The sequence below is a fragment of the Ursus arctos genome, unplaced genomic scaffold (assembly GCF_023065955.2).
Source record: "Ursus arctos isolate Adak ecotype North America unplaced genomic scaffold, UrsArc2.0 scaffold_12, whole genome shotgun sequence".
NCBI classification, from domain to species: Eukaryota; Metazoa; Chordata; class Mammalia; order Carnivora; family Ursidae; genus Ursus; species Ursus arctos.
In genome coordinates, this window is record NW_026622786.1 from 10736701 (window position 1) to 10808192 (window position 71492).

General features: G+C 49.8%; 1 protein-coding gene and 1 non-coding gene across 2 annotated transcripts; both read right to left on the bottom strand.

Annotated features, from left to right (window-relative positions):
* Nucleotides 1–215: 215 nt before the first annotated feature.
* TRNAK-UUU (transfer RNA lysine (anticodon UUU)) lies at nt 216–288 on the bottom strand. Its single transcript has one exon. It is a non-coding gene; the product is annotated as a tRNA-Lys (tRNA).
* Nucleotides 289–7742: 7454 nt separating this feature from the next.
* On the bottom strand, nt 7743–54081 carry VANGL1 (VANGL planar cell polarity protein 1). The gene is made up of 8 exons (XM_026483674.4): nt 53948–54081; nt 44722–44924; nt 37553–37685; nt 32968–33575; nt 14695–14828; nt 12984–13116; nt 11830–12064; nt 7743–8041 (listed from the first exon to the last, which is right to left on the bottom strand). Exons 2-8 carry the CDS (start codon nt 44790–44792, stop codon nt 7781–7783), a joined length of 1575 nt encoding a protein of 524 aa, XP_026339459.1. The 5' UTR covers nt 44793–44924; nt 53948–54081; the 3' UTR covers nt 7743–7780.
* Nucleotides 54082–71492: the final 17411 nt, after the last annotated feature.

The window sequence follows — 71492 nt, forward strand, 5'->3', positions numbered from 1 at the left end:
GCAGATATAAATTTTGCCCATCTTGGTCGATGGCCCAGAGAAACAGAGCTTATCGATAATCTATACAATGAATATCTTCAAATCAATTGCTTTCTCTAGCCCCTGTCCATGGAATAGGTAAGAATTTGTGTGCTATCAGTACTCTATACAGATAAAAAATAGCTGAGTGTAGCAGAAGGCAAGTTCCAACATTTTTAAAAATTAAGTAGGTTCCATACCCAATGTGGGACTTGAACTCACGACCCTGAGATCAAAAGTCGCATGCTCTACCAACTGAGCCAGCCAGGTGCCCCCTACCCCCACCAACATTTCTTTGTCATATTATCAAGTTCCTTTTAAATAGACCTATTTTAAAATCCACCGATAATCAAAATTGAATTACCAAGCCACTCACCAAAACAATCCAATATTCACCCCCTCACAAATCCAGAGTCTGACACTTTTATTCCTCCTTACTCGACTCAAAGATCTTTATTCACTTGCCGATTTATTCAAAAGGCCGATTTCATCTTCATTTGTAGAGCCTAAGATTTTAAATTTCAGTAACCTATTCATTTAAAATATTCTCTTAAGCATAAAATGATTGCAACAGATCATTTTCGTTACAATGACAATCCACTTTCTGATTCAATCTATCATAATTATATTGGTTTTCATAGAAACTCGACAGACCTTTTTTTTTTTTTAAGATTTATTTATTTACTTGAGAGAGTGAGTGAGTGGGAGGGGCAGAGGGAGAGAGAATCTCAAGCAGACTCCCCACTGAACACAGAGCCCAATGCAGGTCTCAATCCCAGGACCCCGAGATCATGACCTGAGCTGAAACCAAGAGTTGGACGCTTAACCAACTGAGCCTCTCAGGTTGACAGGTTGTCTTTAAGAGGGGATGAAAATTATGTAAGAGTGAACACGCTCCCGAAAAAAGCAAACAACTTTTTCCATCGAAATAATCACATGAAAAAAAGAAGCAAAATACAATTTGGGATTTCAGTTTATTTTTCAAGTTGTACAGTATAAAAAAATGTAACATGTAAAATGTTTTACAGTTAATTGGGAAGGGGGACCCAAAGGGGGACCAAGTGACTTGGCTGCCAGGTACACCACGTCAGTTGTAAACGCTAACATTGTTACTGATGGACGTCACGATGAGAAGACATTTCATAGCCTACACCTTACGAACGTTCGTAAACGTGCTTGTGCAGATGGCTGCTGGTAGAATCATTCGTTTAGATGCTTGAAATGCTGCAACAGAGCCCACCACCCGCTTATGCCAGTAATCCTACATACATACTGACGGAGGAGAGACTGATGAGCAGAACTGCCCCTCCTGGTTACAAAGTGCAGTATTAACTACTAAGAAAGACCACAAAGACCTCTGGCCACATCTTTGCACGAACAGTGCTGACTCCATCAGAGAGAGACAGATGGTTTGTCGTGGAACTTTCGGGGTTCAAGACCCAGAAGTGAAAAGTTCTTTCAACACAAGAGCAATTGTCCAATGAACTTCTCTGAAGAAGACCTGATTTGGGCATCCCTGGCCTTCCCTCTGGCATCTTGGTTGAGGAACTGTCATTCACAAGGCGAGTTATGTCGACCACCCCAGTGAGCCAGTATCCACCCGTCCTCATTCTGGCTAGCGTCCTGTACTCTCCACAACAGTTGTGCTCAGAAACAACCGCTTGGAAATCACATTTGGCTAATGTCATAATTCAGGGGTCTTGGGAGACTGTGCTATATAACTAAAGCCTGCAGTGAATCCATTATAAAAATAAGGAATTACCAGCAACGTTCAAATTTTACGTTTCTTTTTCTTAAGAATGATGAACAACATTAAAAAAAAAGGAACGACATTAAGTGAACATTCCATTATTTCTATGACTGAGGGGCACTGGCAGATGAAAAGCCACTGCCGCCTCTTTCTACCTGGACCCTGGAATGGTGACAATGTGCAACAGTCTAAATTCCTTACGACGTGAGTTAAACTATTGTCACCCACAGACCAGCTGCCTGGGTCCCATGCGAATTCCCTGAGCAACAGTTGCTGGGCCTCAGAGATGAAGCTTTCCTAGGCTTTGGGCTTAACAACTCCTAAATGATCAGCTCCTTCAGAGCAAAAGCTCACGGTACAAGGGAAGGCCCCGATGAATATAAGCGAACACAAAACCAGACAACCATACATTCAAATATTTTTATGAAAATATTATTTCAGTGCCAAAAGAAGTGCCAAAGACACTCTTCAGATAGAAGTCTGGGCTTTGTCACATTTGTTCCCCAGGCTGAAGATGAGTAAGTACTTTTATCCCACTAAGACAACACACTGGTGTTTTCAAGCTGTGAGACATATAAATTGTAGATTCTTAGTGTCGTATTGGAAGTGACCTTTTCTTGTATTGCTTCAGATGTTAGAGATCTGTTGTTATACTGGGGAGACTCGAAAACAACCCATTAAAGAGATTTATTCTACAGGTGAAACAAAGCAGATTGGGTTATCTAAATAGAAACGGGAAAGGGCCTGGCAAGGGAGAGCCACCGAGTCCCCAGATTCTATTTTATCAGTTTTATCATGTCTGTTCTACGCTTTGAAAATTTTCCTGATTCCAAATGAGCAGCCATGCTGAGAAGCGAGTATCATCTTCGTGTTCCTGTGCTCTACAGAAAGTGAACAGCCCGGGAGAAAACGGCAGTTTGTGCACAACAGAACAAAACTTTAAAGACCTTGGAGGAGAGGAAAACCGTGTTTTCAGACTTCTGTTTTATGTCTATTCTGTTAAAACTCATGAGGGCAGTTGTGGGGGAAAACAGTGGGATGCAAGTGCTTGCTGAGAACACAAAGGTCAAGGAGGGAGGTCAGGGGACCCCAGTTCCAGACTTCTGGGGGCTGGGCCTGCAGGTGGTCCCTCTCGCCTGCTAACCAGGGTAATGGAGCACGAGCAAGAAGCTTCCTCCGCTCGGGAAGAGGCCAGGTTCACCCCTGCCCAGCTCCCTGCGCCCAAGGCCCGAGATGCCCGCCTGCCCTTGCCAGCAGGGGCGGGGCGGAGGGCCAGAGGGGCAAAAGCAAAGGATGGCCGCTGAGCCACAGCCCCTGGGTCTACCAGCAGATGTGGTGCTGGTGGGGCTGGTTTTCCTGGGGGAGAGCATTCTCAAGTTCTTTCAACTAGAAATCCCAAGAAATCTGCCAACGCAATGGAGAGGTTCCCCTGGGGCCACAGCTCTGGTGCAAAGTGGAAGGACAGAAGGGATCCCACCACCTCGCAGGATATCTCACCCCAGGTTCTGATTCCAGGTTAAGTGTCCTCACGTTCCAAAACACCAGATCATTTAGACCACACCTCAAGGTGCAGTGAGCAAGGGGCTGGAGTCGGACGTTAGATCTGAAATCCCGTTCGCTAGCCAGGAGACCCGGGACAAGTCCCTCCCTCTGTGACCATCTTCTTCCTCACCTGTTCCATTGAGAGAACCCTGCCTCAGAGGAGTTCACGTTCTAGAACTGCACCTAAACACACAACACCAGATAAACACGTGTTGGTACCCTTCTCTTCCTCATTTGACCGGAATACGTTTTGTCAGAAACATGACCTGAGAGCTAATGGTCTCAGCATCCCCTCGGTTAAAGTGCGAACAGCAACTTCGGCGTAGTGTCTGAGCTACCCGGGCTCACTACTGCACTGAATACCATGCAAGGACTGTGCTGTGGGCTTCAGAACAATTCATGTTTTATTTGTGATGGAATATGACCACAAGGTTACATAGTAAATTCACAGTAGTGATTTATTATTTTTTTTGTAACAAGATCCATAAAGCATAAATGCTACCCAGAAATACTTACATCACTTTACAATCGCAGGAAGGATCTCTGTTGGACGACTTAAATATTATGTTAACATTCTGTGCTACTTTTAGTCATCAGTCTTATTTTTTCTCTATGAAGCTCAATGTTTAAGTTATATGGAGAAATATACAGTAAGGCTTCCAGGGTAGTAAAGTTGGAGCAGTAATTATCACAGAGCTTGACCTTTCTCTGTTTCTTGCTGTTTTCACGTCATAGGGTCCTGATGGGCAAGAAAGAGTCTAATGGATTGCCTGCAGGACATCAAGCTTTCCAGAAGACTCTTCTAGGCTAAACCCATTTACTCCTGGGGAGAAGCCAGTGTAATGAAGGGAAAGGAATAAAGGAGCCAAGGGAGAAGTAAACCGGCTTTAGAGCAGCCTTCCAAAAGACGGGGGCCGTTAGGAAATCTCTCCAGCACAGGGCACACTCTGAAGACACTCATCCATACAAATACATGCACTAAGGTACCTGACATGACACCCACCAGCGACAGACGACACAGATGTTCGGACGGCTAGCATACAGACGTGCCGTCCATGTGGTAATTACACTCAGAGCCATGCACACAGATATGGAAACGCACACCCACCAACACGCATGCGTCCCCATTTAGGGAGCCTGACATCGCAGGACTCGGCCAGAGGGAGTGTGAACCGAGGACCTGATTCTCCTGGTTTCACAGAGTGACTAACACGTCCCCCGGTGGGGGTGGGGGTGGGGGTAGGGTCATGATGTCTGGCACCCCCCCCAGGCAGGGGGCTTGCCGCAGAGCTAGAGACCTATCTAAATACATGCGTGCAAAACGAAGAGAAGCCACCAAGTACGGTGAAACCTCATCTCCTTCCCCCCACACCAGCCCAGCCACCACCTCCCCACGGAAAAGGAGCTCCAACTCCAACAAGGAACCCCAGTGTGACGCGCGCATTCGCACAGACACCCCTCCGCAGGGGGGCCACCTACTCCCACGCACTTCTGTACAGAATTCGTCCTCTCTGTAGATTTGAAAGGGAAGGACATAGAGGGAGAAGGGGATGACGATAGCTGGGCAAAAACCTGCTCAAACATTTTCTCAAGGGCTTACCTTAGAGTGAACTTTAGGAAAAGTCCTATGAGCTCTGACTTCACGGATAATGCAAAGGATGGGTGAACTATAAAACAGGAAAGTTCCTTCCAACTCTAAGCATGCAGACGTTTTCACATTCAGTTCCTGGATGATGAAAAGTTATCATCCCCTTCAGAAGTAGACACGGAGGAACAATAGTTAGCCACTGGTTAAAACACCGCCAGGGGAGGGAATGATCTCAGGCCTGCGCTCGCTCGTCATTAGTCTCCTACTCCGAACATTTAACATTCACGTTTTAATAACTTGGGTTGAAAGTTATAGAAAATCTATAAACATTTAAGGCAAATGAAATCTTGCCTCCTCCACTGTGAAGTCTCACATATTTCACTAGCCCTAGGGCAGTCTACCCTCTTTTTAAAAAGAATGGCCTGTTGGTTCCAAGGACTGAAATAAAAACGCATCACGTTCGACTGGGTGATGCAGCTTTCTGAAACCTTAACTCTTTTTAATGCCATTTACACTGTTCCCACCGCACCAGTCACTCAAATTATTAAGATTTTGAAAGTGCAAAGGCTTTATACAAAGATCCTGCATTTTATTTTGTTATTCTTTCAAAAGGGACTCAATACAAAGTCAGTGTAAAAAAATCGATATCCAATTTAAAACTGAAACAATAATTTCAGAAAGTCTGACGTTCTCCTATGCAAAGACTGGGGAAGACAGAAGAGGGGAGAGAGAAAATAAATTCCTTATTTTAAACCTTTCTTCACCCTGCTGGGAATACAGGCACCAAAGCAATGACTCCATGTTAACCCCTTCTGGCCTGGCAACTTAAGACGGGGTGAGAGCACAGTATTTTAGAATGCAGATGAACAGTGTCGTCATGAACTCCATGCTCTGTGTATGACCTAGAGGAAGTACTGACAGCATCTCCAGCTGCTGGGCTCCTGATGCAGAAGCCTTAGTCTGGGGCATGACAACCGTGACCCAACCAGAGTCCCATACGCTTTCACCATCCCTTGCCCTATCTCCCCAAATATATTTCCTGAGAAAGACATCATCAGCATAAGGAATGTCCAGTTCAAAAACTAAGAAGAACAAAAGCACCATGGTTACATGGTATGTGTTTCCATCCACGGAACCACGTAGTCACAAATCTCATCTCGGCTCCACGCCATAAGGACTGGCTCCTCCTTTCTTCTGTTCCAACACATCTTTTCGAGCTGCAGGCTGTTGGTTCAAGAATGTTGTTTACTTTTGCAGGTACAGGTGTCTTACAAATGTCCAAAGCCCATTTTGATTTTAAAAAAAGATACATAAACACTGCACCACTTTTGGAATGCACAAACCAGGAAGGGTCCTCGCGAACGCGAAGAGCATTCTGACAGTGTCCTCCTTGTCTAAAGCGAGGTGATTGGCTACTCCCGATCCCTGGGAAAAGCAAGGCCAAATACTCTGTAAATGTTGGCCATGGATACAGGAAGGCAAACGGAGGCAGACAAGAGCTCCCCCACGGCAGGGTTCCGCGAGCACGCCTTGCCACCCCCCCCCCCCCCCCCCCCCCGCCCAGGATCCTAAGATCGGCTCCCTACCTTTCCTTTCCCCAGGCTCTGCTGCTTACCCATTCCCTCTCCCACTTCACAGTAACTACAAGGACTTCCAACACCGGCGCCAAAGCAGCCCCTTCCCTGGTAGCAAGCGGCAGAGGTCATGAGTTGCACAGTGATGGTGGTCAGAAATCGGGGCCGGACAGCAGCAGCTGTCACTGCAGTGGGCACTGTTTGGTCTCCCTTGGCAGGGCAGCTTGCCACGAAGCTTTGTGAGGACTTCTCTCCCCGGGAAACGGGAGGCTCCAAGCTGCACCTGCCAGTCCCTGAGTCGAGGTGTAAGTCCTCCCCCCCTGGTCCCTGCGAGCAGTGGGGAGGAGAACTGGGAGGGGGGGCGGCTCCTGCTGCAGCCTAAAAGGGACAGTCTGGCAGGCTTGCTGTCCCTGTGTTCGACCTGGTTGGCATCCCATGCTTCCCTACACGAACACTCCATGACACCCACAGGAGGCAGCGCTCAGAACCCGCGAGCACACAAGAGCGGGTCCTGGGCAGCTCTGCAGGCTGGGCTCGCTAGCCAGGGCCACCAGCCAGCCGGGGGTGTGGTGTGTGTGGGCGAGGGCAGAGGGAGGGAGACGCGTGCACCGTCACGGGGTCAAGAAGGGGCCCCCTGCTCAAACCTAGGGAAACGGGGTCAGAAACAGGACAAGTGGCTTTTCTCTTTGGGGAGAAAACAAGCTAAAATCATTCGGAGCTGTCAGCTGATAGTGCCCGTTTTTTGTGGTGACCTCTCTCAGCACAACCTAAGGCAACAAAGAACGAAGACGAAGGCAGGCCTGTCCGGAACGGGCCACGGCCCCGTGGGGGACGTGGTACTGGGCGTTCACAGACACAAGCATCTAGTGGACATGTCGCGTCTGGTTTCCCGACACAGAACGAAGACGCGTCCCCCTGGAGGTGGACGAGGGGGGTGGGCCGGAAGCAAGAGGACAGCGTGGCCCTGGACGGAAGGCGGGGGCTCGCTGCCGTCAGGCGAGGCTCCCAGGAACCACCGGCTCCGCTTTGGTTTATAGCTGTCACAGCAATGCCAGCGAACAGCTTCGAGAGACGTCCCATCCGCACAAGTCAGATGTCGTCCGTCGCTTTTCTCCAGGGCGGACACCCCCTGCTTCCTTCCAAGTAAAGTGCAGACGGTCGAAGGGTACTGGTCTTTCATCTGCCAGCTTCAGTCAGCGATGAAGAATAACAATAAAAAAGACGCCGCTCTGGCATACATATATATATCTCTCTATATATCTCTCTATTCTTTTCTTTTTTTGTAATAAAGCCACAAATATAAAACTTTCAAACCGATGTCTCAGACTGTAGGCGAAGGACAAATTTGTGAGATTTGGGGTCTATGAACTCTTCGGAGAGGACGATGAATGGAATTTTTTTCACATTGACCACGAGGCTGAAGTCCAAGCATTTCAGGACAAAAACGATTCCATCCCGCAATCCGTTGGTCACAGCCTCATCACTAACCAGTCTCCACTGCGTCGAGAGCCAGCGCTCCTTGTCATACTGCAGGGTGGGGCCCGCGCTGAGGTAACGTTCTAGAAAGGCCTGAAAAAGGAGGAGAGAAGCCATGAGAGAAGAAACACCCTGCGCCAAGGGCAGCAATGTCAGGGGAGTACCCACCTAATGAAAATGTTTCCCAACAAACCAAGACAGAGCCCACCTAATCAGGCTGCATGCCCATCAGACCCCCCCAATGGAGTCCTTGCTGGGGAGGGAAACCTCCTTGGACTTCCTCACTGCCCTCTGCCAACTTCCAACCAGAGGCGGGGCGGGTGGGGTGGCTGGCACCTCCATCAGCCCGGAGGCCATCTCTGAGGCACCAGCCCGGCCAAGGCATGGCCCCACGGCACAGGCCACCGCTTATACCTGTGCTAGGCCTGCCTGCCCCGCACCGAAAGCTCCTTGGGGCAAGGGCCGGGCACAGAGAGGCACTGGGGAACTGGAAGCTGAACAAGGAAAAGGATACACTTGCACACAAGCACAAAAAAGCACGCTCCGCCACTCACGGGCTGTGTGACCTTGGACAAGTCATTTGCCTTCCCGGTAAGTGGGGACAGTATAACAGCTCCTCACAGGGCCACAGTGAGGATGACATGGCTGCCTCTAACCGTCTAATGGCACAAGGTAAGCCCAACCAGTGTGGCAGTGGTGGTTTCCTGTGGGGTCAAGTGGGCACAGGGCAGGTCCGATGGATGCTGGAGTCCTCGTTCCCATCCCTCTCACGAGTCCCCTGCCCCAGGGGAGGCCTTGGACCCCCACCCACCCACCGGCATCCACATGTCCACATTGTTCCCCCTGGGCCTTCACTTCTCCTCAGACCACCCCCTGAAACACACCGCCTCCAAGTGCTTATAATCACCGGCCTGACACCCATGTGACATTTCCTTCCCTAACGATCGCTGTGGACTTGCGTGTCTGTGTCCCACACTGGTCTCTAGCCCCCTGGTGGGCAGGAACTATTTTTTAAATCTGAATTTCCAATGTGCCTGGACATAAGAGGATCTCAATGGCATGTGTATTAAATCAATAAATACTCTGATTTAGCTGTAAGAAGAGAGAAGAAAGAGGGAGCCAGTGATTCAGACAGGATATACTGGGATCTGTCACTCTGGCCCTAGACACAGGTCAAGGGCAGTTTCTACGTGGTATCCCCTTCCATCCACACCTCACTGCTGCTGACAACTACATCATTTCTGATCCGTAAGCATATATTCTAAGGCAGGAAGCAGAGCCAGGCCTAAACACATATAAAAACAGCTCTTATGAATCATAAGAAAAAGAAACAACTCAGCAATGAGAGAACTGAAATTAGTAAGATAATTTATAGGATAATCAATATTAATAGAAAACTAACATAACAAAAAGATAGTCTACCACATTAATAATTCATGAAATATGAATTCAAATAACAGATTTTTTTTTTTTTTTGCCTCTTATGTGGGCCATGAGTCAAAAGAAAAGATAACACCCAATACGCCAAGTGTGTGGGGGAAATAAACAGAATCGTATCCCAGAGGCAAAAGTGTAAAACAGTAACATCCTTTGGAAGGACAATGTGGCAGGATTTATACCTTTGATCTAGCTGTTCCTCTACCAGAAATTTCTCCTTTGGAAGTACTTGCACAGATGCACAAAGATGTATGTGAAAAACATACTCGCTGCAACACTGTTTAGACCAGGGGCTGGCAAACTTTTCTCTAACATAAATATTTTCAGCTTCACAAGCCACAGTCTGTCACGACTGCTCAACTCAGCCTGTGTAGAGAAAGCAGCCATAGATGACATGGAAATAAAAGGGTGTGGTTGTGTTCCAATAAAGCTTGATTAACAAAAACAGCCAAGCCCTGGTTTAAACGACTGGAAGATGTGAACCCAAATGTGCGCCCCACGCATCGGTTTCGAATCGTGGTGTTCAGGGGGATGGGGTGCAGCTATTAAAGAGAACGAATTAGATCTGTGTGACAGAGATGGGGAAGCACTGACAGGGAAAAACAGTGCAGAGAGAGTGCGTGTGTGTGTGTGTGTGTGTGTGTGTGTGGTATGAACTCCCATTTGCGGTTTGCTTTTTTTTTCCACTTCAGCTTTAAACACACACCACACGCCTCTGAAAACATACACGCCAACTCCTTATCACCAAGAACGGTTTAGGGGAGGAGAGTGGAAACTTCCTTTCCACATGATATTTTCCGTTTCCTTTTTTGTTTTTTTGTTTAAAGATTCATTTATTTATTTGAGAGGGAGAGAGAGAGTGCGTGCATGAGCATGGGGGAGAGGGGTGGAGGGAGAGAGAGAGAGAGAATCCCAAGCAGACTGTGCTGAGTGTGGAGCCTGACACGGGGCTCGATCCCATGACCCTGAGATCACGACCTGAGCCGAAAGCAAGGGTCAGACGCTTAACCGACTGAGCCACCCAGGCGTCCCCATTATATTTTTCTTTAAGGCCTGGATTTCTACACAAAGAAAGAGTATCAATTATTTTTAATTCAGAAAAGCCTACTTTTTTTAAACGAAATTGAAAGCAACCAGGAGACTAAAAGATCTTGAAGAAAGGAAAACAAGGCTTCTGTTCTACGTGGTACAGGCTATCACTTCGCACATACATACTGTACTCATGGACAACACGCTGCTCATACTTGTTTGCATTCTCTTTTTGTAACTTAATATTCTAATGAAGATTCTTCTATGTTTAATAGGTGATATACCATAATTTGTAAGCCACTGTTCTGTTTTTAAGTTACGTCCAGTTTGGAGTTACTCCAGATGACTCTGCAAATACCACCTTCGTTACATCTGTGCGTGTACCGGATTGTGGGGAGTACTTATTCTAGGAGAGGGATTAATGAGTGAAAGCATACGGAAACCCTGACGGATTCTCACTGAATATTTCTGTACTGCTTTCCTCAGGGGTGTTACTGGTGATGACACAACCCTATGCCGTCCACGTACAGGGCAACGCATGAACGTGAGTCCTTATCACAAAAGCCACTCCACGTGCACTACAGGTCAAGCTCATTTACTCTCCACCGCGTGACTGACATGTCACGTTGCCATCCTGAATATAATGTTCACGCCACAACCCTATCAGGTAGATGCTCCTATTATCCCCATTTTATAAAAGAGGAAACAAATGTAGAGTGACTCCGACAACGTCACAACCCCATCAGTTGGCAGAGCCAGGCTTTGAACGCCCTCTGTCTGATGACAGGTGATTTGCTAACCCTCACTCTAGTCTGCTGCCTCGGCCCCACCCCTCTCTTCGCTACCCGGCTGTTTCCCGCAACATCCCTAAATGTGTGCTCCTATTGGAATTCAAGAGACCATTCAAGTAAAAGTAACTCCACGACGTCCAAAATGCCCAACAGAGTGATGGCACCCTTTCCACCAACAAGAACAGCCATTTATTTAGCCCTTCCCATACGACAGGCACCGTTTTAAGCACGTCACATAGCTATCTCTTTTTGTTCCCACAACAACCCAATGAGGTAGGTATTACAACCGAGCCCTAATTTACAGGGTTAGGAAACTGAGGCAGAGAGCCCTTAAATGACCTGCCCAAGGTGAGCAGCTCGTTGCGGGCGGAGCCAGGTCGGAAGGCGTCTGCGTGGCCGCAGAGGGCCCCTAGCCGCTACCTCTACTGTCTCTCGCTGAAAAGTCTTTCCTCTGCTTGAATCTGCAGGCTGTCAAAAGGCCGTTTAAAAAAACAACTGCACCAAAATACTACAGAGTAAGTGGGGACCGGTAAGCCTCATGAGTCGGGGCTCGCGAGGGGCCTTTGATTCCACCGCTCCTGGGCACGCCGCGAACAGGACGTGCCAGCTCGTGCCAAGCCGCACCTTGGGGGTCATGCTGTTGGTGATGCAGAAGGCCAGGTGCTGTAGGATGCTTTCCATGCTGTGGTAGTGCTGCTGCCGAGTGGCCCGCAGGTACTTCTGCAGAGCCCGGGCCATGGAGGGGAAGATGGCCTGGGCCGCCTCCCGCGGGTCCATCACCTCGCCCGGGGCCTTCTGCTGCTCTTCGGCCTGCAGACGCTGGATGTGGATGAAGGCCTCCTCCACCGCAACCACCAGCCTGGGGGCGGGGGGCAACGAGACGGTCATTAGGATGGTGTGTGCTGCAAGGCTGGACAATGGAGTGGTCACCCAGGGCCCGGAAGGCCTCCCGGCCACCTCTGTGTCCCAGCCTGCCACCAGCTCACCCAAGGCTCACCTCCGTAGCAGTCACTCCAGATGGTGGAGAGGGGAGGAAGGGAGAAAGGAAGGCAGGGGGCGACAGGGGTGAGGGAAGGAGCCCTGGGACGAGGGAAGGAGCCCTGGGACTAGGAGATGGACTGCTGTCCTCAATTCCACCACTAAGGAGCTTGGGGGACTCACTTCAGTCCTTCCATCTCTACCATGAAGGGTTAGATGAAAAGAGCTCAAAGATTTCTCAAAATCTGGCCACAAAGGGCTCTGCATGCCCTGAGAGGGGGCTGGTGACAGGGAAGCGGCATTGCCAGGAAGCAGAGCTGTATCCCCCTAGATCCCGCCACCCACACCAGCAGCCCCTGGGAAAAAGGAAGGAAGAAGTCCAGCACTGTCCACTTCAGTTAACATGATCAGAACCTGAGAGCTAGCAAGGGCCTGGGGGGGGACTAGGGAGTCCCTCAAAGCGTGGGCTGTGGGCCAACAGCTTTCGCATCAGCTGGGAAGTTGGAAGACACGCAAATTCTGAGGCCCAGCTCCAGCCCCACTGAACAGTGAGTAAGTCACTTTGGCAGGTGGGGCCCAGAACCTCAGATCTGTGCTTTAATAAGCCCTTCTGGTCACGCTGGCGCATGCGAAACAATGGGTCAAGATACACTCCTAAAGCTTGAGTGGCTCACGTTTATACACTGAGATTTCATTCTAGCAGTAAAAAAAAAAAAAAAAAAAAAGAAAGAAAAAAAGAAAAAAAGAAAACGTCTGCTATGACAGGGTGTTAGTGTCGGGGGCGGGCGGGGGCAACAGACCTTGCTCTCCGTTTCTTCACGCGCCGCTCGTGCTCTGCCTCTTCATAATACAACTCGTTGTGGCTTGAGTCTCTGCGCCGAGCAGCTGCAGCGATCATGGCCCGGGACTGACCAGTGGCATTGTTACTGGGGCCTTCGGGGAAGGACAGTGGAGGAAGAACAGTTTTAATGCCATGGGGCTGTAAAACAGAGCAGGAAACGAGTACCATGATCTGTCAATACTGTCCACCCACCCGCTGAGAAGCACATCCACAGATCTCAAAAGAAATTTCCAGAAGGGTGAACACTACTCCTGCCTCACATTCACTATGCTCAGGAGAGGAAGGAAATCTCCCCAAACCCAATCTGATCAGTGGAAATGGAAAAAAGAGCTCAGAAGGAGATGAAGAATGTCAGACAATGAAAATGTTGGCCAAAAATAACACACAAGAGAATGCTGAAGATGTTACTCACCATCTGTTATGTAAAGTTTCAGTTTGGCCATAAGAGTAGTTGAGCATCACATTTCAGCAATAAGACAATGAGAGAGAAGGAGAGGGATGGGGAGGAGGACAGAGAAAAAAAGAAAGTCAAGGGACATGGAGACGCAGATTACGTGCAGGACGACAAGCCATGCTGGAATGTCACGGTAGTCACAACGTTTAATAAAAAGAAACAAAAAACAGAACAAAACAAAAACAACCTGAGGACTTGCAATATGGCCCGCTTGTGAATACAGACTTAGAACTCCCCACCCTGCTCCCCTGACCACAGATCGCCTTCAATTTCAGAAGGACAAGGCAGATCACATGTTTTCTTCTCTATCAACTACTTGGTTAATGACTTGGTTTCGCTAGTGGGAATTTTCACTGTTTTCAGATCACAGGTGAAATTTACCAGACTCCGGACACTGAGCGCACATCTCATAAAGCCTCACCCCTCCCCGCCGCCCCCACCAAAATGGGAAGGACATGGCCCCTAAAAATTGACACCATCCATAAATCACTTGATTTGCTAACAATATGATCCTCTTCTATGGTCTACAAAGCTCTTGCCTTGACCCAAGGCACCAGGCAAGAAATGACACTGGGTCCTGTTTCTTGCACTTAACTATCTGATAGCCTGAAATGCAACGCTGACGTCCTCAGCCTGGCCTCTGGCCTCCTGCCACCCACTCAGCCCCAGTTCCTAGACAGGATTGAGAAATCTCTTTAAGTAGCTCACCAGATGCCTGAACTACTGAGAGTTACTGACTTCACGGATCTGGGGAGCTGAGTCTTTGGGTAACTTATCCAAAATTTGAAAAGCAGCTTTCCATAGATGTTCCCAGCAGGAGGCAGGAAACAGACATCACTATTGTTTTCAACCAGAAAATCCCAAAATGAATGAACCTCCCACATGTGTAGACTGTAAATCAACATTCTTTTGAAAGTATGTTTGCTGAAAGAAAGAAAGAAAGAAAGAAAGAAAGAAAGAAAGAAAGAAAGAGAAAAAAAAAAAGAGAAAGAAAGAAAGAAAGAAAGAAAAGGAAGAAAGAAAGAAAAGGAAAAGGAAGGAAAAGAAAAGTGAAGAGAAGAAAAGAAAAAAATTGTTCTGAACCGAGAATGTACGATAAAGACAGACACTGAGGGGAGGAAGAACCAAATGGACCATAAAGTCGAAGCTGAAGAGTTGCCCAAACTATGCCCGCCCCCCCCCCCCCCAACCAGAGACACCATTTCAAGGCACGTACCATCTACATTGTAGACTTTCAGCCCGGCCATGTGCTTGGCTGCTCGGAATTTGGAGGCTGTTAGGAGATTGGGGTTATAGATGGTGAAATCTTTATAGTAATTTTCCAGAACCACCAATGCTGCTCGCTGGATACTGAGAAAAGAGGGCAAAATTAATGCAATGCTTTTTCTTTGAAGAAGCAGGTCCTAATTGACAAAAAAAACCCTCTTTTGGAGTCAGGTAGGACAGCAGAGCATCATGGGAAACCTCCCATTACGGCAGGCCCCTGGATTTTATCACACCATTTGTCTCGAGGATGGGAATTTAAAGGTGAGACTGAGTTCAGTCGTCAAGTGGCTTCTCGGCCTTCTCCCAGGTTGTGTCGTGAGCCACATCCCACCTAGCCAATAGTTGAGGAAGGAATCAGTTATAACTCAGATTTGTTTAGGCTGCACAGAACTTTCCTATTCTTCCCAGTTTGCGAAAGAGGAAACCGAGGCTCCCCGTATGGTCGAGAGACTTAGCGATGGTGGCAGGGCTCATGGGTGAAAGAACAAAGTGTAGATTCAGGTTCTCAGGTCCCAGGGCAGGGTCTCCCCCTAGGCCTCATGGCCCCCGCTGTAGGGAAGGCTGGGATTTGGGTTCTCCATGGATCAGAACGACTAAAAGAAGCTGGCTGCAGACAACAGTGAATCTGACCCCTCCTCTGGGTTCTGTCCTCTCGGCCCCAGGCCAGCTGGAGCTCCCTCTTGCAGAGGAAGAAAGACCCCTTCCCGAGCCCTCAGCTGAGACTTTGATCTTTCTTGGTCTGTGAGGCCTTCTGTCCCTTGGACTACAGGGGTGTACAGAGGGGACTCTCTCTGCTCTAACGTCCTGCAACCTCTACTCTGTCACCTATCTGGCCCCTCGGACAGCAGCAAGGGAGCAAAGAAGAGGTAACACCAGCAGGTGGGAGGGTGGGTGAGGGCTGGGGGCCCATACTCCCGACCAGCGGCAAAAGAACTTCCTCTTGGCCATGGGTGCAAGCCCACTCACCAATTCAAAGAGAAACCTGTACTCATGCAGCATGGGTTTTCATGGACCATCTTGTCTGACTTCCACAATCATTCAAGGCAAGACAACTGAGGTTCGAAAATCTCTGACCGGCACACGGCATGCGTCTACCAAACAGGAGAGCTAGAACTCCAATCTGAAGTTACAAGCCTCCAACCTGTGCTCTTTCCCTGCGACGTGTGGCCTCTGTGGGACAGGGTACGTGCCGACACCGACCCCACAAATTTCTTTTTATCTTGCCCTTTACATTTTCCTTCCTGGCCCCCACTAAGTGGCTGTGCCGACAAGGATTCCTTACAACCTGGGCACCAGGACAGGGCTGCCTTCTGCACCCGGATGACCACTGTAACTCTCCACGTGGCTCAGGGATGCTCCCTTCACACCAAGACAAATCAGCCTCTAACCTCTCAGCTGGACAGTCTGTTGACCCACCGCTGGGCTCCCCTTGTTTAGCGAGAAGTAACAACGATCTAGAAGTCAATCCGCTAACCTCCTTGAGAGCAGAGTCATGGCAAAGCTTTCTCACTTACATCCTGACAGTGCCTCAAAATCTGCGCTCCGTTGCTGTTCAGGGTCGACCTCACTACATACACTCATGGGAGGCAGGGAGGTGGGGATCTGGCGAGACTCACCCTGGTTAATGGAAGTAGAAGAGTCCTAAGAACAAACCCACATTTTGAAAGCCTTCGTCCTGGGAGTGCGAAGACATGACGCAAGGAGCTGTTCCTTAGCCAGGCCCACACAGAACCTAGGCAGCTAACTGGAATACACGTGGGCCGTGGGAGCGTCGAGAAGAGCTTTGGAATGCCCAGATTCAGAGGGTTCAAGAGCAGCCCCCCCACCCCAAGCAAGGGAAGTGGTCCCTGCGTGGAGGTTTCGTGGCATAGGTCTTTGTGCCGAAGTCCCGCCTGCTCCCGTGCAAGTCTCCCCAGTGGCTTCCAGCTCAGCACAGCCCAGTCTCCTCCTTGACCTCTGACTGCTATTTTCCAAAGTGGGGCAAGCATTTCTTCACCGCCACCCCCTTCCATTCAGAGACTCTCCAGGGCCTGAGGACACGTGCGCACACACAAAAACTTGCCCTCGTAAGCACCCATCCCACCTCCCTCCCCGTGCTTCTCTGGAGGCTCCGGGCCTGGTGAGACAAGACGCCCCTCCACACTGAAATGTCCCAGTTCATGCATAACAGACATGCTGGGGTGCAAATATTTCCTCCCACGCTCCCATATGGGCATGAAAACATCTCTAGGCTCCTGGATTCCAGCAGAGAATTATTACCCTGATCAAAATTTAAAAATTAAAAGGCAACTCAGGTTCTTCTCAGGCCCGTCTTCAAAGCAAACCCTTTTGTGGTTGCTGGGTTTGGCTCTTCTGTTCAGCCAGGCCACAAAAAGGAGCCCAGGGGATCCCACTAACTCAGCCAGGGCCTGCTAGGCGGGCAAGGGAGCCTGGTGGCCCTATTTCCCAACCTCTCCACCCCAAAACCACAGACAATGCACTGTGCTGTGTGGAGAAGGGGTGTCTGCCCCTGCCCAGCTCTGGCAGGCCTTCCCTTGCTGGGGTACACACCCTGTACCCTGCCCCCTTCAGCACAAGGGCAGATGCTCTCCACACTGGGGCAAATCTGCAGCCCCCCTCGAAGCCCGCTCACGCCAAAGGTGGCCCCAGGGAGTGCTCAGGGATGGGGCAGGGAAGATGGGGCAGGAGCTGCCAATGTGACGTGTGTGGGTCTCACAGCCTTCGAGAGCCTTCGCTCAGGGGAACTGAACAAGGGGGAAAAGTCGGGCAGTGTGGGCTTCTTCCAGCACCATCATCTCCACAGAGGCACCTGAATTTCCCAAAAGCAGCCACGGTCACCCAGCCAGCCCCCCTGGGCTGACAAGCTAACCCAGGAGCTAAGGGACTCTCCCGGAAAGCTCAGAAATGCCTCTAAGAGGGCTGTACGACCTCACCTACGGGAAACCGTCCGCGCAACACCCAACAGATCTAGCAACGTCATGAGAAGGTCCACGCGACAGAAAACAACGCATAACCGAAGTACCCAACTTAAAAAAAAAACATGGTTGTGAAATCTGGATTAAAATCCAATATGCCTTTTCTCATGTTTTTAAAGAGAATAAGCTATACATGACTTAAGCCTTGTTGATGATTCAGGATGAATGTTTCATGCATTAATCATGAGCTGTGCCACATAGGCAGTCCAGTGAGGATGTCAGCCCCCACGGGAGACAGAGGCCACCTGTCCCCATGTCCCATGCCGCAGGGCAGTCTGAGTGCTCGGCTGTTTCTTCACATCCTTTCCTCATACCCCCTGACTATGGCCATCAGAGTCCTTCCCAGGGGCCGTCGACCTACCTGCCTCTGGCCATCATTCTTCTGTTCTCATACATCCTCAGCTCGGGTATAAACAGGGAAAAGGGCTTCAAGGGACCCAAGTGAGGAACTCCGCTCCAGCTAAGTGATACCAGTTGTGACATGGGAGTCTGAGGTCTATTTCAATCCAACGCCTAAGGTCTTTTTCATTTCCGTTCTGGATCCTGATTCATGCTGTGGACTGAATGAGTTTGTCAGATACCTGACTGTAGGTTCAAAGTAACATGCCCCTAATACATCATTTGGCTCTCTAGTAAAAGAGCAATTCAGCACCCACTGAAGGGACATCCTGCCGGCCACCCGGCATCGGCCTCAGCCATGGCCTACAATGCCAGGATGCAAGGGCACCCTTCTCCTCGGCCAATGTCAACGTTTAGTATCTTCCTGCCTCCATTCTTTGCCATCTTCCAAAGCCAAAGCAGGTCTGATTTCTTTTAGGAAGCCTTTTCTAGCTCTCTGGCCCCCACTCATCTGCCCCTAAACGCACAGCGTCAATAGCCCCCCCACAGCAGTTGACAGGTCTTCAAGCATGCTACTCTCCCTCTTCCGCAAGGCCATGAAATTCCCCTGTGCGCAAGGGATACCTCCTACGACTTCCCCCAAGTACATAATACTCATTGGCTCAACTTGCTCGTGTAGGAAACCCTAGAACTCCAACAGGTGAAGGATCGGTCCTAAGCATGCCTTTCCTAAAACCATGGGGTTTCCAAGGCAAAAAGGGCCTCAGAGAGGGGGAAAAGCAAATCCTTCAATTAGTCCTCGTCTCCAGATCAGATCAACTCTGGGGAAGGAGGGAGGCAAGAAAAATCAAGCTGGTGAGAAACCTGCCATCTCTCTTATCACCGTCCTATTGCGAGAAATAGTAATCTGACTAAACAATCCTTACGTGGAAACCCCATATTATAGGCAGGTTGAGCCTGATGTAGAGATTACAGACGTGGCCCCACCAAAAACCCACGGCAAGACTCTCCCAGGACAGAGAAAGCTGGGCTCGATACCGCGTTCCAGCATGCCCTCCCATCTCCCCACCCGGGAAAACACCCCTTCACAGATCACACGCAGCTGTGGAAAACAGCATGGTGATACGCGGAGCTGTCACAGACCTTTGCACAGACACGACTCCCAGATACGCACATGAAAGGCAACACGGACGAGGCAATATTTAGGGTCAGAAGAAGCTGATGTTATTGCCCGTGTGAAAGCAAACCCCTCAGCTCTGCCCGGGCTGATCCCAACTTGAACTTGTGGAAAAGACAGGCCAGCCACGGATCAGCACACAGGTAAAGCAATTCAACAGCCACTTTTAAACGTCAAACTCACCGCCGACCACGCTGCCTGACTGGCCTACTCTCCTTTCAGGGCAAAAACGGTGGAACGAGAAGGGTTGTGGCCTTTTGTGTCTTACCAACCACAAAAACATTTCCAGTGTTGTTGACAACTGTCACACAGCCACCATGGCAACAGAGACGAGGGGCTCGCGCTACAGCAGAGAGAAGCAGCTCCAAACAGAGTTGACATCTGAGTTCATAAAAACCTGAAAGATGTGTTCTTGAAAGACGAATTCTGAAAACCAAAACCCAAACCGAACGAATGTCCTCATAGCCACGCTTCCTGCTGTCCCGTGCGTATCTGTTGTGGGAGAAAGTACGTACAGAGCAAATGGCCCCAGGCTTTGGCCCCAGGCAGCATGACTCTTGGCTCTATCATTTATTCTTTGACCTTGAAAAAATTAATTCAGTTCTCTAAACCTCTGATTCCTTGTCCGTAGGATGGGAAGAACAATACAGAAAGCCGCGCTACAAACGTAAGTGGGCTCCAAAACACCGAACTCCATAAAATGTATTACTGAAAGGTCAACGAAATGACTGAGGCCGGTGTGGGTCGCTGGTCAGAAATTCCAGGGACGGATGGTGAGATCCAGAGATGCCAGGTGCTGGCTGGAGCCTGGTATCACCTGTGGCAGTGAACTCCGGAGCTGAAATATCAATGGGGCAAATCCAAATTCTATGACTTTCCGAGACTTCAGAGTCAGCTGGCATCGAGTTTGGGGGAAAATACCGGAGACTGGGGAGCCCACCCTCTACTTTCTTGCTCCTAAGGAGGAGTTGCTTGCCTGGTTCAGGTGTGCCTTAAAGATTAAACGAGACACTATATTCCCCCAAGTACCTGACCCAAAGCAAATGGTGCATAATATGGCAGTACCGTGAGCTTCCAGGTCCGTGTATGCTGGGGAGGCCCTTCTGTCCCCAGGTGCCCCTGCTCTGTCCTCCCCACCAAGTGCCCACCATGAGGGCACTGCCACAGGAAATGAGCCAGGACAGATCCCCTCCACACTGCTTTCTTAGTGACTTAGACCCTACGGTGATGCCACTCTCTGCTTTTAGGTGGCATTTCCTGCCAACTCTCACCCCCTTAAAAATCAGGCCTGGTAAAAAAGGTCCAGCCTCAGAGTCAGAAGGCCTAGATCCCAGATCTGCTCCTGCGGAGCCCTGTCGAAGTCATTGCCCTCTCTGGGCCTGTTTCTTGGTCCACGATGGACAGAGAGCACCTACTGTTGCGTGCAGACGTCGGGAAGAGCAAACGAAATAATGCCGGGGAACGCGTTTATAAACTACGAGGCATCAGATAACTACAAACGGTCCTATTACTAAGGAGCACGAGCACTTGGCAGCAAGGGATGAGGCTGGCTGGTGGCTGGATTCTTCACACAGTCTCTAGGCATAAAAGCACGACTTCAACTCCACTTACACCAGATCACAAAATTTTACTCGTCACAGCACGAAGAGAACCTTCGTGCTCACCCAAGCAGAGACACAAGAAGCAAAGACACCAGAGTCCAGCCAGGCCAAACTCCCAATCCATGTATGCATTTACTTTATAACACCCCAGACAGCAACCGGCCTCTCCATGAAAAGAAAAATCACTCTCGCTTGGCCCAGAAATGACCTTTCTCTAAGTTCTACGCAGTGGTCCACCTACTGCTTCCTTCTGGACCCAAATCCTCCTTTCCTGTGAAAGTTCATCAAATACTTCAAGGAAACAATTGTGGCCATAAACCTCCCCACTTTTCATTCTCTTACTGTGCAAATAAGGGCACTGAGGCCTAGAAAAGCATGAGTATACACACATACATGCACGCATACACACACATGCACACGTAAAGTGCCGATTTCATTCACTTTTCCCTGGGTTTGGTTGTGGCCTCTGTAATTAAGACATGCTAGTAATGCGCTGGGGTGGCTCAGTCAGTTAAGCATCCGACTCTTGACTTCAGCTCAGGTTATGATCTCAGGGTCATGAGATCAAGCCCCACATCGTGCTCCATGCTCGGCGTGGAGTCTGCTTGTCCCTCCCCCTCTGCTCCTCTCCCTGCTCTCTCTCACTCTCTCAAATAAATAAATCTTTTAAAAAATACTATTAAAACCAGAAATATTCAGGCTTCAGCACTCAGTCAGTCTGAGACCCTCACACTTCACATCTTTACTGTCTCCCAGGGCAGTGAGAAAGGCCCTGCCAGACAGGGCGGGGTGGGGCAGCCTCATTCAGGTTTTAGCCATGTCTTTTGAAATATTCACTTGCCCTCTTTAGCTCTGTCAACAAAAAACAGCCTTCTTCATGTGTGAAAACGTGGAAGCTTCTCTCACATGTTAACGCCCCACGTAAATGCCAGCCACCACGATCCTGATCACATCCGTGTGTGCTGAGGGGAAAGCACTGAAGAGACCGAGTTCTAGGCACAGAAAAATCTGCAAAGGCCTGCTTTCAGGGCAACTACTCATTACGCTGCGAGCCACCTAAGGATGCTGACACCCAAAAATCTTAATAACCCGTCTCTCCAACGCCATTCACAGGCCAGTATGAATTAAGCTCACCCACTAAATCCCAAGGACTCGGAGACAGATGTGAACAGAACCTCGAGAGGCTTAAGCTTCTGTCGGTGTGGTGACCCCTGGGCTGGGACAGAACACGTGACCGGGGTGGGGGTGGGGGCCTCAGGGGAAGATCTGAGGAGGCGAAGCTGAGTTTCTGAGTTAAGTCTTAAATGATGAATGATGGCCACACCATGTGGACACGGGCTATAAAGCCACTTCCGGGCAGAGGAAGCAGTGTGGGCAGAAGCAGGCTGGTGTGGAAGAATCCTCCTAAACACCTTCAGTAGGAGTGACAGGGCCACACTGTTGAGTCACAGAACGGCCGTGAGAATCTGTGGTAGTGGGGTGAAGAGCGTCTCCCCAAATCCACATGTATACCCCCAACCGCAGAATGCGATCTTCGCAGATGTGATTAGTCAGTGAAGGTCATGCTGGTGTCCTTATAAAGAAAGGGAGACACAGGCAGAGAACACCCTATGATGACAGGACAGAGAATGCAGTGACATGGTCACAAACCAACGTGCGCCGAGGATCTGGGCAACCACCGAAAGCTAGGAGGACAAGGAAGGATTCTTCCCTAGACCCTCCAGAGGGCGGATGGCCCTGCCCCTACCCACATTTTAGACTCCTAGCTTTCAAAACTGAGAGAGAACACTGTTATTGTTCTTTTTAAAAAATATTTTATTTATTTATTTGAAAGAGAGATTTGACAGAACAAGTGGGAGGAGGGGCCGAAGGAGAAGCAGACTCCCCGCTAAGCAGGGAGCCCAATGTGGGACTCGATCCCAGGACCCCGGGATCACGACCTGAGCCAAAGGCAGACGCTTAACCCACTGAACCACCCAGGCCTCGAGAGAACACTGTTTTAAGCCACCCAGTTTACGGTCCTCTGCTACCACAGCTTTAGGAAACGGACTATGTGTATTTAGGGCAAGCAGGATGGAGGCAGGTAAAGAGGGAGAGGACGGCAAAGTGAGCGGGTGAGGAGGGAGGGTGGGACAGAGACGGAGGGTGTGGGCAGGAGAGAGGGCAAGCTGGCCGTGAAGACCCAAAGGACGGCAACAGTAAAGGCTGCCTGGGTACCAAGGCCTCCCTCTCTCCCTCTCTTTACGGCCTGCCTGCTCTGGTAACTGCGTGTTAGGCCTGAACCAAGGGTCTCTGAGAAAACGAAAATGGTTCAGCTTTTTGTGAAAACTCCCAATGGGGGCAAGCCAGCTGATGGACCGAGTTTTATCTGACTGACCTCTCCCTGGACGAGTCAGCAAGACCGCAACCCGGATGTGTGGGCCTCACTGTCCCCGGGACGGAGAGACCAAGTGACTTCGGGGTGACCAGGAGTCTGGACGATTTGCAGCAGTGTTCCTGGGAGTCCCAGGGACGCGAGTAGAATCCGCCCCTGAATGCCGCTGCTACTCAGCCGGGAGCCCGGCACACGAGTGTTTACATCTCCCGGCCCTCCTGCCTTTTAATTAAAACGTTACTCTAGCAACTGCCTTTGGGGTGTGGCTTCCATGAGTCCCACACAGATAACAGGCAATGACCACCTTGGAACTTGAGGGCAGGGAGGGCCAAAAACAAGGAATGGCTTGTGTCTCCTGACAGATCTGGATTAGACAGTAGAAAGATCTGGGGGTGGGGGCGTGGGGAGGCTGGATTTCAGGGACTCCGTCACAGTAGGCCGGGATGGACACACACTGCTGCTCGAGATCGTGGGACGTGAGGCAGACTGCCCACCCCGACGGAGGACACACAGAGCTGGGGCCCCGACCTGCAGGGGAGGCCTGTGGAGGCCCTTCTCTAGGCCGCATGGATTCCCAGCGGGGCCCGGCCTGTGGGCTCCCCAGCTCCATGGAAGCTGCAGCGCGACCTAGTTCTTGAACCAATATTCCCAGGCTGCAAAGTGTCCCTGGCCCAGGCACCAAATACGGGGCTGCAGACAAGCTACATGGTATCCTCATCAGGCGACAGAGACTAGAAGCCGGGAACATCGACTCTCGCAGCTCAAAGGAGGTAGAATCCACAGGAGTTGGTCACTGTGGAATGGCCTCGAAAGTGCAGTCTGGGGGAGCACTGGAGTACCGCCCTATGCACTTTATGTCCCCAGTGAAGGATAACGCTGGAAAATACCCTCTCTAATGTCAGTCAGACCCACTGAGAACGTGTCCAGAGGAGACCGCTCTCTGGCCCGGGGAGTCTGGGAGGCCAAGAAGGAGCTAACGGCTACATGCACCGGCCTGGTTCTTCTGGGCTCAGGGACTAAACAACAGAAAGCTGTCCCACATGTCATCCTTTCTGGCCAAAATGCCACTATCCACCAGGCGGCTCTGAGTGTGGCGATGACCCTGAGGCAGCCTCCTTCTGAGCAGATGATTCCGTCATGGCCGGCTGTCCACCTGACGGCCTTTCCCACCGCAGAGAGATGCTGGCAAACTTGTGAGACACACTTCTCTGGAAGCGACGGCTTTGGCTATTGCCACAGTCTGTCCAAGTGCCCGCAGCCGTGCTTCCAGGCCAGGGCCCAGACGCCACCGCGCGGCCACCTCCCCGCACCGTTCAACTCGGGCTGCCCCTGCCCTGCCTGGGATGGAAAAGCAGCTTTCTCGAGACTTCCAATGACTGTGCTGAACCACACCAGATAAACATCAAAGACAACTGCCTGCTTAGGGCTCTCTAAGACCGAGACTGAGATAGGAACTAAGGTACCCCACACCCACCTGGGAGGCCTGACTGGCATTCTCTCATCCGGCCTCACATTTCTCACCGGCAGTACCTCTGGTCTTGGGGAGAACCACAGGAGCACAGCATGAAAGGTCTGGAGTCTGAGGGCAGCCAGCCTGGCCGAAGAGCAGAGCTGGGCAGTGGCTCTGTAGGACAGGGAGAGCAGACCCCCGTCCGTGTGCACTGAGATTAGCACAGACCACACCACATCAAATCACACCCATCCTTCCGCGGGGAGACACGCAGAAGGCCAGGCCCTGTCTGCAGCGTGAGTCCTGCAGGAAAGGAATGGCACACCACCCAGGGTGCGGGGTCCACCACCCAGCCACCTGTGGCCCCGTGGGAAGGCCATCCACACTGGCTCTGCATCCACGAGCTCTCTGGCCCTCAGTGGCTGCACTCTGTGAGGCGTGGCTCCCCTCGGCCTTGGAGCAAGCCTTACGGGCAGACGCTGTGCGAGGGAAGCCTTCCCAGCTGCAGCGGGTGCCAGGAGGCAGCTGTGCAAACACAGGGCTGCAGTGTCCAGCACCTTCCGTGCTCATTACAGCCACTTTGAACAGGCACCACAGGGCCAAACCACAAACGGCAGCTCTGTGCCCACCCTCAAAATTCTCCCACAGCAAAGCAGACCTGCGCAGAAATCTTTCCACTCTACCCTTCAGCTCTTTTTCATTTTTATCCTTTGCTTTTTAAGGAGGTGGGAGTGAAGACTGGCCAACGTCTTTACTGAAAAGCAGTTAAACAAAACATGCGTTTCTAAAAATGAAATTGTGTATGAAATCATGATCATAAGTGACATGAACCAAAACCACTGGTGGCCATTTAAAAATACTCCCCAGGGGTGCCTGGGTGGCTCAGTCGTTAAGCGAGTGCCTTCAGCTCAGGGCGTGATCCCGGCGTTCTGGGATCGAGCCCCACATCAGGCTCCTCTGCTGGGAGCCTGCTTCTTCCTCTCCCACTCCCCCTGCTTGTGTTCCCTCTCTCGCTGGCTGTCTCTATCTCTGTCAAATGTATAAATAAAATCTTTAAAAAAATAAAAAAAATAAAAATACTCCCAACTTCACAGCCAATGGCGCTGGGTCCTCCGCAAACCGTTGATGCTAGTCTTGAATGTGGGAGGGAGGGCCCACGGCCCAGCGCAACAGTCCTACCTGATCAGCGGTGTAATCTCTGGCTTGGCTATCACTTGACCCACAATCACAGACGTCAGATTTCAAGGGGAGCTGGATCTACCCTGGAATTACGGGAGTAACCTTAACCTCCCCAGGAGACACTCCGTTTCTCACTTCTAACTAGAAAACCGAAGGACATTCGAGAGAAGCCAGGCTCCCACTTGAGCCGGGAGGATGCAGGCATGAGCTGGAGAAGGGATAATATGAGCTCTGTTTCATCAGGGTTGAACCGTGCCCATTGATCCCACGGTTTCCTGGGGCTCTGGGGTCAAGAGTCATCAGTGTGTATTGTTCCTGTCTTAGCTTGGACCGCCATAACAAAATACCAGAGACTGAGTGGCTGAAACAACAGAAACTTATTTTCTTAGACTTTTGAAGCCTACAAGTCCAAGATCAAGGTTTGGCTGATTCAGTTTCTGGTGAGAGCCCTGCTGCTGGCTTGCGGATGACGACCTTCTCATGATATCCACACATGGCCTTTCCTTGGTCCATAGGCACAGGGGGAGAGACACAGTGTTTGCAAGCCCTCTGGTGTCTCTTCTCACAAGGACACGGATTTTATCACATCTATGACCTCACTGAACCTTAATTACTTCTTCGGATACCCCATCTCCAAAGATAGCCACATGGGGTTTAGAGCTTCAACCTATGAATTCCGGGTGACCACAATTCAGTCCATAACATTCCATCCCTGGCTCCTAAAATTCATGTCCTTTTCCCGCGCAAAATAGACCAATGCTGTCCTAACAGCCCCGAAGGTCCTGACTCATTCCAGCACCAGCTCTAAGCGCAAAGTCTCATCTAAGTGCCAGGACTCAAGGCATAACCCACACTGCGGTAAGACCCCTCTCCAGCTGTGAACCTGTGTTACCAGACAACTTTCCAATATAATCACGAGACAGGCGTAGGATAGGCATTCCCATTCCAAAAGGGAGAGACTGAAAGGAAAGGAGTGATGGGCCCCGAACAAGTCCAAAACCTAGCAAGGCCAGTCTCATTAGATCTTAAGATCTTGATCTTAAGGATAATCCTCTTCGGTTCAATGCTGTGTCCTCGGGGCTCTGCGGGTGGCCCTGTCCAGGCAGCTCTTGGCCGTGGCCGCCTGGCCCACCGAAACCAAGGTGGGGGGCCCATCCTCTGAAGCCAATGAGGGAGCAACCTGGCCCCTAGGCCTGTGGTGGGAGGGTGACCTAATCATCTCTGGATCACCTTTGGGGTCATTCTTCCTTTTGCTTGAAGAATATCACACGTTTGCAGCCTTCCTTCTACTCCCTCCCCCCCGCTTTTGTTTCCTTTAGTCCCAGGAGACAGTGGTGCTGTACTGGTACGATCCCATCTTCCCACCTTTATTCTTGGCTTCTGCTGGAAGGGCTAATTAAATCCTAATTAAATCAAACAGTTGGCGCCTGGCTGGCTCAGGCAGTGGAATGTGTGACTCTTGATCTCGGGGTCATGAGTTCGAGCCCCACGATAAGTGTGGAGATTACTTAAATAAATAAATACATACATACATAAACTTTAAAAAAATGTCCAACAGCTGTGTGACCACACCCTTGGTGTTCTCTTCAGTACACAGTCACTGCAATATGGACAGGCTGAGAAATTTTCCCAATCTTCAAGTACGGATTCCCTTTGCTAAACAATTCCTCCTGCAACCCATCTCCCTCCTCTCACATTTCGTATTAGCAGTTATGGAGGACACAAGCTGCATCGCTTGGGTGATGGAGGGACCCAGTGGGTGCGACGTCAACGCTGTGCTTAGAAATTCCTCAGCCAAGGGGCACCTGGGTGGCTCAGTCGGTTAAGCGTCCAGCTCTCGATTTCGGCTCAGGTCATGATCTCAGGGTTGTGAGACTGGGCCCCGTGACTGGCTCACGCTGGATGTGGAACCTGTTTAAGAGTCTCTCTCCACCTCTGCCTCCGCCCCCCACCCCCACACACATATAACAATAAAAATAAATACCTCAGCCAAATATCCAGTTCCATCACTTACTCCCAAGTTCCACCTGCCACAGAACACGAGAACATGAACACAGCTCAGCCAAGGTCCTTACCATTTTATAACAAGGACCATCTTTCCACCATTACCCAATGACCTGTTTCTCATTTCCAACTATGAATGGGGGGGTCACAACAGTTCCCTTCAACACAGCAATGCTACAATCACGCATGATCATGAACTTGCACTGCTTGAAAAGCAATCCAAGAATCGCTTCTCCTAACGCACACGTGGTTCTGTGGTCAGTAGCCAGACCTTTGATAAAAAGGTGTGGGTCAGCCCCCATTTATAAGACACCCTCAGTGTCAAAGAATGAAGCATGCTTAGGAACCCCACGTGAAAGCCCACTGGCTGAACTGGGTACAAGGGAGCTTTAGCCAAATGGGGGACTATCTTACAGAACAGGGGTCACTGTGGATAGACAAGCGTTCTACCTGCTTCTGTGGTTTCGGTCTCTCTGCTGATGACTACCACTTTTCATTCATGCTCACATGCCTCCCTAGAGCAGCTCTCACTTGAAATAAGTTACTTGCGGACTTTCTGAGGTATGGAAGTTAGTAATGACATGTTAGAACTATATGCAAAGTGAGAAGAAGCAGACTCCAGGAATGAGAGCCGAGGTGGGTGCGGGAGTCTGCCAGGTCGTGGATCCCAATGAACCCACTCTCCCAGACCCCTGCCTCGTGCAGCCCTCTTCTGTACGTCTGGGCTGGGGCTCTGACTTGCTTTAACAAGAGAATGCTGTGGAAGTCGTGCTGGGCCCGTTCCAGACACAGGCCTTAGAAGGCTTTTGTGTTCTTGGGAGGCCTGAGAAGAAGTCTACCTACCCTAATGAAGAAACGACTCCCCTGAAGGGCTCTCTGGGGAGGGGCAGAATCACAGAATATGTGGGAAGAGAAAGAAGCCCAGCCCCAGCCATCTCACCACGTGACTGCAATCACAGAGAAAATGTGGGTCAGACTGGCAAAAGAACCTCCCAGCTGAGACCAGCCCACAAGAATATTAAAAAAATAAAAGCTTGCCCTACACTACTACATTTGGTGGGGGGCAGGGGGTTATACAGAAGTGGTTAAAAGAGGCCCTTTGGGAACATGTGACATACAGAACAGTTAAAAAGTTTTGACCAAAGGCTCAAATCTACTGTTGTGGTTTGTGTTTTTTTTTTAATGATTTTATGTATGTATTCGACAGAGAGAGAGCATAAGCAGGGGGAGCAGCAGCCAGAGGGAGAAGCAGACTCTCCGCTGAGCAAGGAGCCTGATGCAGAACTCGATCCCAGGACCCTGGGATCATGACCTGAGCCGAAGGCAGACGCTTAACCCACTGAGCCACCCAGGCGCCCCCTACTGGTTTTAAGGTCCAGGTTTTGTTTGCTAACTGACTAAGCAAAAGAACCAACAGGCTAAGGAATGGCTACACAGTGCAAGCGAGCCATCTCTGACAATCCTTTGCATTCTCTCCTGTCCGGCCCTGAAGCTGGGAGTTACACAGAATCATGTATTTAACAAAATAGCTAGCACCCAGCCTGGCACATGGCACGCAACTCAAAAATGCTTATGAGTTCATTCGAGCCTTCTGGAAGCAGTGCTGTGACCATGAACACGTCTATCCAGAGGCACAGGGGAGGGGTGCGACCCCAGGGAGCACGCAGTCCCCGAACCTGCGGCTAGGGCTCTCCTCTGCACAGGGTGGCTGCCCTGTACCCCTTGCCCCGCCCTGACAGGGCAGGAGGGGTAAATGACATCGGACATCTGAAAAGCCCTCTGTCATCCCCCAAGCCCTGGGCAGAAAGGTTAGGAAGTATCTTAATCTATTTACAGTATCTCACTTTGTACCACAAGAACCTTTTATTTTTCTGAAAATTTTCAAATAAGCCCATAACTCCATTCCTGCCAACAAGTGGGGCCACTGTGGCTTTTAGGAGAGCTAACAAGAAGCATCTTTAAGAAACTAAAGAATAGTCATTCTTTTGACAACTCTCAAAAATAGCTCAGTTGATGCCATAAAATCATCTCTGAGAACACCAGCAGAAAAGCACTCACCAGCACTCTGCACCTAAGCCCCTCAGGTGGGTCACCGCCACAGGGAAGGCTTTCCATGAACGGAAGGCCGATCAGCCTGCCAGTCCGCTGAGAAAGGCTTGCTACTCTGATCCCCGGACTCGCTCTTTGTCTCTTCTGACTCCCCATCCCTCCTGTCTGTCTCCACACTCTACAAAGGGGGTTAGAAGTTATATTTCTGGTCCCATGACTCTTGCAGCCACCGCTGGGTTTAGACCAGATTTAGCCCAAGAAGCAGCGGGGGACTGAGCCCACACAGTGCCAGCAGGGACAGAGGCCAAGCCCGCTCCAGCTCGCACAGACTGGCTGGCCTATGGGCAGCCAGCCCCGCCCGAGGGCTCTGTTTGAGAGCAAAGGCGCCGCCCCTTCCCTGGCCATCTTTCCATCCCATCAGCAGGGTCTCCCTCCATGTGAGGGACCAAGGGGGCCTTCCTGAGGGCAGGGAAAGGGTCCTGGAGAGAAGCCAAGAAGAAGATACGTGCACCACCTCGACATGCTGCCCCCCCTACCCCGGGGCTGCTAGAAAGGTGCTACCCTTGGGTCTCCCCGGGAGCTGGCGTTAGTGGCTTCAGGGTTAGCAAGTCAAGGCCGGGCCGTTTTGGTCATGGCGAGGACAGGCATGAGAGGTGTGTAGCAAGCCTGCGGGCCATACAGCAGAGTCGGCCCTGCCTTCCCGCCCAGGTCTCCCCGCCCCCCCGCAGCATAGCTGTGGGGTAAGGTGCCAGGGCTGCTGCCAATTTTCTGAACACAGCACAGGCGTACTGCCTCCGGGCTGTTTTGTTCGTCCCCCCCCCCCCCGCCCCCCCCCTCCTGTCCAGCAGGCTGAGCAACCAGTCCTGGAGGGAGGGGCCAAGCGGGAGCTGTGGGGGTAGGGGGGGAGTCAGCCCCACCACCTGGATGACCCAAGGGGAGACGACTCGCTTCACTTTTCCACCCCACCGATGGGGTTCATGCCAATGAGGGTGGAGGCCAACGTCTTGGCCACTTACCTTAAGAGTCCCTAGTATCACTCACGTCTACTGTAACCAGAGCTGGATTTCTCTCCAGCCCCTGAAGCTTGAGCAAAACCCATCCTGTCCTGGGACAGACCGCTTCCCACTGGCTCTACCGGCGCCACCACCTTGTCCTCCTGAGCACCCGTCACCCGTACCCACGCCTGTGTGGGCAACTGTCCAAGCACAGCAGGACACTGGTCTCCCACCAAGGGACTGTGCGCCCCAGGAGTTCCAGACAGAGCCCTGAGCGCAGCCAGTGCTGTGTCTCAGGAGCCCCCCAGGGCCGGGCTCTGCATGGGGCAGATTTTGAATGCAAGTCAGCTGGCCATTGTCCACCAGAAAAGGGGGAAAAGAAAGCAGAGATGAATAAGCAGCAGTGACTTCCTTGCCTTCAGAGCCCCACAGGCATCTGCAAAGGACTCGGAGACATACGATTCTGCTGTGCAGAGCACATGACTCACACACTGACTCCTTCCAAGGACCGGTCAGGATGGCAGCCGCTTCCAGTGCTAAACCACCCAGTCCTCGGGGGGTACAAGCTAAGCCAGAGGAATGAAAGAGGGTGCGTGCCAACACCGAGACGGTTTGGCAGCGTGACCCAACTCCAAACCAGGGCTGGGCCACCTTCTTGTGTCCCAGCCAAAAATATGACAAAGCCCATTGTTCTGATACCCAGTAGGGTGGCCTTGCTGGTCCTGGCTGCTTTACCAGTTACACGATCACAGGTCCTAATGGCCACAATTAACTAAGCACTCACCATGTGTCAAGCAGGTTACACACATCGGCGCGTATTGCCGGAGGAGGCAGGAGAGCCCAAGGAGATGGCAAACTCAGCCATCCCAGGTGATCCACTCACCAGCAACCACGTGAATGCCCATGATATGCCATGCTCCAGGCACTGGGGAGGCAAGGAGAGCGAGACACAGCCCCCATCTTTAGCCCCCACCTCAATTTGTGGCAGAAAACAGACAGAAATGGTCCAGTAAACACAAAGTAAGACCATCTAGGAAAGCTTCTGCCCGTGTGCACCAGGAATCCCGAACAATCACAATCCTGATCATAACGGCTGTGCTTGTAATAGCGAATAAATAAAATAAAACTGAAATAACATTAATGGCCAAAAACCCAAAAAAACCACCAACCCTCTGGAGAAACACGTAAGTGAGAGATGCCATAATGGGGGCGTTAACTGAAGCCCAGCTTCGTGACAACTGGGTAAAACCTAAATGAGGCCCGCCATGTTATTTTCTACAAATTGCTTAAATCCCTTAATCCCCCATTTCCTCATCTGTAGCACGGGGATGAATAATACCTAAATCAAAGCGTTCTATGAAGACTAAATGTTGACAATCTATACAAAGTGCTTACCTCAAGATAAATGAAAATAAATAAAATAAAATACAATTATCCCTTTTTTAGTTAACCACAAAATAGACTGCACGCATAGATTTGAAGTACGACATCTCGATGTACTTCTAACTTTATTATGTGTATACATCCAAGACACTCAACTCTCACAAGTCTGGGGTCTCTAACCTGCACCTGATTCTTTACTGAGGGCCCCTAGGGTGGCCATATCATTTAGTGCCAAAACCAGACACCTCTGAGAGTGGAAAACAGAAAGGAAGGAGGAACAATTCCAGCAGGACAAGGGTATAAAATAGATGTAGCATTCTGAGCAAACTGGAGGGGCTGGTCACTTTGTTCACTGTTCACCGGGCAACTTCAGGGGCAAGGCCAGCAGCCGTCACGATGCATTCCCTCTCCATCCCTCCAGGGAGCTGCCGAGTTTGAGAGCTGGCCCAGTAAGAGTCCAACCTGAATGAAGCCAGCAATGGTGTCACCCCACCCAGCAGTCAGGAAAGTCAATGGACGGGGACACCCCCTCCACACACACACACACACAGAGCTCCTCCCAAAACCTGAAGAAAGGAGTCAGCCCCTGGGCCCGGCACCCGGCACCCGGCACCTGTCTTTACCCCTCACGTGCTGTCTGCCAGCATCATATGATGTCAGGCCGCAATCACTTCTGCCTCTCGAATGCGCCCCTTACCTCAGGTGTCCCAGGCTGTAGAACCGGGACTCGCCGTCAGTGGAGCGGACCACCTGCAGCGTGAACATGGGCTGCAGCTGCCTGAGCTCCAGCAGGACGATGGCCAGGTAGTGGATGAAGAGGAGCGCGTCCACGAGGGACACGGCGTACTGCACGATGCCCTGGTAGTTCCGGTCCCGCGAGTCCAAGATGCGGACCCCGTAGAACAGCCAATAGGAAACCACAAAAAGGAAGATGAGGACCAGCAAAAGGGCGCGGAACACAAATACTCGTGGCACGTCGGCCCTCTGCTTGCGGAAGAAGAGCGCCCAGGTCCCGATGAGCAGAATGAGGAGCTTGAATGCCACGGAAATGAAGAGTCCCTCGCAGATGGTGCCACAGGGCTCCAGCTCGTCCCTCCACAGGATGGGGGGTAACAGGATGAAGGCGACGGGGGTGAGGAACACTAGAAGTCCGAGGACCGAGGCCACGGTGAGGCCCAGGTAGCGCTTGCAATCCAGCCCCACGCTGTCCTCCATGTCCTTGCTGATCCTGGCAATGTCCTCCTGCGATATGCTGTGCTCGGACGTGCCCGTGATGGCCGTCGTGGTCTCTCCCCAGTTGTCATCCTGATGGGGAGAGAACAGTGAGCGCGAAGGGCAGCAGGCAGCAGGGCACTAGTGAAAGTCACAAAGCCAGCACTGGGACACACAGAGGGCCCACCTCCCCGAACCAACCCACACCCACGGGCAACCCTAGAACATGGAAGCTGAGCCCTTCAAATACAGGAACTGTGAACCTTCATCCACTCACCAGTAACCACGTGAGTGCCCACTGTATGCCACGCTCCAGGCCAGGCACTGGGGAGGCAAGGAGAGCGAGACACAGCCCCTGTCCTCAGCCCCCGCTTCAATTTGTGGCAGAAAACAGAAAAATGGTCCAGTAAACACAGCGTAAGACCATCTAGAGAAACTCCTGCCCAGAAACAGGAATCCTGGACAAGAATGCTGGAATCTCTGGAGAGGCTCTGGGCCCCGCAGTAAGCAATCCCGCTGCGAGACTAACATAAGAGGGCTCACCTATGGTGGAAGAAGACTCTGCATTCTCTTCTCAGGTCATGGCTGGGTTAAAAAGGCTGACAAAATCCAAGTTCTGGAAGTGGGGTATTATAATGCCCTCCAGCAGCTCTGAAAAGCTATACGTAGAAATCACAGCTGACCTATAGCTAGTTTTTGGTTTGGGTTCTTTTTAATAATTATCAGTGTCAAGCACTCTTTGACCATGTTTCTCATTGAGCACACCATGCAAATTCAAGTACTGCTGGCCAGGACAGCTCAAAAATTCCTACCCAAACACACGTTCTCATGATACGCTGAACATCGAGGGCACAGAACTCCCAGGCTATTGCAATGTGTCTTTGACTTTCTGGCTTTCTCTCTCCTTTTAAACCCTGAGGTAGTTTCCAGTAGGACCGATCAGTCCCTTTATTGAACAAGATCCGGTGTTTAGGATTTTTAAACAATTCTGCTGTTTTGCTGGCAACCCTGACTCCACTACGAAGCAACAAGACAGCAAGAAGGCAATGAAAGCCACAGGGGGTCCAAAGAGGTTTTGCCTCAGAGATTGGTGTATATGATTTAACTTGGAAAAAACAGTCCGATGTAGGGGCAAGCCGGGTGAAATTCATGTGGAAGACACCAACTTAGAAAAATCTAGTGTAAGCTGACAGCTGAATCAGCAAGATAGGGATTCCAATGACCCAACAATAACCTTATATCTAGTAATGATCAGAAAAATAGGATTTATGAATGTACAGGCTACAGCAAGGAGTGCTGGCGGTGCAAAGGTCTTGACCTATGAATAAAGAGTTCTTCAACTTGGAAAGTTAGTTGCAAGTGTCACATACCATGAAATAAATGACTCTCTAGGACAACAGCCAGAAGCCACCAAGACTCTCACACACGGCTGAGGGAGGCTTAAAATGGTACCATCACTCTTGAAAATGGACCTGGCGGTGTCATATAAATTCAACTATATGCTCAAATGTATGATCCAGAAATTCCAATCCCAGGTTTTTATCCAAAATAAATGTAAACATAATGTCTGCAAGAAGACCTGTGTCAGAATGTTCTTAACAGCTTTATTCGTGATAGTCCAAAATGGCACACCTCAGATACCTATCCACCAGGAGAACGGGTAATAAATTCATATAACAGAATATTCCTCAGCAAATATTAAAAAGGATGAATTGCTGGGGCACTTGGGTGGCACAGCAGTTAAGCGTCTGCCTTCGGCTCAGGGCGTGATCCTGGCATTATGGGATCGAGCCCCACATCAGGCTCCTCCGCTGGGAGCCTGCTTCTTCCTCTCCCACTCCCCTGCTTGTGTTCCCTCTCTCGCTGGCTGTCGCTAACTCTGTCGAATAAATAAATAAAAAATCTTTAAAAAAAAAAAAAAAGGATGAATTGCTAAAACTCACCAAAACATGGGTAAGTCTCAAAATCATTAGGCTGACTGGGAAAAGTCCGAAACAAAAGAGTATGATCCCAATTATATTAAGTTCTAAAACAGGCAAAACTAATCTACAGTGATAGAGATCAAAACAGGGTTTGTCTTGGAGAGGTGGGGGTGGGGACAGGAATTGATTGGGAAGAACATAAGAGATTTTGTAGAGTAATAAAAAAATACATATATATATAGAGACAGTACACATTACATGGGTTTATTCTGCCGTTTGAACTTCTCAAACTATACACTTTAGATCTGGTTCATGTCTCTGTGCGTCGACTGACTTCAATTAAAAAAAATCACCAATAGGGGAAAAAATAAGCACAAATTCAAAGACTGACAACTCATTGTAATATAAGGTAAGTTCATAAAATAATTTACTTGGTAAAACTCTGAAAGAGTGAAGGGCAAATACCAGATTCCATGTTTTGTACTGGGCCTAATATTCAGTTGATGATCAATGTGGAAGAAATTATTACTAGTATCTCATGGTCATCTTGTTGACCACTGCACTGCTATGATTTAACTATTCACCCTTTTACCCACCAAAGAGCTGCGAATTACATCCCCTATACATTTTGAGAATGGATATACATAAAAAATATAGATGTCCAAAGGGTCCTCTTAAGCTTGGGGTTCTTAAGAACAGAAAGGATCTGAGATCCTCTAATCTGATACCCAAGATCTCCACTAAAGAGCCCGAGAGCCACAAAAGTCAGGACTGCCCTAGGTCACTGAGTTACTGAGAAACACAGCCTCCAAATGCCCATTTCCATGCTTTTCCCACCACATCAACTTGGTGTAAACACCAACAGCTTCCCAATACAGCTTCCCAGTGAGCCACAAGATGTGGAGAAGCTGCAAAAAAAGATGCCCTCACAGTGGGCCCCCAGCACCTCTGAATCCTCATCTAGAAGGAAACTGACCCCACCCGCGCACAACGCTTCAAGGTGTCCGATCTTGGGATTAGCCCCGACCATCCAACCATCCCTCTGGCCCTCCCAGGGCCATGGCAGGTAGCGCAACGGTAAGGACTGACAACATGTACTCCTCACTGGACAAACTCCACGTTCATCCCACAGCTGGGCTTGGGGACCCAAGAGCCCCTCATGTGCTCGGAGGAATTCCGATTTCAGTCCATCTATCTGCTTATAAATGCATACGTGTGTGTACCTGCCTGTGTGAGCGTACGTCGGGGTTTCTTGGGGGCCACGGCTGGCCACGCATACATTTCAGGAGCTGTGCAGGGCATGCAAACATGTTTCTGAGGACAGCTCGGATGTTTATTTAGATCAGGTGGGCTGCCAGACAGTTAGGACCCAGTGAGAAGAACCCACACAGTGTCTTTTAAAAATTAATACATTGCCAATATTTAAAAATGGGCTGATTTCACAAAAATCCTAATTTCCAGCTTTTCTTAAATGCCACTAGACCCAGGAGCACTGAATTCCTGCCTTCCTGAGCTCCTCTGAGAGAGGAGCTGCCTTCTCCAGTTAGCTACAGACCCCATCGCTCCACGCCATGGCCCTGATAACGATGTGCCATGCAGGGTGCTGCTGCTCACCCCCCACCCCCACCAAGCTTGCCTGAAACCTTCTGGCCCCTCCCTTCTCTGTGACCCTGGGCCTATTTCATTCACCCCTGTCAGGCTTCTAAGTGGAGCCCGCCCGATTTACTTCATATAACCCGTAGTGGTCAGTCTGGGCTCTCTGAACCTCTTGTTCCCCACAGTACTCGGGGCTTCTGGAGAGAGTTTCCTTCCCTGGCGTACTGTTCCACTTTGGAACACGTCCCCGGAGACGACAGCCTGTAACTTTCCCTTTCTCTGCCCTGTCATCAGCCTGGCCGGCTTCTTTTCAACACCATTCCAAGCAGGCCAACCAATCACACTTCAGAAGAATCCCCAAGGTAGCCAGTGGCAGGAAGAGCTGTCCTTAGACCAACGAGAAACCACGCGACATAGATCAACTAATTACCATGCTAGAAAAATAAAGATAAAAACCCAAGAGAACCTACTGCAACAAGACTTAGGAAAACATTTACTGAAAAGAGTCTTGATCCAGGGGCAGCGTGCTTACAGACTGCCTTTGATCCTTACCTGAACTTCCTCCGTCCGAGTAGACTCATTTCCCAACAGGGGCTCTCCGGTGGGAGCTTGAATGGTGACAGATTTTTCTGACCCTCTGCCATCTTTATTCCGGGGCGATTTGTGTCTCTCTCTATTTCTCTCCCTGAAAAAAAAAAGATCATCAGCTAGCACATTTATACCGTGTGACTCACCTCTCATCGGAATAGATTATACGTTTCATTTTGAGTTTAGGACAATTCTATACACACATATATAGACACACACACACACACACACACACACACACGCACACACAGTGCCAATACTCACCCAAGCCTCCCCCCCCGCAAGGAGTAAGCTCATTTTTACTCCCTACTTAGTATTTTCTTTCTGCCATTCCAAGACCCAAAACAAAGACTGTCACTCCTCCCTCAACAGTGGAATTGAAAATAGATTTTTTTCAAAGCCTAAAATTGTGAATTTTAGAATTTCCGTAGCTGTAAATTTTTACTGTAAAATTTTACTGTAAAATTACTGACTTGATTTGGTTATAATTTGCCTAAATTTATTTTCTAGGGCTTTCTTGTGGGGACAACACTGCAAAATATTTACGCTTTGGTCTGTCCAAAAAAATCTGGGCCATGTTGTCACCCTACACCTTTGGACAAGCTGAGAAGAAAGGAAATTCAAAACCAGTACAAAGAAGCATTTACTTCTCATTCCTACAAATTCAAAGTCATTCCCATAGGTTCTGGCTGAATTCAAAGGCACCCAGAGGAACGATAAAAGCCTGGACAAATGATACCAAAAGGTGCATGTGTGCATGTGTGTGTGTTTTCAGGCTTCCTGAGGAAAGCAGGCTGCTGCCTCATTTTACCCCAGATGAACTTCCTGGGCGGTCTTCCAGGGTAACTGCGAGAGTACCCTGCCACAGGTCAATCTTGAAATTACGAAAGGAATCCACCGCGAAGCTCAGAAGTGACAACCTGGCCATGAACCACCTATGGAAACTGGCACTCCTGTCCCCCAACTGTGAACAGTCAGTCCAGGAGCCCCACAGAAGGAGCCTGTCCATCGGGGGCCAAGAGTAAGTTCCCTCAACCTCCTGTCTTAGAGGCTGCCTTGACATCAGTCCTCCCTTCAAACACCTGCTCTCATTCCCACGGTCGCCCAGGCAGGACAGAGCACTGCACACACAGACTTTGGGGACAAGAGTCAGATCTCAGTTCTGCCCCTATTAGACGTGTGACCTTGCACAAGTTATTCTGAAAACCTCAGTTTCCTCTCTGTGAAATGGGGATAATGATAATACCACACAGATAATGTATGCAGAGCTCGGTACAGGGGCCTCAGAGATGTAGAAGGAACTATTAACATAGTCCAACTCCTTCCCCTCCGTAGTGCGTCTCCTAATAACCTGCTACTTAGCCAACAAAATCACATGCAGACTTCCTGTGGGCACACTCCGACCTTATCAGCGCCTCTCTAGGATAAGCACTGGTTAGCTCCTTCAAAGAGCAGGGAGGCGGCCTCGGTCCCAGACACTCTCAGTGAGAGCATTTCTAATTTCTAGGGCATCACTCATCATCCCAATCAACTGCTAAATTAGAGTCTAGAAATACATGTGTTCCGATCAACCTGGGTGTTTCAGTTTAACCAGGTAACCAGGGGAACAGCAGAAAAACGGTTTACCAAGAGATGTATCTATCAATGCCAATCATTCCACTCCCCACTCCAATTTAGAGAGCACTTCACTAGGTGCTCTATGATGTTAATTTCATCGATCCTAACAATAACCGTATGAGGCCAGTAGTCTTGTCCCCACTTTAGAGATGAAGAGACTGGGGCTCACGGAGGTTAACTAAGTTGCCGAAGTCGTGACCCCAGGTCTGCTCCCACCACCTGGATTCACGCTCGCTATGCTGCACTGATCTGAAGAGCAACTGGAAGACCTGGTAGTACGAATATTCCTAATGCTCTTCCTGACGCCCTCTACTTGAACTGCCGGAGCTCTGAAATCTGCCTGCGGGGTTACTGCTGGCAGCCACAAACGCACTGTGAACTTGGACAGCACAATGCGATGAGCCCAACGCTCTGGGCTGCCAACGACAATCACTTCAAAAGGCCCCAGTGTGAGAAACAATAAACAATTTGGGAGAGGCTTCCCAGGTGCCTAGGCCGTCTTCAGGATGACCTGTGTGGATGCAGTCTAGAACCCCTGCTTCCCAGGGCCTCCATCAGCCAGACCCAGGAGCCTCCTCTTCTATCTTGTGTTTCCATCACCCCTAACTGCTCCCCCAGCTCTCAACTTTTTCTGTCATCAGCCAAGTCATGTGCTCCCCTAACCCCATCTATCTATTCACTAGTCCCCTGGGTCAAATCCTGTGACAGCACAAATTCCACTGGAAATCAAAATTCTTTCACTGAATGCCACATACTGGAGCCTTACCATGGCCAAGGCAGAAAGCAGGTAGGGGACACACCCAGGGCTGGAAACTGCCTCTCCAGGGCCAGCCATCACTCTGACCCCTGGCCCACCCCACCTGGCTCTTAAAGGGCCCAATGACATCCAAAGGAGAAGGGATAGCCTGAACCATTCCCTTGGTGACATCTGGTAAACCAGATAGAAGCCTATTATCTGATAACCCTGGGAAGGTTTCCTCATCCACCAGAGCCAGAAACCCGAGACCACTGCTTCTCACACCTGAGTGTGCAGAGACACCACCCGGGGTGGGGATTTAAGTGCAGAGTCACTGGCCCCGCCCCTAGGGAATTCTGGAAGGGAGACAAGAGGAATCTGCATTTTCACCAGCACACCAGGTGATCAGGATGCAGGTGGTCCAAGAAACTTTCCCCACGGTTCTTCCACCCAAATGCTCCTGGGGAGAGGGCTGTGGGTGTGAGTGCTGGGAAGTCTGGCTGTTTGTGAAATGCCTATATACAGCAGGAGCTCAATAATGGGCGCAGAGAGGTAAGCGTAATGCTCAGCTGTACAACGAGGTATAGAGTGGCTTCTGTATTAAAACAGCATTCAGTGGATGAGGCTGGGGAGAGGCTCAGGCCAGCATGCATCAGACTCAGCCTCGGTGTGCATCAGCCTTGTGCCGGTCCCTGTTGTCCAAGGAGCAAGACCTGTCACGCAGCTTTTATAAAAATCACCGGTCATGAATTACTGCTCCGGGAAGGTGTCTGAGCCAGTACTAAATAGAGAAGCCCAACAAAAACACTGCCGTTCAGTGTTATCCAGGGTGCAGAGCTCGGGCCACAGGATGGCTGCTTCACTGCACAAGGAGCCCACACATTCATCTCGACAGCTCCCCACGCTGGGACTCCAAGCAAGTGCCAAGTGTATTCTGGGCAAGGGCTTCCCAGGGGTGAAGACAATCAGTTCATGGGGTCTGAGAGTGGAAACAAGAGAGGTGGGGGGGGGGGGTATATGGCTATCAAACTACAAAAGGGCTGTTACAACCCCATGCACACTGGGGAGTGTCTCCCGCTCTGCCCGAGTGGTAGGGATCCCCAGTGTGCCTTTGCCGGGCAGGTATGCCAGCCACAGGAATCGCTGTATCTTTACCTCGGAGTCTGTGTCCATGCACCCTCTGCCCGTAAGGGCACAGATCAGTGTATCTGTGCTTGTGCGTGTGCAGGCGAGAGGGTGGGAAGAGCAAGAAACAGCACGCAGGAGGCCCAGGCAGGTGGCCATAACTGCACGTGTGTGTGTGTGTGTGTGTGTGTGTGTCTGTGTGTGCGTGTGTGTGTAAACCCATGTATTTAGGCGATTCCAGAGCTAGGCCATTGGGGCTGCTGTAAAACCCCTCATTCCAGCCAGAACCCCCATCGATTCCTGTTCCCTTCCCACTACAGTCGGCATTTCCTGGGAAGACTATTTAGCTGTTTCTGTTGTTGGTCTATTTCTATTTGGGGAAAGCCGGCCCCACCAGTCGCTCCTCCCTTTCCTTCTCCACCACCACCCACTACCTGTCCTTGCCCTGCTGACGGCGGGGCTGCCTGGCTGCTTCCTCTGGCTCGCATCAGACTCGGGTGGGAGGGCTGGGCACAGTGCAAACGGACTCTGAGGCCGCCTGTAAACAAAAGTGCCAATTCCCTCCGCACTCTGGCCACTCTCTTTTGTTCATTTCAGACATTGGGCATTTCAGCATATTAGTCACGTGAGTTCTCTACCCCCTCCCCGCCCCACCTCATTCCCCTACCAGTTACTCCCCATCTAGCACAGCCCAGCGGGAGCCTGGGCTTCCAAAGGACCAAGAAGTCAGGCCTGAAACCTGCCAAGGGCACCTGCTAGCCTTGTAACGTCAGGCAAACAACACTGCCTCTCCACACCTCCCGTTCCATCACCTGAATGGGGGTACCACCTCCCGCGGTTCTAGGACTGCCATGAGGAATGGGGGCCAGGGTGAGGGTCCTCGCAGGCACCCACCAAATGTTCCTTAGCATCGCTGGCTGCTGCTGTATGTGACCCAGCAAACTGCTACATCGGGCTCAAAGGTAAGGCAAGGTCGGCTGAAGTCTACACCATTGTCCCAGCAAGCTGACTAACTGGACACCCTCTGGAGAGAGCAGACATCACAAAACCAGACCGCTGACCTCTTTGTTGGAAAAGAGTCAGTTGTCATCTGTTTGGAACCCAGCCAGTCCCCCAAAGATGATCACGGCGTCACTGGGCATATCGAGTTTGCTGCACTTCATTATTCCTCTCTGGGTGAGAGGTCTACTACAATTACCAAAAGCAAGGTTCCTCCCCTTTTCTATGTTTCCATTCAAATTCCTGACAAATCCCTGAGCAGAACAGCCCTCATGGGAACCCTCCTGGGGAATGCCATACCCTTGACTGGGTCTAGGGCCTGCTTACACACCAGTGAGGGGTATTCTTACCACTTAATCTTCTTTATGCCCCGACACACACCATGTACAGACCACAAGCTTTGCCCCGTAGTTAGCTACTAGGCCTTACAGGGCCCTCAGAGAATTCACCGCACGCGGGTGTTGTTTTTCCCTCAAGAACCCACGGAATCTCTAATGGCCATCCCTTCCACCCAGAGCTTTTCTGAAAAGGCATTCAGTAATACTCCTTGATTACTTTATTAAAAGGCTCAGCTTGTACTACCATTTGCCAAGTACTTTCCACATGGGTCCAAGAAGGCACTAAGAGTTCCTCATGCTGTTTTAATTGGAAGTTATTGTCTCTTACAGTCACCACAAGAGCCCTGCTGAATCAATTTGTGGGGGCCTCAGAGACCTGAGAAAAAAACAGAGCAGAGCCTGGGGCCCTGACATAGGACAGTTGGGACCCACGTGTAGGCAGAGGGGACCAGAGATGGTTCCTCCTCAGAATCCTGTAATGCATCGTCCCCGATTCATCCCCAAGCACCCCCAGCGGCACCCCAAATTCCTACTTCTGTCACTGCCGTGTGGAAAACAGAAGCTTGGCACACTGACAAGGGAATGGCTTTCTCCAGTTGGATGTTTCCAAACGGCCGTTTCTGGTGTTTTAGAATGAATCTGATATGTTCACCCACTGGTTGAAATTTGTGATGAATCTTTGATCACCAAAGGCCTTCTGACTTTCCGGAGACCTGGGCTCTGCCTGTCACCTGAGGCCTCCCTCAGCAGGCTTCTGTTCAGCATCCTGCCAGAAAGGCTAACCCAGGCTCCAGGAAGAGCTCGTTCACGTCCTTTCCCCACATTTTTATGATTTTAAGACCAATACATGAAAATTTAGAAAATAATGGAGGTTTAAAAAAAAAACCAACCCACCCATAATCTTAATAATCCCTATATTCAGAGACAGGACACACATGGCCAATAACGTTAGCATTCATCTTCTCATAAGAAGACAGAATTATTATAATGTACAAAGTTTTGGCTCTTGTTATTTATATCATGGCATCATAAACGTGATTTCTCAGGTCATTAAACAATCTGTGAAAATTGTTGTTTTATGTTCTTTATTCCATTCAGATTTTTAATTACAAGACACACCCTTGTAGAAGACTGAATGGGTACGGAAAGATAAAGCAAAAACAAAACTCCCATCAGTCAGCATCTCGTGTCCAGCCCCTTCCCTGTGGGTGACCGCTGCGGGCAGCTCGGAGAGTATCCCTCCAGACCTCTGGCTGCCTGTGTGCACCCAGACAGGCTCACAGATGAATAAGGCAATTAGATGGACACGTCTTATTGCTGCATTACAAAACAAAGCCCCACTCTGCATTCAGCTGCTTGTGTGAGGAACCGCTTGGTCAGGGAAACACCCACCACGAGCACCGTTCCCAGCCCTCCCGGGGCTGCAGCCGCAGCTGGGCCTTTGGGCCGTGGCCAGTTGGGACCTTTTGAATGTGGTGCTGAAATGCCACGGCCGTTAACAGCATTAATACAGTCACTGGTTAGTGACCTCCTACTGTGTGCCGTGTGAACTGCTTCATATGCACAATTTTATTGAATCCTCTCAACAGTCCCATGAGACAGCTGTACCCATTTCACAGTGAGAAGTCTAAGAGGCGGCACTACAACTTCACCAACTGGCTTCCTAACCTCTCCCTCCATTCATTCCCTCATTCCTTTACTCACCAAACATTCCGTAGGTCTGTAATACAGCAAGCTCTACAAACACCAGTGCAGACCTACACATTTTGCACAGAGGAGGGGAGTCTGGCCCCATCACCCCGGATGGCGGGTTTTCATTACCAGGCTTGTTCACCGGGAAAACTCATCAGAGAGAAATATGGCACTGGGCCAATCCCACCACCTAGTGTATAAACCTCACGGCAAGTGCCTAACGGGCAATGAGTCAGCAACTTTAGGTAGAAAGCAATAAATCAACACTTTTTTTTAAAACTTTCATTTACATTCTTGGTAAAGCTTTGGGAGAACAGTCATCCATGAGAAGTATTTAGAAATGAAAAACATTTCCACTGCAGGGAGAAACTTTAATTTAAAATCAGTTGTGAGAAATTAAGGTCATCAACTGTAATGGCAGCTATAAAATGTAAATTGGTGGTATAGTTACTCCCAGCTCATGTTAAATGCTCTTAAAGCTTGGCTTCTCCTACGCTGGTGGACCGAACCTCCAGCAGCCACAGTACCGCAACCCAGCTTCACCATTTGAAAAGCAAGTCTAGAAAGCTCGACCAACCTGCGAGTCTCCCCCAAAGGACATGTGAAACAATCAAGAGCTTACATACCCTTGTCTGTGAGATTTTTTCGAATGACTTGAATAGTAAGAATATCCAGAATACGTGGATTCGGTATCCATAGCAATGGGGAGCTTGCTCTTGAGGAAGGAGCAGCAGTGTTTCTCCTTAGAGGGAGAGAATTTCACCTACTAGACTCAGAAAACCGCAAAGGGTCTGGAGATCCAGGAGTCACTCGTCGATGGGAACAAATTCTAGGAAAAGCAGGGAGAAAAAAAGATATCAACTTTCAAAGGCAACCTAAAGATTCTAGAAGATAAATGACAGCAGCCACCTCCCCTCTGGGGTCTCTGTTACAGAACAAGTAAGCAGGGAAGGCGCATGAACGCTAAATGCTTCCCCAGGTGTCCAGCAGGGAGACAGGTAGGTTCTGGGTGGGCTAAGGCCGGCATACCGGACATGGGCGAGACCTGGCCCCTGGCCATTTCCCGGACACAGCCTCACTGCATGGGCTCAGGCTGGAGGAAGTGGCTTCCCATCCCACAGCCCAGACAGTGCCCAGCCCCCACCGCCAGTTTGCTGCTTCCAAGAACAATACCCAGGGAAGCAGCTTTTAAGGGATTTTGCTCATAGTTTCCGTAAGACAATTAAAAAAAAAAAGTTCTCTATGTCTTTAAACCAGGAATCCAAGCTCACAAGAATTTATCTTAGGGAACTAATTTTTTTAAAAAAAGAACAACTATTACTGCATTGTTTACAACAGGAGAAAGCAAGAAATAACCTAAATGCCCCGAAAGCAGGGGAATAGGTAAGGAAAACACGATCCCTCCGCCCATAGAAATACCATATAGCTGTTTAAAATAATCGGTAAGAATGGAAAGTTTTACAACATAATGGTAAATTTAAAAAGCAGACTACAGCATTGTAGATACATGCTGAACGTCCCTTACACTTAACAATCATATGAAAGGCTTATGTAAACACAGCGATTAAGAGGGAACATCAGAAAAGGAAAGAAAGCAGGTGATACATTCTTTGCAAGCTCCTGGTTCTGTCCCCTCATATTTTCATTAGATATTGCTTTGCAATAAAAATAAATTGGAAACATTTCCAAGTACATTCCTGAGCCCCACGTGTTAAGGCCTTTACTTCTAAAGGCCAGGGACACACAAGTTCCTCTCTCCTGGCATCCTGCACCCCAGTGCTGGTCTCCGCCCATTAGGGCTCCTCCTTCCAGTGCCCGCCCCCCGCCCCCCTCCCCCCAACCTGGGAGCTGAAACTGCAAACAGAGCCAGTGACATAAGTGTGAAGGGAGAACAAAGGAGCTGCAAATGCCACAGCCCTACCCCTACTGGGAGGGTGCCAAGGCTCGCTGACCAGCCCCCCTTCCCCAGCAACCTGCAGGCCTGGAGCCAATCTCCTGGCCACCTCCATGCACCAACACAGCTCCCAGCCTCAAACAGCGCTTCAGAGGTGTTTGCCCTTAGAGTCATTCCGTCTGGAGGTGAGGTGCAGTCACTTCCAGGCGCTGTGACCACGGGGCTAGCCTCCCTTGTCCTGGGTGTTGTGACTCATGGTTTCATTCCTCCTCCGCCATCAAGAGCCCCAGGCAAGCAGTGGGTTCTAGCCAGAGCTCTTCGCTGTCTGATACAACCTGGAGAAGCCGCTTGCCTTCTTCGGCCTCTCACTCCTCATCTGTCAAACTGGGATAAATCACAGGGCTGATCTGAGAAGGGAAACACATACAGGATCTGGAGCTGGGTTCCAATCCCTGGCTTTCCCCACGTATTGGTTATGTATCCTTGGTCAAATTACTACAGCTCTGTAAAGTGTGAGTACCAGGGCTGCTGGGAGAGACAAGGGGGCTCCGGCTGCGAGCGGGCCCAGCAAGGGCAGCAGGGGCAGCGGGTAAGTGAGAGTTGCGGCTATCAGTACTCCCCGTTCAGGCTCTGAAAGCTGATGTCCCACCTCCTCTTTCTCAGCAAGAGAAAAGCTTGGACAGGAGCAGGGCAGAGCCGGTGCCCCGCTGGCCCTGCCACCTGCAGCCCATCTCCACACGGCACCTGTGCATCTCAGCCCCCGGGGTGGCTAACGAGCTGTGCACCGGAGCAAGGCAGTTTCCCACCCGTAAAATGCAAATGAGGCCCCTAGTCTGTGGGCTGGCTGTGAAAACAAACATAGTGGCATTTTTTCAGAATGTGAGTTTTGCTCCTGGACCACCTCCACTTTCCTAGAAGGCTTCAAGAGCCACTCATCCTCTTTGCTCCCGACTCCGCCTCCCACTGTGTTCAACCAGCAATTTCAGCGAGCTGCCAGCGCCCTCGATTCTCACCTCCTTTCTGCTCTGGGCTTTGCTGCTTGTTCATCTGCTTTGTACCTGGCTCACACCTACATCAGGAGGTGAGCCAAGATCCCCAGGCCTGCCCAGCATGAGCCTCTTTCCCTGAAGACCTTTGGCCGGCTCTCCCGTCATCCCCCTTCCAGTCCCCACTTCCAGCTAATTCTGGCTAAATACTGCTGGGGTGTCGCAGAGGCAGATGACCCAGGCCCTGCAGACCTGGGCTGGTGCTATTCATACTTCCTGGTCTCAACATCACTGAGCCACTGTTGCCCCGCCCCCCATAAAATGAGGCCATTTAACATGAGGTCTTCCTAGGTCGGTGAGAGCAATAAACCAGGCTCCCTACATAAGGCACATGGCAACCCGGGCTCCACTCCCCTTCCCCCTCTGCAAGAGGACATCATTCCAAGTCCTCATTAAAATCTCTGGCCATTCATTAAGACAACTCCAGGCACGTCCCTCAAAGGAAATCATGGGCTCCCAAATGCCTTCTGGGGAAAGGCTTTACCTAACTCTACCAGCACCATGTCCGGGTTCTCCCACAAGTCCCACCTGTACTCCTCAAAGCGGTGGTCTGTATATGCTGCCACTCCCTCCCTCTCAACTGTCACCCCAATCCTCCTCCCTCAACATTCCACTGAAACAGCTGTAAGTGGGCCAACTCCAAAGGTCACATCCTCGTCCCCCTTTCCCTAGACCTTCTGATCCCATTTCTGCATTCATCTCTCTCTGTATTTAGCAAGCAGCCACGGGAGAGCACGCCAAGTAACCCTGGGACACAGCAATGACAAGGGAACACACACGGCTCCTTGTCTGTCTTCCCAGAGCTTTCTGAGGCCGGCTATCCTCTGACAGACGGTACTCATGCTACTACTTCTCCAACACTTCCTCCCTCTCCCCCATCAAGTTAACCCTTAAGGCTCAAAACTCGCCCATTGTTTCTTCTCCGTCCATGGATTTACTCTAGCATAAGCTCCTTGGAGACAGAGCTACGGTTTCCCTACCACAGGATACTCTGGACGTAATAGGTACTCGACAAACACTAAAAGAATAAATCCCCAGTGCACATATCCCACTCAGCTGCCCCTGGATGCCCTTGGGATTATCATTATCCCCACGAGTGCTTTCTGGAGTCCTGGCCGATTCTTTCCAGTGTTCTCCGCCAGGGGGATATAGTCCTCCCATCAATCCCGCCCACCCAGCCCCGTGTCATTTCTGATACCCTCTCTCTCCCGTGATTCCCATACATCCCACTGCCACTAAGTACTGTCTGTCCCCAGGGGCCTCCCCTCACTCTCCTGGTGCTCAGCCACCCACCTCCCCCAGGCTCCGTGGACAGGGGGCTAACGTATTACAACGCCTGCAGGTTTCCCCATGGAATCCGGTCTACCGTCTACGCTGAGCTCAGGCTCCTTCTCCTAAGTCATGCTGTTTCTCTCACAGCTATCAACTCCTGTCCCAGATCTGAGTAAGGATTAAGCATGAGCAACAGGAGGCAAACTGACAAAATCCTGAGGGGACTCATTTTAAGGGCCAATGAAAGAGCTTGGACAGAGTTCCCAGAAACAACCATGGTGAAGCTTATCACTGCAATGATAGGTTTACTAGATAGTTCGCTTGTGTGCACAAGAAATTAGCAGAACTCAAATAAGGTCAGAGGGACGCCTTATCAGGAAGATAATAAAGTAATGAAAAGGATCAGGTTCCCCGGGGTAATAATCGAATAGGTTGCCGCACTGGCCTGCACAGGACCGTCACATGAAGGTGCAAATATGGCTCCTGGAATCTGGAACTGTCCCTCTCTCATCCTGACCCCGGAGATGACCCACACCAAGCAGCCAGGGTGATGGTCCATAACACGATGTGGATGTCACTTCTCTGCTTCAAACCCTTCCGTGGTGGCCCACTACAGCTGGAATAAAACCCAAAACGCTCCATTTGGTCTGCAGGGCCCCGTACTCTTCTTCTCGGACTCCAGGCCCTTCGCAGCCTTAGAACCGTGTATGACTACTATATCCTCCACGTGCCCCGTTTTGTCCAACTCCTACTCATCCCTCTCAACTAAAGCCTGCTTCTTTCAAGAGGCCTTTCCAGATCCTTCAGTCTGTGGGAGGCCCCTTCACAGCACGCCGGACTTTTCCTTTACATCACAACTTCCCATCGCACATGGGCATCATTACTTCACGCCTGCCCCCCAGAGAGAGGGTAAGCTCGCAGACGGCGGGGCCCACGTTCATGACGGCCTGTACGGCTTCTAGAACGGAACAGGCACTCAATAGACGTGAGATGAGGACGGGTTTCTGCGGCAGAGCCCAGGCTGTGGAGGCCACAGGAGCCACTGTGGAGGGAACCTTAGAGGCTGCCCATCTTCCATTCTCAGTTGGCCAGGAGAGGACAGCAACGCTGAGATTAGGTTAGCAGGGACGTCAGAACCACCAGCTTTCTGCTCCCACGGCAGTGTCGCTCAGCGGCCAAATTTCTATTCCAGACACACTAAGGAGAAGTCAGCAACAGTCTCGGCTCAAGGCCCGAGGCGGGAGAGCACCGTGAGCAGCCACCTGCCATTCACCCCTGCAGCTCCCGCTGTAGGAGCAGCCAGGCACTGCTTGGGGGACAGCAGGGGGCAAAGGCCAGGACGGGGCTAGAGCTGGTGCATCTACATCTCCGAAGGCCAAGGAGGGCAGTGCTGAGAGGGCTGCACTGTCGCCTGCCTGGCAGCATCTTCTGGGGTCCCCGGGCAGAAAGGTCACGGAGAACCCCCTTCGCCACCCTTTCCTAAAAACAAAGTGAAGATCGGTGGCCTCAAAGAGACTCTTTCCCTAAAGTTAAGTTCACCCACATAAAATATACCTGACTACTACTTAAAAGAAAAAAACAGTGTTCCGAAAATCATCTGAGGGAAATAACATGTTACGGTAATGACAGTGGTAAACAGTAAGTTAACCTTGACGAAAAGGAAATTATAAAAACATCAACGGCTCTGCCTACAGCTATTAAGTAATTAAGGGAACTCTGGTTTGGAGGGTAGAAAGTTATCTCACGAGGGGTACAGAGACACAGGCTGCATTTAAAGAGCCGTTCCGCTGCTCCTGCAGTGGAGGTAAAGAAGTTTCTGGTATAGTCATGTTTATGTAGACTGTGCATGTTACTTTTTTTTTTTTTTTAAGATTTTATTTATTTATTTGACAGAGAGAGTGAGAGCACAAGCAAGGGGAGCAGCAGAGCGAGAGGGAGAAGCAGGCTCCCTGCTGAGCAAGGAGCCAGGTGGAGGGCTCAACCCCAGGACCCTGAGATCATGACCTGAGCCGAAGGCAGATGCTTAACCAACTGAGCCACCCAGGCCCCCTGCATGTTACTGTTCATCACGCATATAATGCTAGAGGGTTTACTCTGTTATTTTTTCCCATTAATTATTATTTTTATTATGTGTTGCAGGGGACATTTTTCTCAAGGTACCCCTTTTCAGTTATATGGCACTCAAGGGGAAGATGTAAACGGAAATAATTTTGTTCACGGTCAGCTCTTCTTCGACAGAGGAGAAGCAACGAACACAAGTTCTGGAGTTAACACTGTCACCGCTCAAATCCTGGCTCTGGTATATATCAGCTGTATAACCTCAGATCAAGTTACTTAACCTTGTTTCCCTAAGCCTAACAACAGAATGATATTTTACTTATCGGCTCATGGTGGGTATCAAATGAGAGAATTCACAGCCATTTAGAATAGTGCCTCGCACACGGAAAGCACCACTGTTAGGTGTTCTTCTTTATCAGTAAAGTAAAAGTCCTTCGGTTAGGAAGAATATCTTGGTATGGCACAAGACCTCCGTATCCCTTGCGTGACACTTCACGTACACTGTCTGGTCAGTGCGACTCTCCCCTGAATGAATACCATAGCTCATCTAGTGATTTCCATTCTGTTCCCTGGGCCTCCTTTTACCAGCCCCATGTTAGAAGTGAGTATCAGACAGATCAGAAAAAACTGTGTTTTACTGCATTTATCAGGAGGACCCTGGAGTTGTAAGGACGGGTGGGAAGAAGTACGGCAAGCTTTGCACAACAGTTTGCTGAACGCGTGGTCTATAAACCATAAAACATCATCCAGGTCACTGACGCGGGGGTCAGAGGGCTTGTGGCATCTGTGACAAACCCAGTGACACTTACATTACAATCGACCTCTTATAAATGAACGATCCTGGGCCACTATACACAAGCAAAGAAAATATCAACCTCATTTGACCTGTTTTGCCGATGATTTCAACTTCCCTTCCTAGAATAACTGCTCTTGGCTCCAGGCCCTAATTACCTCTGAAGCACCCCGGCAGCTGGGTGTAGATTTCTGAAGAGCTGTGAATGGTTAACGTGTCCAGGGTTCTGTGACGTAGATCCTCTTTCAAGTGACCCCCTTATCCCCTGCTAGGTTTTGAAGCTTCAAAAAATAGATTTGACGACTATACCTCCTCTGTAAATCCCATGGTGCCAAGTCCAATGATCCCTGTCCAATAAATGGGATTCAGAAAGACCCTGATGGGGACAGCAGCACATGCCTTTTCATTGGGCTTCAGGCGAGACCGAAGCCACTAGCAAAAACATGGTCCAGGCCCAAGTCCACCTTCTGGAAAATGGCACAGCACGATGCCCATATCACATGCCCGTACACGGCTAGTCCCCTAACCACAGCGAGTTCACTCTAAGGGAGAGAGCCTGGCACTAATAATACAACAGAGTAGAGTTCATCATGGGTTTACTATGTGTTGTGGGCTGTTTAAATCATTTGTATGTACTATCTCAATCATCAGAACAAGCCGTATAAGGGACAAGTATTCATGTCAAGTGACAGTGAAGGAAAGCAAGGTCAAAGTGAAGGAGCCAGGGCTTAAACTATGGAAAACGTGTTAACAATATAGCAATTACCGGAACTGTTTATTTACACATCGGAGGGGAGGCAACAATCACAAATTGTCCCAAACCACACATATCCCACAAAGAATTTTGCAATTCCAACTCCTGCTCACACGTTCCGTGGCCCAAGCATTGTGGGGAGTCCGGGAGAAAAGAATCTGAGACAGTTGTAGCTCCTTAAGGAGTTCTCAGCCCAAAAGGGAGACACTGCCTATTAAAATACACGGTGATAAGCACGCATGTGATGCAGGTCTGGGTAACAAACAGGGGGCGTGTTTGTGTGTGTTAGGGGGATGGAGGGGAGACCTCCTTTCTTACTCAACACCTGTTTATTCTTCAACCCATTGGGGTGACATGGAATCGGTGCTCGTATGGAAACTTTCCTTTATGGTTCTGTCCTGTTGCTCAAACACCTAAGACCATAAAAATTAATGCCTGGCAAGCTGTCCTTAGAAATATGCCATTCTCAAAATTCTTCTCCCATTTTACTTACAAATTTAGTTGCAACCAAGTCACACTGCCAAGGCTGTAACAGCGAAAACTTCACACTAGGTATTTCACTAATTACCTTGAGAGACACCAATGTTTGGGAATGCTAAATGCCCACGGGTAGGTGAAGAGTGCTGTTTCTCTGAACTGCAGAATACAACAGTTTCCTCCCTGAAATCAAAGCCCCAGCTATATCACACTGATTTAATTCAACTCTAAAAACTCTAATTAGTGGTTACATAAAATGACTAATTACTTCTCCCTGGTTTTAGACAGTTTCTGCCATGTCACTTAAAAAGCCTAGGAGCTGTGTAATCAAACAACCCACCCCCAGGAAGAAGAATGCTAATTAGCCTTGTTGATTGGTGACACAAGCTGTAATATTTTCCAGCAACTCTGTAAAATTTATAAACATATCAGGGAAAATGCCAGATTCTTTACAGCTTGCTAGCTTTTGGCATAAAGGTCTAAAAATACATGCATTTCCAACCACAGCCCGGTCTATGGGTTTCACAAAACGCGCCAGCCACACAATCATCACAATAAAGCGCTCTGACATCTCTTAACGAGGAGCTAAACGGGCTCACAACACCTTCTCGGCTGGGCCATTATACCTGGTTTGAAGATGGGAAACCCGAGCAAGAGATTTCTCAGCTCCCAGGCTCACCAGCTCATCTCCGGGCCGCCAGGCCACGGCTCCGCCCCACGCCTGCCTCCACCGGCGACGCGTTTAAATTTTTATAAAGCTTCACACTTCTCTGGGCGCGTTGCTTGGGGCAGTTCAAAGACTGCAGGAGGAAATGAAGTCCTGCCCGTGGCGAAGGCTGCCCCGGCGCGGTGAGATTTCCTCCAACCGGGACACCTCGGGCAGAGACTTGCCGGACGCTCTCTGCTCCACCCCGGCGTTTTTGAAAGTAAACTCCTACCTGCCTGTTGCGCTCTCCGAGGCGCAACCGGACTCGCCCCCCAGGCCTCCGGGGCCGGCTCAATTTTGTAACCGAGGTGCGAACACAGGCCGGCTCTGTGCCGGTTTCTGGCCCAGGGCCGGCGGCTCCGGGCGCTGGCGGTTACCGGGTCGAGCCCCGCGGTAGGGTGGGAACCGCGGTGCGCGCCCGATTCCCGGCGAGCGTAGGGCGACCCGGTCCCCGCCGGCAGGGCCGGTACGGCCACCCGGGTGCCCCAGGAACGTCGGCCACTCCCCGCCGGCCGGCGGGAACGCGCACCCCGGGGCGCACCCCAAAGTGCGGCCACGGCAGAAGGTGGCGTCCGAGGAGTGGGGAGCGAGTGCCGGGGTAGTGGGGCGTAGCAGAGAACGCGGGGCAGGGGCCGGGGCAAGAGGGGAGCACCTCGCGGGCTTGGGAAAGGAGTGGGATCCTGGGAGGCACGATCGGGGTGCGGTGCGTAGGCGGGGAGCAGGATCCCGGCCCGAGGCGAGGAGGGAGGGGACCCGGGGGTCCCAGTCCGGGGTGGGGGAGCGGGGGCTCCGCGGCGGGGGCGTCTCTGCGCCGGAGGTTGCACCCCGCGCCCGGCCTCTCGCGGGACTCACCTCTGCGCCGGCCGTGCGGGCTCCGCGGCCCGCGCTCTCGGCTCACAGCGGCCCCGGCTCTGCGGCCTGCGCTGGGCTCCCTTAGAGGCAGAGCCCCGCCGCCGCCGCTGCACTGCCGCTTTCCGCTTCCTGTCCCGGCGCCGCCCCGCAGCCCGAGCCCAGCCCTGGGAGCCCGGCGCGGCCGCGAGCCAAGAGCAGCGAGCGCGGCCGGCCCCGCCGCGGGCCCGGCCCACCTGCAGCGAAGGGCGGGGCCAGCCGGCGTCTCCCCGCCCCTCCCCCACTCCTGCCCCTGTCTCTCCACACCCGCGGCACGCTCACAGTCACACACGCGCGTGACACTCATGCACACACAGACCCCAGGTACTGACCTCACACACACACACACACACACACACACTCATTCACACATAGTTAACACATGGCCCGGGATTGACCCCGCCCTGCACCCAACATACTTGAACCCTCAAACGTGCGCGCGCGGACACACACACACACACACACACACACTCACATTCACAATCATGCACAAAATCCAAGCCTGTTTGCCCTCACCGGAGACCCTCATACGAATGCAGTCCAGGGACTAACCCCCAACAACACACACATACACTCATATGCACACATTACAAGAACTGAACTACAAATAGCCATGTACACCCACACCTCAACCAATGTACGTTACTCACACTTAAACTCACACACAGCCCAAGAAATGACCCCACACACACAGACACCCAGACCCCCACAGCCAGCCCTCCCCCTTGTCCTCCTCGAAAAGAGCAATCAATCGCCGCCCCCCTTCCGCCCCCGTTTTTCTGGAAACTGCTGGAAGAGCACACCTCTGAGGGCGGGCAGGCAGCCCCAGGTTTCAGTCCTGATTCAACCAGGTCGGCTTCCATCTCTGAGTCTCTGTTTCCCTGTCCAAAAAGTGAGAGGATGAGAACGGCAACCTTGTGGGATCGTCTCGAAGATTAGGGACAGTGGCTGGTGCCCAGTAGGCGCCGAACAGTTGTCAACTGTTTCTATGAGTATTTGCGTTCTTCTTACTTAGTTGTCTTGTGTGGGTAGGACTAGGGATCCCTGCGGAGAGTCTGGAATCTGGCTGGAAACCAAAGCTGCTTACACCCTGAGCTCTCTTGTAGAGGCATGTCTAACAAAGTACTGTGGGCAGTTGGTGTGGGGAAACACACACCCACCCTGAGCCAGTGGTAGTTGGGGAACTTAAGCCCCCAAAGCTGCCACTGTCCCCTCACCATCTCTCTCCCCCATCCCTGTAGTCCCCATGGTCTCTCCCGTGTATTGCACTTCAGAGGACATCACATGTTCAATGTGCCAACCTTGACCCCTCCCCCCCAGGCTGCCACCAGGTTTCACTGCTTACCCTTGGCAACCCAGGACATCTGCCCACCTCTCACCAACCTGTCAACTGTCTCCAGAGGGTAGCTGCTACTGACTCCGGTAGCCAGCTTCCTAAGGGGAAAGCCAGGTGCAGAAATACAGAGCCTTATAAAAACGTGTGTCTTTCATTTTAAAATGTAGACCCTTCAAGGTTACAACAGGCCAGGGATTTCCGTTCCTAGTTATGATGCTTCTGACTAGCCCCCATGAAATACACAGATCCTCACTAAATCTTGATGGGAAGTGACTATAATTCACTGTAGCTTATGAAATCTGGCTACCTTACTGTGTGCTTTTGTGGGAAAGGGGGATAGTGCAAAATAAACTCTATTCTAAGACAATAAATTCACATTTAAATGCCATCTACTCTGTGATTTAATTTGACATTCTCAAGTATCCAAGTGTAAAAGGTAAGAGCTGGGAAACTTGTCAGGAGCTAAAGGATGGTCTGTGTAACCTGGAGGCCTGCCCTGGCTCCCATTTTCTATCAGCAAGTGGGTGAGGCTTATTTAGCTCTTGCCTAAAGTTGAGTTCTCCAGCTTCACCTGAATTAGTAATGAGGGTCAAATTGTGCGCTCCATCTGCTACTCCATTGTTTCACTTCTCTGTTTGTTCCAGACTCAACTAGGGAAGTGCTACTGTGTTGGGTGCTCTCAAGACTGCAGCATGACTATGTATGTTTCACAAATCCATGCGCATATTTCTCCCTTCCCGCCCATTCTCATGGGTAGAATGCTACTCACTAAAATTCTCCATGTTTGCCGAGCTCCAACTCAAATGCCATCTCTTCCCAAAGCCTTCCCTAGTTCTCACAGGCGGAAAACATTCCTCTCCCCTATTTGAATTCACATAGCACTCTGGGTTTCTATACTCACCTTCTTACCTTGTATTGGTTATTCCGCTCCCTAGTAATGTGTAACTACCATGTCTTATTTATCTTTTTTCCATCAAAGATCTTTCCACGTAGTAGTTGCTTAAAAAAAAAAAAAGCCTAGCAAATGAATGAATGACTCTAAAATACCACTTGCCTTTGAGAAGCTAATAATCTAATCAGGGAACAATCTAATTGAAAAGTTATGACATATGCACATAAAGATGGTTAACAACAGAAGAAAATATATAAAATGCTAAATGCACTAAGGCACGCTTTTTAAGAAGTCACTTACCCAGCCTTGAGGATTCTGAATACACCTGAAAAACAGCAGTTAAATGAGAAAGGCTTCTGATCAACAAAGTAGACTGTACAAAATCTACGCTTTGAAGTAGACCCACTTCATAAGGAGGAGAATCTCTCACACCCTCACTTAGGTACTGTTTACACTTTGTTTACAAACCTTTCTAATAAGCTTCATCATCTGATTGCTAAACCCACGGTCGATTAGACACTTAGCAATGGAGAGCAGGAGGTGACCTCAGGAAACCCCAGGGTCTGCAAAGGGGGGTCATCAGGAAGCTTGTTCAATTCCTAAGTGCCAGTGACCTCTCTTGGCACACTGTCTCATCACAGAATAATAGCGATGAGCCTGAGTTATAAAGGATATTCTGTATACAGTACTCTAAGAAGACAGAAACAATTGAAAAAAAAATTAGAAAGATTTCCATCCAAAATGTTTGCAATGTTATAAAGTGCTGATTCTTTAAAGAGAAATGTTCTGTGAAGGCCACATATGTAAAAGCCACATATTATTTAGGTTAATAATGCCAGTGATGGGGTGGTAAAATATGGGTTATTAGTGTCTAAGGAGAGAGTCACAGGGGCCTGGATGGTCAGTCACGGTCAACTTGTTCTTATCCTGAGGAAAGAAAGAAGTAGAATGAGCAGAAGTGGATGACATGGCTGGAACAGGGATTGGCTTATCTCAAGTGCTTAATAGCTATGAGATGAATAAATGGGTAAATAGTATTCCTGTTTGGAGTATGGATAGAGGCGTGGGGAGACCCGTGTCTGAGATATGGTCAAGGGCAGTGGCAGACCAGTTAGGCTCAAGATGAACACTCATGCTAAGACACAGAGCATTTAAAACTGAGTGACCAGGATAGAAGGTAGAGAATTTTGAGTCCAACTCGAGTGTTTGAACTTTTTTAAACAGGCTAGCAACATGATAAAGTGTTCATTCACCCGTCCATTCATTCAAAAACATACACTCGGCACCTACGACACGCCAGGCAATGTTTGAACTACTAGGGATACACAGATATATAACGCAACAAATATTTCCCAAGGACTTACTATGTGCTGGTCACTGTTCTAAGCAGACAAAAGCTTCTGCCCTCGTGAGTGTATATTCTAGAGGGGAGAGAGAGAAGGACAAATGAGCACCATGTGTATTGGGGTCAGATGGTCACGAGCACTAAGGAGAAAACCAAGCAGGACGGGAGATAAGGGCTGGGGGTGGGTGTGTGATCCCTCATTCTCCTGCAGGAGCTCAGGCAGCCTTGCAACCAATCTGAGAGCCCTGTGACTGACCCAGACATTGGATGAAAACTGTGGGTGCAGAGAAAGAAGGGCCAGCTCATCCTGCAGAAGCAGCATGGCTTCCCCTGGCCGTGACCCTGGGAGCAGAAGATGAGTCTTTGGCAGTTAAAGAGGGAGGAAACATTCTGGGCAAAGGCACAGAAGTGCGGCAGAGCATGTCCAGGAGGTGGTATCGGATGGCGGCGGGCAGCTTGACGAGCTGGTGGAGAGCGGGGCAGGGAGGGCGTAGTGTGGGACCACAGATCTGGTGGCCTGCGGCGTTCCAGTGCCGGTGGTGTCTTGGGCCAAGGACAGGAAGGCCAGATGTTGAAGCAGGCTGCACCTGTGAGCAGTGTGGCAAGGGGTGAGCATAAGGGAAGAAGCAGGTCCGGGGTGGGTGGGAGAGGGGTGGACACAGCCTGGAAGAGGGAACAGAGGCCACAGTTGTGAAGGCTTTATGTGGTGACCCAGGAAGTTTGGACTTTACCTGGTAGGCACTCGGCAGTAAGATGAGCTGGTTTGAGGTACGCAAAGTGATTTGCGGAGGAAAGAGTGAAAGCAGGATCGGGAAGACCCGATCAGGGGCTGGGGAGACACAGGGAACCCGCATGACAGATGCTGCCGTCCTAGGCAGGGGGGACCCAGGAGGAAGAAGTTCAAGGAGGGCAGGGAAGGTCCATTTTGGGCATGTTGAAGGTCAGTACCGTTGGGATGTGTGGGTGTAAACAGTAATAGAACTTTGTATTTTACAGGTCTTACTTACTCCTCACCCTGTAGGTATTATATCATCTGAATTTTACGGAGAAGACTCAGGCAGAGAAAAGTGGAATAAGTTGCAGGAGGTCACACCGCAGCTAAGAGGGAAGGCCAGGCTCTGAACCCAGATTGGCTGACCACAGATGTCCCATCTACCCTGCTTTCTGCCAGTGTGGGCTTAGTACCGGGAGGAGGCTGACTGCATAATGTTTTTGGAGATGAGTTGACAGTGCAGTAGATAAAGGAGCAAGAAATGGGTAGAGAAATGCAGACTGAGAGGCAGAGAGATAAGACCAGGACAGGCAGAGGTGAGCGGGGTACCACTGCGGTGCTGTTTCAACAGAGGAAGCCCTCAAGCCTGATTACAGACCCGGGAGAAGACAGCTTAGATTTCGGAATTTCAGAAAGAAAGGCTAACCTGGGAAACAGGTGGAAGGACAAGTCTTGCACAGGTGGAGACAGAGATGCGCGCACAGGGTGGGCGTCAGAGGTCAAGGGCATCCAGGTATTCTCCATGAAGAGGAGGCAGGAAGCTCCAGCCGAACCTGGGGAGCTGGGAGATGAAGTCAGGCCAGGGAGAGGAGGCATATGGGTGGTTTCCCAGATGCCTTTGAGAATTGGATTACCCCTGGGATGGAAACCACAGAAAAATGCACATTCCCAGTTTTTCAAAAAATTTCAATGGACTCGCACACCCTGAAGGCCTTCGGGGGACCCCAGACACAGTGCTCTCTAAAGTCTCTTCTGTGTCTAAGAACTGTCATCTTTCAGGAGTTGAGTTTGAGGTGAGGGTAGGATGTTCAAAAACCGTTGAAATGGTGGGATTTTCTAGCAGATAGCTTTGTTGGACCTGGGAGTGGAGTCGGCGGAAGACCAGAAAGCAGACGCGCTCCGCTCTGTGTAAAGCCATGGGGCCCACGGGAGCCTAACCAAGCAGTCATGGCCACAGACCAAGTGCGCTCTTGGCTCTGCAGTGAGGCCAGGCACCCATGCCCACGCTGCTGAGCACGTCTGGGCAGGCAGGCAGGCCCACTCCCAGGCCCTACGGCTATCATTACCTTGGGGGCTGGGAGGGAACGAAATGTCAGGTAGGGCTCAGATCTCAGGAGCAGGATCCTGCCAAGCCTACCGTCAACCCCTCCGCTTCTGCGGCTTTGTTATCGGTGGAAGGATAGGACCAAGGGCTGAGAGCTTGATGAAGACACCAGTCCGCGCACATGGCCTTGGCGCTTCTAGGCGTTCCCAAGGCGATCCCACTTGCCTGGGCAGTGCAGAAGATCACACTCAGGGCCAGTCGTGGGCAGGGCTGAACCAGCTAATAATACCTTCTGGGGCCTGCAAGTTCCTCCTTCGGTGTTGTTGTTAATCGAGGGAGTCATCATCAGTAATCCATTACCTATTTATGAGAAACACTTGAATAACACCCTGCATACGGCGTTAAGCTAATTACTTGGACGAACCCCAGGTGGCATTACTTTCTGAGGGCGAACCAGCCTCTGGCGCTGCAGGCTTGGGCTCAGATCCCTCCGGGCTGAGTGGCGCACACAGGTATGGACGGAAGGCCACACTCAGAGCCACCTCGCCCCGTGTCGTAAAAGGTCTTCATGGGTGCTGCGGCGGGGAAGTCTGGGCATGGAAGGACACCGCCATGAATCCACCTTAGAGATTGGGGTTTGCCTTCGTTTTGCCTTTTTATTTTCTGTAAGTTTCTTCTGAAACTTTGCTGATTTGTAAGCCATATAAATGACGAGGCAGAGAGAAAAAATTAATATTTGTTGGTTTTTTAAATTATGCGTCAGGCATGGTAATAGTCATTTTTTAAATCTCTTATCTCATTTAATGGTATTTTCCTGGTAATACTTTAAAGTGGATAATTTACAAAAGCTTAGGTGGGTTAAGGGACATTCTCAAGCTCATGAGACTGAGGCTAAACCCAGGCCTTCTGGCTCCCAGTCAGGAATGACTCACTGCACTGGTTACAGATCGTTAAGATGGATTTCTTTTTCTTGTTTCTTCATTCCCTGTCCTCTTCTCTAAAGATGACTGCCCTCCCCATCCTCCACCACTTTTCTTTCTACCTTTCCCTTTAAAAAAATTCCTTTGCTTTGTTCTTTGTGTTTCTTTCCCGCCTTAGTGAGAATCTGAAAGACAAATAAATCATAAATTCCAGGATATAATAAAATTCCTTCTTTTAATTGCAAAAGACTTGAAGTTCTGAACGTATAATTATTTTTACATTTTCAGGTCAATACCAACAATTTTGGTATGTGAATATCCGGTTGTCCCAGCTCCATTCGTCGAAAAGTCCATTCTGCTCCATTATACTGCTCTTGGGTTTTGTCAGATATGGTTGACTCTCTTCACATGAGTCTGTTTCTGGGCTCGCTATTCCATTCCATTGATCTACTCTTCCCCAGCCTTGTCAGTGTCTTCTTGGTATCAGTGTAGAATTCTGGACCCAAGATGTTTCTTGCTGTCCCTGGGGATAGAGGATTTTTCCTTCTACGCTTCTTCCCGCAACAATTGTTCTTTGCCTATGTCCTGGGAGAGGCTTTTCTACCTTCTCCCAGAAGCCATGGATCTAGACAGTTCACTTCCCTCACTCAGTGGCTTAATGCTTTTACTTCAGAGGAGAAAAGGGGTAGGGAAGCAAGCAGGGCTTTGTCCCCCTCAGCCATCTGCTACCTTCTTCCCTCCTGTGTCAGAGAAGAGACTCCGCCAGTCTCCTTCCCTGCCCCCAATCTTTCTTGGGAGCGCCCAGTGGAGGGTCATGAAGAAGAACTCGCAACGGAAACAGCTTTCCTGGTGTCTAGGGCCCCCAGCTGTTCTAAACTGACATGCTGACCCTCCCTTGGCCTCCAAGAGTTTGTTAACATTTGAGTTTACTGCTCACTCGTTTGTTTGCCAACTACATCTGTCTCTCACACTCTGCCAAAGGAGAGATACTGCGGGTCCATTTTGCCTTCTGTCCCTCTGTGGAATTTGGTTTACTTGGTGGCCTTGTGAAGTCAGACTTCTCATGGGCTCCATAAAAGTTACAATTCTGTAGCTTACCCAGCTTTTCTTCATTATTAGTGTGGGAACAACGTTCTTTCCAGCTTTCTTCATCCTGAGTGGAAGCCTCATTCTCTTATCCTCGATTCATTCTTTTTTTCCATAGCCAGAAGAGGTGAGTCTCCCATGTCACACACGGACGGGAAGCTGAGCTCTTGGAGAGAGTATGGTCCTGCATTGGTGGGTGATGGCGCTGGGACTCCCCGGCTACCACAAGTGTATGAGGTCTTCATTGGGACGGGGCAGTCGGAAAGGCTGAGGGTCCTGGGAGGTGAGAGCGCATGGGGAATTGAGGCTGCCCAGGGGGTGAGGGTCACAGGTACTCACGCCTCTGTCAGAGGCAAGAATCCAGTGACCAACCAAGAACAAAGAACCGGTGGCTTCTGCAACCTCACTGGCTAAGAACTGCCCCACCCGGGGTGAAGGGGCATTGAGATCATCTCCACTGCCTTCAGGGGCCAGGCCAATGTGTTGCCCTGTGCCCTCTACTGCCTGCCCCACTGACCTTCACAGCAATGCTCTCCCAGCACACCCAGCCTGCTCCCCACCCCACCGCCATCCACCATGCAGACACACCCACTAGCCATTTCTCAAGCATGCCCCTCCCTTCCCTGACATTATGGACCTCTTCAAGGTGTCCTCTAACTTGCAATGCCCTTCTCACTCCCACAAAGCTGCTCTCCGCCACCTGCGATTCTGCCTGTCCAAACCTGAGGATGAGGGAAAAGCCTCGCATTTGCATTGCATATGTGAAATGAAAGAAAGGCTTTGAGTAGGAATGGCAGGAAGAGAGTGCCCCAGCAAAGGTGCGAGACAACTCAGAGGGTATTCAAAGGGGAGGAGAGACAGGCAAAAATGAAATTGCTAATTTTATTATAATTTCAGAACAGCCCCGGAGATATGCCACATCTATCAGTCTTAATGTTTTGGTCAGATGCAGGTGTCCAGCTACAAATGAGACAGAATTAGCCCAGCAGGGTAATAATGACAGCTCATATTGGGACTCCTCTTCCAGGCTGGCTGTGTGGGCCGGGGTAGAGGCACCTTCGTGAATGGCTTGAGGGGTTGGGGAAGGTCTAATGCCAGTGTATGGAGTTCTACCATCAGCGATTCAATACTGTACCATGTTCTCCATCCCATGTCTTTAAAATGCTAATCTTTCTAAGGATAAGGTAATATATTCGATTCTTTTGGTTCAATCTTATGTTAATTGCAAAGGCTTTGGGTCCATTAGAACCAAGTTCAAATCCTGACTCTATCAATTACCAACAATGAGCACTGTGAACCTTTTGTTTTTAGTTCTTAACTCCCTGAGTGTCCATTTCCTCACAGGTAAAAAGAGAATAATGATACCCACCTTCTAGGTTTGTCACGAGGACGAAATGAGATCATGTGCATACGATGTCCCGCACAAGCGTCTGCCGCAAGAATCCTCCATTTGTCCAGTCACCGAGTATTTCTTGAGCAGCTACTAACGGCAGGTACCACTCTATGAGCCGGAGATTCAGCAGCAGACAAATCCCCCGCCATCATGGCCCCTGTTCTAGAGCAGGGCAGTAACAAAATAACTAAACAAATAAATACAAAGCAGTCAGATAGTAAGTACTTTGGGGAGAAATAAAGCAAGCGGATAGGGATCCTGGGGTAAGGGTCACTATTACAATTTTCTGTGGGGTGGTCAGAAGACCTCTTTCAGGGGCTCCTGGGTGGCTCAGTCGTTAAGCGTCTGCCTTTGACTCAGGGCGTGATCCCAGGGTCCTGGGATCGAGCCCCGCATTGGGCTCCCTGCTCCACTGGAGGCTGCTTCTCTCTCTCCCCCCCCACCCCCCGCCCCGCCTGTGTTCCCTCTCTCGCTGGCTGTCTCTCTCTGTCAAATAAACAAATAAAATCTTAAAAAAAAAAAAAAGACCCCCTTCATGAGGTGAAATTTGGGCAGGGCCTGAAGGAAGTGAGGGAGTGAGTGCCCAAGATCTGGGGGTGGGGGGAGAGTGAACAGAGGTCTGGAGCCCCCAGCTTGCTGGGCAAGTGTGAGGGAGTGCAGAGAACCGCCGAGTGGATGCAGCAGAGTGAGGAAGCAGGGAGCCATGGGAGAGGTGAGGCCGAGGGGTGTCATGTCACACAGGACTCCTGGGCCATGCTGAGAACCACAGCTTTACCTGATGGGAGCCACTGGAGGCCTGTAGGAGAGGAGAGCCATGGGCCCATTTTCCCCTGGATCCTGCGTGGAGTGTAGACGGCCGGGAGACAGTCTAGGACACCATTGGAATATAAGGAAATGATGGCTGGGACTTTGATCTAACTGTGTAGGCAATGAGAAGCAGGTTCTGGATAGAAAGTGGATGTGGTGATAATAGAATGTAGTATGAGAGAGGCAGCAAGGATGACCCCCAAGCTGTCTTGACTCAAGCAACTGCAAGGACAGGTGAGCCAGTTACTGAACTAGGAACTTTGGAGAGGGTTAGTTTTGAACAGGTTTGGTTGGACACCGAAGAGGAGCTGTCAAGCAGACACAGACATGGGCGTGCAGAGGAGAGGTGAAGTCTGGAGATAGCAATGGACAGGGAGAGGTAAGGCAGTGTTTGGAGACTGTTCCTTTTTCCTTCTAGATATGGCTTTAGGAGGGTTTAGAGAAGGTTCTGGAATGAGGGTGGGGCTCTGACAGCTCCTACCCAGGCTCCACTATGTGTGCTTCTACACACTATGTGTGATTCCCCGACTTTGGTCCCATTTCTTTGTCCATGGAGGAGAAGCTGGACCAGATGACCTAAGGTCTGACATACTAAGGTTCTGTGGGTTTCCCACGAAGACGCAGATACACTTGGAAGATGAAGTAACACAACAAACCATTAATACCTCCTGTGGGTCCATCTAGCAGTTGTCGACTTGGGGAAGGCAGGGAAGATAGGCAGGTGGTGTTACAGCTGGGCAAGGCAGGACTGGGGGCCCACCTGGATGGACATGAGGTTCTATTCAGAAGGGGGGCAAAAGATGGGGCTCCCAGCGGTGCCTGGAGCTGCTCCGAGTCAGCTGCCCACACGCACTCTCCAGGAACCTGGCCAGCCCAGCAGCTGGGTTGCCTGTTCATTTGCAGCTTAAACCTGAAAGCCTCATCTTCCAAAGAGAAGTGACTACCTTTCCTAAAGGGGGCTGTCTCCCCGCCCGCAAGCGCACCCCACTGCAGCTGCGCAATTCAGGACAGGCTTCCGGTTCTGCGATTAACTGACAGATGTAGTTCTTCAGCCTGAAGCCCTCCGGTCTGTGAGTAGTGGCCTCTCAGAGAATGTCCTGATGAGGTGGAATCTTCGCTTAGCCAAGAGAGACATTTAACAGGGCCATTAGTGTTTCAAGTTGCTAAAACAGGGGGCACTTGTGGAATGAATTATCATTAAAAGGGAAATAAAAGGAGTCAAGTCAAATTAAGCAAGAATGTAAGTCCAGCCATGGAACAGGGCATGCTGAGATGTAAGTAAACTGGCTGCATATTACCCCCTATAAGGAACTCATGGCAAAGGTCATGCTGGTAAGAGGTGATGCCCACAAGCAGAGGGGCAATAGAGCCTTCACGCCAAGGTCATTCACAGCAGAGAATAGGATACCACCTCCACTGGTTCAAGGAAGGCACAGACAAGAGTGATGGAGGGCATGGCTATCAAACTCTGCAGTGCAGAAGACCACCTTCCAAACTTGCAGACTGCTGTGTCTGTTCCCATAGATCCAGCATACGTGGATTGTGGCCTGGGGTTTGACATTCTAACAAGCATGTCGGGTGATCATGGGCCACCCTTGAAGAAACACTGATAGAGGAGGGGAAGGACTATGGGACTGAGGCACCAAGGAGGCTGGAGACTAGAGAACGGTTCTAGTGTTTTAGGGGAGTGTTTTGCTGACCGTGGACACTGAAGCCTGGAGTTGTGTGCAGACCAGCAAATCAGAGCAGGAAGAGGCTGCTAAGTGAGCCTGTGTGGGCTCAGAGCTGGTGGCCAACCACTGGATCCATCCCCGGAAAGGCAGACCAGGGAGTTGAGAAACTAGGAAGACGTGAAGGCAGGAGGAGGGTATCTGTGATTCCCCCTAGATAAACAGGGAAGGGAGAAGTGGACGATTGCTAAACTATATAACATGCCAACATAATTTATGAAGTGTGTGTGTGTGGGTGGGTGGGTGGGTGGGTGGGTGTGCATGTTTCAACCATGGTTAATTCTGAAATGAAAGGGCTTTGTTTCCAGAAGATTCATTAATAAGAGTGTTGCTATTGCACTGGTACTCCCCTGGCTGAATATGAAAGAACTTTTTGAACCAAGAGTCAAATTTTACAAAGAGGAAAGCCGTTGTGGAAGCTTGTTTTAAATGGGAAGATGCATTCTAGAGGGGTGGGCTTGCATGGCATTTTCTGTTCAGTCTGGCATGGAGGAGAGGTGACAGTCTCAAGTGTGAGGATGTGCAAACTCACCACCTGTGGTTGCGGATGAGGCCCCTTTATCTTGTAGGACCGCCCCCTGTCGGCTCATCACCTCCACCTGTGTCCACACAGCACTGCAGACCAAGTGGGCGATGAGACAGGTAAGGGGGGGCTGTGAAAGGAAGAGGGTGCAGACCCATCTTGGACCCAGTAGTAAAATCAGTCAACTTTTCAACCTGCATCTTGAAAAGGATCATTCAGCTGAGACTGTAATTTTGTTTCTCTTGGTTGAAGGAGCAATTTACAACCCTGGACAGCTATACAAAGAAGTATGGAGATAATGAATAAATAGATGTGGAATTCTTTCTGGTGGCTTATATTGGGTGGGATTTGTAACAATTCTTGAAATCATTCTGCTGCTTTGTCTGCTTTTCTGTCTTTATGATGTTTGAAATGGGTAAGAGAATCTGAAATACCACAGGTACAAGACTGATTGATTAATTTACAAAAGTAGCATCACTGCTGAGGATAATTTTCCTTGTTAAGTCTGCCGCAACAAGAGTCTCAACTGCCTGGAAGAATCCAATATATAAAGTTGTGATTGTGTTTTCAAATGTCTGAGAAAATATGATTAATTAAAAAATAAGCGGAACAAATGTTTAAGAAGGATTTAATCTGTTAAACTTGTTAGTTGAACATTGATCAAAGAGCCAGTAGAAACGATGTTTTTAATTCTTTTTAACTGCTGGATTTGTAAATAGAACAAGATGATTTGAAGGCTAAACTTGAAGGTTTAAGATAAGCTAGGTTTTAAAAATTAAAACTTTAATATGTTGCATATTAGATTAAACACACACACACACACACACACACACACACACACTGAACTGTAATTAGTGTTATCCAGGTACAAAAGCCTTCTTTCCCCGTACCACAAAAAGGAAAGAAAAAATCATAACCACATTCTCATCAGCGGCCTGCAGGGCAGCTCCAGGTCCTGTCCCACACTGGTTGTGATTATTCTTATTAATTTCTGCCAACCCTGTGCGTCAAAAGTGATATTTCATGGTTGCTTTAATTTCCATTTCTATGACCACAGTGAGGTTGAACATTTCTTCATCTTGAATTGGACATTGAGAGGGTTCCCAGAATTTCTGTTGAAGTCTCAAAGTGGAAAGCCATGGGTGGTGTGTACTACCGGATTTCTAAGGAGAGGCCCTGGGCCCTCCCCCACAGCAAATGCTAAGGAGTGACTGAGCTGGCCCAGAGGTTTCTTGCCCACCTTGGGCCTATAAAGAGAAAGCACTAAATCAGTAAGGAAGACAAGAGATTCTAAAACGGATGGTGGAGTGGAGAACACTATAGTTTTCTTCCTCTCCCCCATGTAGGGGGAAATCCCTTACCCTGCAGACAAATATGAGGAGCCCAGAAATCCCACTTTTAGAAAATCGGGGGAGTCAAGGGAGGGCTGATTTTCTCATCCTGGCCAGCTCTTCGTTTGGGGGGATTAGAGGGGAGGGTGCATTATATATATATTATATATATATATAATCGGGGACGCAGGAAGGATTCCAATAAAATGGGGCTACAGTTGCTCCCTGCCCATTCTAGGATCCTTCTGGCAGTGGAGCAGCAGGCAAAGAAAGGAGTTGCAAGATTGGGAGGGACGGTTGGCCCTAGTTACCATGATGATCTGGAGTCAGGTTGCTGCTGGACCACGGAAATACTTCTGGAACCCAGAAGACTGCCTCTCCATGGTCCAACAAAGCTTCTGATCTCTCGAAGAGGAAGGTCTGAGGACCATACCAGGCAAGCAACCTAGACCCGCTGAAGTGCTGGCTGAGCAGAAGGGAAATCTAGAAGGAGCACTGGAGGCGGGGCAGGATGAAAATAATTGAGAGCTTTGGCACCCCTTACAACAGCACACACTCTGGTTTATTTCACTATATCTTCTGTATTAAGTCTGGCCACACCGAAGGCTCTGTAAGTTTGGACTTAATGTCTGGCATGGATATGAATGGTGCAAAGACCCATCTTCTTGGGTCACTTTTGCCACTCTGATCATTCCTGAGGCCACCAGCTGACAGCACCTGGCCTCAGCACCTGGCCTCAGCTGACTCAAACCGACAGCACCTGGCCTCAGCTGCATTGAATCCCTCTAGCGTTTTTCTCTGCGGTTTTTCTGCTGCTGTCACGTGATATACCTGCAAGAGCACATTTGGCCATCCTCAGTCATGTGCCCACCTTGACCTGCAGAGTTAACACCTTGTAGGGCAGTCCAGTTGAGCCCTCCAAGACACAGATGCTGAGATGGAGCTAGGCGTGTGTGTGGTTTATTGGGGGTGTAACTCCAATGAAATATACAACGGGGGCGGGGGGAGAATTTGGTAGGAAATACTTCTAGACCATACACAGATCAGACACCTGTGAAAGGAAACTGGAGGAAGCAGGGTTGGACAGGGAGAGCCTCAAATGGTGAGGCAGATCCGACAAAGTGTTGGGCCAACAGGGAGCTTTGGAACAAACGCCGCCCGTTAGGGGAGTCTCATGTTGGGTAGAAATGGCAAGAAACTGGGACCCCCACTGTGCTCACTCATGAACTGGGTGCTGCTCCAGAAGGGTGGGGCTGGCTCCAAAGTTGAGACGGATCCTGAAGGCACTGCAGCTAGAGGCTTTCGGCTAAGTGTTTTTCTTGCAGCTACATGGCAATTTTTTTTTTAAGCTTTATTTTATTTATTTGAGAGAGAGAGAGAGACAGAAAGGGGGGAGGGGCAAAAGGACAGGGAGACAAGACTCCCTCCTGAGTGGGGAGCTCTGATGTGGGGCTTGGTGTCAGGACCCTGAAATCATGACCTGAGCTGAAATAAAGAGCCAGACGCTCAACTGATTGAGCCACCCAGGCGCCCCTGCATGGCGAATCCTTGAAAGGACATTGAACAGCACACCTCGATGACTGCCACATTAACCAATGGGACTAAATTAAACTTCAACCAGTGGATTAAATACTCCCCTCTTCTTTCTCTAGGAAAGAAGATTCTGCATTCTACAGGGCTTCCCAGAGGATCACCAGCAAGACTGAGCCCAGTTGCGTACAGCAATAATGAGCTCAATAATGAGGTTTGATTTTCCTTCATTTGACCCTGTCCCTAATGCCTCACTTCTTTCTTTCTTCCTTTCTTCCTTTCTTCCTCCCTTTCTTTCTTTCTTTCTTTCTTTCTTTCTTTCTTTCTTTCTTTCTTTCTGATTATATCTATTTATTTGCCAGAGATAGGGAGAGAGCAGCACAAGCAGCAGGAGCGACAGGCAGGGGGAGAAGCAGGCTCCCTGCTGAGCAAGGAGCCCTATGTGGGACTTGATCCCAGGACCCTGGCATCATGACTTGAGCCGAAGACAGATACTTAACCGACTAAGCCACCCAGGTGTCCCCTCACTCCTGTTTCTTGCAACCACTTCTCAGATTACCTGCACTCGAGGCCTGGTCTCAAATTCTGCTTTTGTGGGAACCCAGGCTGACAGTAGTTTACCGTGTTTCTTAATTCAACAGTGCCCTCTTCAGCTGGTACAATGAAGTTCAGTTTCTTAATGCATGGGGTGTGGGTGTAGGGTCATCGGTGGTCTGCTTCTGATCTTGTGATACAGTTTCTGAGGACCCTTAAATTCTAACGTTTCCTCTTCTTTCCACTCACTGTCAAGCCTCTAGGGGATGCCTCCTCCTTTCTAGTCTCCTATGTCTCTCCTACTAAAGTCCTTGAGGCTCACACACTTTCTCTGATCTACTTGGTCTCGAATTTACCATCAGTATTTCTCCTTTCAGGACAGAAGGCTCAGTGGGTTCCGCATTCCCAGGAAGGCTATTTATCATCTGCGACTGCTTGGTCTTGCTGCTCCTCTCCCTCAAAATCTCTGGGGAACTCTCAACTCCAGAGAGGGCTCCAAAGCTGGCTCTGCTCTGCTCCTTGTATAGCTATGGTCATTGCCCACTTCTATGTCAAAGGCCTTTCAGTATAGGTGCTCGTTAAGAATAATCCTATTGGTTCCCCTTATTGTTCTATATAGTTTTTGGCGCATGTCTGTAGAGATCCTCCTTTGAATGGCCGCCATTATCCTCTGGGAATCAAAATTCCCGATTCAACTTCTGTTCCGGTGTCCTCTCTCTTCTTGTGTCAGTATTAAAGTTGTAAGTAGAAAATTGTCATGTTTACCTTTTGTCAAATTTTTCTGGCATAAAATTAAGTTAAAGTATTTGCTTATTATTTTAAAAGATCCTTGCTATAGTTCCCCCCCTTCACTACTAATTGGGTTATTGGTTGCCTTTTATTTTATTTTTTGATCCTTTTATCATGGGTTTTTCTAAAGTGTCCACGTTTTCAGTTAAACCAAACACGGGTTATTGATCCATATCTTTGTTTTTCATTTCATTGACTCCTCTTAATTGCATTATTTCTTTCCTTCTATTTTCTTCGGCTTTTTTCTACGCTTCCTTTTCTCACTTCTTAATTGAATAGGTAAGTCATTACTTTCCAATCTTTCCTCCTTTATAACATAGTTAAAGCACAGCGTTTCCTCTTAGATAGTTGTAGCAGCATTCCAAAAGTTTCATAGGTAGTATGTTCATCATTACTTGCTTTTAAGTTGTTGTAGCCCAGGGTCATTAGACAGTAGAGCCTGAAGCAATGGTTTGGATGTTAACATGTTTGGAAGGTACAAGTCCAAGGCAATAAGGAGGAGAGGAAGAGAAGTGAGGCAAGAGAACCTGGAAGGAAATTGGGCACAGTGCCTAGTTGTGCCATATACTATGAGCTGTGGAAAGGCAATGGTTGCTCAGCACCTATGTCCACTTATGTATTAAATTTCTCCAGAAAGGTTGCGAGAAGGGACCTCACCCTAGAGTGGTCTGCAGGAGAGAGAAAGGAGGAGAAATATGTCTTCCCAGCTGCTTTTCACCTCCCACTCCCCACTGGTCAAGATTCACACCAAAAGATACTCATTTGCCTACATTTCCAGTAGGTAACATCGAGCCCTTCCCTGGGTTCTCAGGAAGCCAGATCCTGCACCCCACAGTGAGGTGTTCATTCCAGTCCCAAGTGTAGAGGTCACCTGATGTGGGTGGGCGACTGACCAAGCAAGAGAAAGGAGAAGGCACACAAGATTTGTTTTGCCAACCATAGGTAATATGTAATTTCTACTATAATGAATTTTTTGATTCATGAATTATTAAGACATTTGTCTAAATTTTTAAATATATTGGTTTTAAGGCCATGATTTAGAAAATTGATTTTATGTGTGCTTGAAGAAAATGTGTATTCTCTACTCATTGAATGCAAAATTCTATATATGTCCATTAGATCTACCTGGGTTACTCAGTTTAGTTACTGAGAGCAGGTGATAAAATCTAGCATGATGGAATGACACATTTCTCTTTGTAGCCCTGTCAATCTTGCTTTTTATAGGTTGGCGCTATTAGGTACTTTTAAATTTAGAAT

What these genes read in the sequence shown, in the direction of transcription:
- VANGL1 (XM_026483674.4), bottom strand. Translation starts at nt 44,792, where the DNA reads ATGGATACCGAATCCACGTATTCTGGATATTCTTACTATTCAAGTCAT. An exon ending in AAAAAATCTCACAGACAAGG is followed by an intron (nt 37,686 to 44,721) that starts GTATGTAAGCTC and finishes TTTTTTTTTCAG; the next exon opens with GGAGAGAAATAGAGAGAGAC. An exon ending in TACAGCCTGGGACACCTGAG is followed by an intron (nt 14,829 to 32,967) that starts GTAAGGGGCGCA and finishes CTCTTTTCTCAG; the next exon opens with TATCCAGCGAGCAGCATTGG.